Here is a 71672-nt window from a genome sequence, read left to right on the forward strand (position 1 = left end):
CTTTTCAAAGACTTTCCCGGCCGAGTGATGATGTTTGAGAGGAAGTCTGCCACATGTGTTGACAGTAGAGAGAGGCAGCTAGCACCTCTTAATTATGCCCCGTCACACACCCATTCACACTCAACAGATGGGCCTGGCGGAGGTGGAAGGAACACACACACACATACACACACACACACACACACACACACACACACACACACACACGTGACGAGGGAGGTGAAATGGGAGGTGACTGCAGATGGGAGTTTGTGCGTGTGTGTGCGTGTGTGTGTGTGTGTGTGTGTGTGTGTGTGGTGGGGGAGGAGGGGGATTCTATATGCATCCTATGGTTTGTGAAAACATCATCACTGGTGAAATGAAGGTGTAGCCTGAGTGACTGTGCTTTGAAAGGGCCCAGAATGCTGCAGCTATTATCTCCTGCAGTACAATGCCTGTCCTTCATCTCACCCTGACAGTCTCAACAGTAAACAGCAGATACAACACTGTTGACAGTACTGAGACTATTCCGCTCGGGCTGGGAAATGGGTCTCACAGTCACACCTCAAAGTGTTGAATTAGAGCTCGGTTTTTCTTCGAAGAACCGCTGCGTTAAACAATTCTCAGGACTATTTCCAAAAAATGCTATTAGTTAAACAGAACATGTAATCAAAGGAGGTGTGTGTGTGTGTGTCTGTTGTTGCTACGGAGGAGACTGGGGTTGTTGTTGTGTAGTGGAGTGTGTGTGCGTGTGTGTGTGTGTGTGTGTGTGTGTGTGTGTGTGTGTGTTGGGGGTTGTTGTTTATCTCAGAGGGGAGTTTTCACAGAGAACCATCCATGGATGACTCACAGCAAACAGTGAGAGGGGGAAACGGGGGAGGGTGTGTGTATGTGTTTGTTTGTCTGAGTGTGTGTGTGTGTGTGTGTGTGTGTGTGTATTTCCCCCTCCTTCAAGAGAATCCCAAATGTCAACAGAATGTCACTACGGTGCCTGCCTTTAGATATGGTAATGCAGCCATGCTTGAGACCAGACTTAGAGAAGCTGTTAGTTTCCTCCTCTCAGCTGTTGTGAAAGGAATGGAGGATAATGGTCTGACACAAACAGACACACACACACACACGCACATGCACATAAGAGAGAGAGACACACACACACACACACACACACACACACACACACACACACACAGTGAGAAATCTAAGTCAGGCTACACTTCAAATACAGGAAACAGTTTCGACAGTGGAAATGTCAATTTGAAAGGAGAGAGCATTAAATTAGAGACATGAAAGAAATATGGCCAACGGAAAGAGCAATTATCCAAAAAATAGCACCGTATCTACATATAAACTAGAAGAGAAACGGTGCGTGCAAGCGAAGAGACAAATTGCCTAGGGAGCCCAGCAGGGTAGGCTGGTAGAAAAAAATCGGAGGTCATCGTAACGCACAGGATTGGAATGAGGAACGGTATCAAATGAGTATATAAATGAGGCCGTCTCCCAGACAGGAGAGAGGAGGGTGGTGAAACGCTGCTCCTGTATTGACTTCTCCTGGAGAGAGCTGCTGACAGAAACCTGAGCCGCGGCCCTGTGGCCTGTGGCGCTCTAAGATGGCTGCCAGTCTGATGTAAACAAGGCAGGAGGAGGAGGAGGACAGAGAGAGAAAGAGCTCCGTGTCTCTCAGACTGCCTGCCAGGGCCACGGCTGCCTGCACCTTAACCCCTTCCTCACCAGGCTGCACAGAGGGGTTAACTCCTTCCTCACCAGGCTGCACAGAGGGGTTAACCCCTTCCTCACGAGGCTGCACAGAGGGGTTAACCCCTTCCTCACCAGGCTGCATGAGGGATTAACCCCTTCCTCACCAGGCTGCACAGAGGGGTTAACCCCTTCCTCACCAGGCTGCATGAGGGGTTAACCCCTTCCTCACCAGGGCTGCACAGAGGGGTTAACCCCTTCCTCACCAGGCTGCATGAGGGGTTAACCCCTTCCTCACCAGGGCTGCACAGAGGGGTTAACCCCTTCCTCACCACAGGGCTGCACAGAGGGGTTAACCCCTCTCCTCTTACATGTGGACGTAACACGAGTGGAAAACTACCGAAATCTCGCTAAAACACAACGCTTGTCATGTCCAGTCCCTCTTGAAGACAGTGAGGCCCGTCCTATATCGGTGCTAATAAATAATGTTGATATGACAATGAAACGGCAGATTGCTGTGATCAAATCTAAACCGCCGCGCTATTGTGAACGACGGTCACCAAGGCTGACCGCCGGTGATTGTCTCTGACCGGAAGGACTAAGTGTCCGAGGAGCCTCTCAGATCAAAGCCCTCCAGTGCAGGGCCGTGTCAACAGCAGGGGGGAGAAGGCTGCTGCCATATTGTCAGTGTTCAGGTCTCCTATGACAACGTCCCCTTTATGTGTGCCCTCTGACCGCCCTCCCCCTCCCAACCCACCCCTCCCCCTTGTTTTTGGCGGGAAACATCAGAAAGACTGGTTGTCAGGGGGGATGGCCTCGGAATGCAAATTAGAATTGTTGAATCCTAGGCATAACGGAAACCTGGAGGGCAGAAGTAAGTGGAGGTTTATCAGAGCCAGACCTTTGTAGAGGCATGTAGGGCTGAAACACAGCTCACTCTGCCACTGGATTGACTGTACTAGAAGAGACTAGAATACAATACAATAGACTAGAATACAATACAATAGACTAGAATACAATACAATAGTTGTGAACCACTTAGGAACAGTCTGTTTGAAATATATTCCAAGTAGTGAAACTAAATGCTTGTGAGAACAGCATTTGGAACAGTACACAGTATATAACATCTTCAGATGAAGTGTTTTGAGCGAGGCAGAAAATCTTCCACACAATAACAAAACAACAAAAAACAACCCTGCAATAAAAACCCATTTATTGATTCATCACAAAATAAACGACCAGCAAAAAGTGATTGAAAACACGGCGTCGACACCAAATCACAATAAGGGCTCCCTCCATCTTCCCAGCTTTCATTTCCTTTCTTAGAAAAGAAGCGGGAGAGAAAGAGAAAGGAGGGGGGGGGGTGAAAAAGGAAGAAAATCAATTCTTCTCTGCGGCGTTGTTTCTGCAGGAGGGAGGCACACGCCTGCAGCTCTGAGAAGCTTATTCGTCAGAGAGAGAGAGGGGGGGGGTGTGGGAGGGGGGGAGAGAGCGAGGAGGAATGTTTCAGATTGCATACATTATGTGGCAGGAGGGCCCGAGGCAGTGAGAGATAGTGCTGACATCACCGTCTATAAATGGCTGGCTTTTGAGACGCGGTCGGGGAGAGAGAGAACACTAAGGAATAACCCTTTCCTAGCTCACACTCACACACAAACACACTCACACACAAACACACAAACACACTCACACACTCGCACACAAACACAGACACGCCCCCCCCCCCCTGACACACACAACCTGCCCCTTCTGATGAATTATACATAACACCGTTCTGAAACAATTTACCTGTTTTTGGAAGGAAAGCGAATCTGTGCTGCATTGATGTTTTCTGGGCAACGTATGTCGTATTGTATTCCCTTTGATAAGACGTGCTGAATATGTAAATACGTACACATGATGTGGTTAACTCAATGCCACTCAAAGCGCATGAAAATAACAACTCATGAAATGCAAGGTTACAAACCATCATCAAGATCACATTCACTGCAGAGACCAAACAAGTACTGCATCAAAGGACAAGAAGCCCCCCCCCCCCCCCCCCCCCACCCACCCACCCACACACAAAACCCCCCGAAAGGAAAAAGGCAATCTCTGTACGGAGGAAACATTGTCCGTTCCAGCACACGCAGGGTTAACCCCCGAGCTGCTGCTGCCGTGCTGACGCCTCCCCCCTTCTCCTTTTGTGTGTCCGCACATTCCTGAATAAATGATGTTTTGAGCGAGGGCTGGTAACCCATGGCAACAGCGTGGCGCGCGGCGGCACTGCAGAGTAACCTTTGGGAAGGGAAGGCTGTATTTTTATCTGCTGGAAAGTTCTCCTGACAGGGGAGGCAGGGGGGAGAGGGGGAGGGCGGAGGGAGGGAGGAGGAGGGGGGCGGGGGGAGGGTGGAGGGGGGAGGGGGAGATGGCGGGAGGGAGGGGGGGAGGGAGGCTGTGGCTTCCCTGGCCAACAGGAGGAAAACAGACTGCAGTGATTTGAGAATGTGAGCTGAGCTGAATAACAGCCTCTCTAACAGCCTCTCTCCAGACTGCCATGTGAGACGGGGAGAAGGTGAAGGTTTCCTGCCTCTGCTACAGGATCCACCCTGCCCTGCCTGGCCACCTCCACACCTCTCTAACGCACATCAGCACATGGCTGAAACAGTATCTAGGATTTATAAAAATAAAAATAAATCAGTATGAAGGGTCGAAGGGGCTGAAAATGGGACAGGGTGGTGGGGGGTTGAAGGACCAGGCGATGGGGGTGGGCTCCCCCCCCCCCCCCCTCAGACCGTCCTCGCGCTGCGGAGCCCAGACGCCAACGCCGCGGCCCACCCCGCCTGCCTGCGCCCACCACTCCCATGACACGGCACGCACACACTCCCCTCTCTCCTCCGTCTCCCCCTTCCCCTCCTCCCCCTCATCTCTCCTCTCCTTCCATCTCTCCATCTCCTCCCCCTCTCCTCTCGTCTCACACACACACACACACACACACAGCCATCAAGGCTGATGCTGCTCATATTTTCCTATTCTGCATGTCATTCCTCCTGTATGTGTCCATGGTCATCTCAGTGAGAGAGGGATCTCTCTATCAACCCGGGCAACTGTGGCAACTGTGTTGACTGTGGGTTTTACCATTCACATGAAGACAGGATATTTGCTATTCTAAACGTCGCGCCGTACTGCCGCTCCCGTTATTGAGATAGTCTAGATGAAACGGAGAGAATAGGCTGCTGGCTCTGCGCAGAGACAGACGTGTGAGCGGAGGCATTAGGATTCAGCAGCCGCGAGGAGGGTGGGGAGGCTTCTGGTGAATTCTAAACAGGGTGGTGAGAGAGTGAGAGACCTCTCCCCCTGGGAGAGAGGGTGTGTGTGTGTGTCCGTGCCTGTGTGTGTGTCCGTGCCTGTGTGTGTGTGTGTCCGTGCCTGTGTGTGTGTCCGTGCCTGTGTGTGTGTGTGTGTGTGTGTCCGTGCCTGTGTGTGTGTCCGTGCCTGTGTGTGTGTGTCCGTGCCTGTGTGTGTGTCCGTGCCTGTGTGTGTGTGTGGCCGTGCCTGTGTGTGTGTCCGTGCCTGTGTGTGTGTCCGTGCCTGTGTGTGTGTGTGGCCGTGCCTGTGTGTGTGTGTGTGTCTCTCTCTGTGTGTCCGTGCCTGTGTGTGTGTGTCTCTCTCTATGTGTGTGTGTGTGTGTGTCTCTCTGTGTGTGTGTGGGTGGGTGAGTGGGTGTGTGTTTGTGACCGTCTGAGTGCCTCTTTAGCATGCACGCTGCAACCTGAAACCGAAATGAGTGTGTTGAGACAGGCATCCAAGGGCACCTTAACCATGGCGGAGCGTTAGCATCACAAAGGAGACATGCAGGAGCGGCCGGCCAGGTGCTTTGTTGCCTCAGACGACACCTGGGATGGGCCATCAGCCCCCAGTCTCTGCATTGCACCATTAAATGTTTACTTTACTGCCTCGTACGGAGGCCTGGGGATCTATCTGTGGGCCTACTGGTGGGAGACACGGCGTACAGGCTATTAAATCTCCGCGAGAGAAAGCGGCTTTTTTGAACGATAAAGACGCTTTTTACGAGTAACTTCTATTCGTCCTGGAAAAGTAGTTTGAGTAATCCGAGCGCCGCCGCCGCCGTCCGACTGCGAGACAGGGTGTTATTCATTTCGTGCCGCCGCTAGACGGAATATTTTGTGGGGTGTATCATCAAATAGATACAGACTTGTGCCTCGTCGAAAAATAAAGTATGTTTTTAAATGACACGTCAGACAAAAGGTTGGGCGTGGGGGGGGCTGTCGTATACTCTGACAGCAGCTTTCTATTGCAGCTTAAACTGATGAGCCAATTTGTGTGAACTACATTTCTGAAACCCGACACTAACAACCCCATCTTCCTCTGGCGTTCAACCAATTATTTTGGCCACATAGTAGTTATTCCCACGGCGATAAGAACCCTACTTTGAAACAGGGGCAGTAACCAGGATACGGACGCGCTATAAATAACTACGGTGGAGTGGGCCCATTCCTGGAAGACAGGGGTCCCTGAGCGCTGTGTGTGTGTGTGTGTGTGTGTGTGTGTGTGTGTGTAGTCTCTACGGTGCAACACACTCTCACACAGCTATCCACAGTAGCGTCGCCAGATCTGCAAGCAGGGGAACATCTATCCATGTCACGATAGTTATGTAGTTCCATCTCCCACACAAAAAGAGAATAGAGTAGACACACACACACACACACACACAGGTGACGCTATTGGAGGTAGAAATGAGAGGACATGCTCATTTGTAATGCACGGAACTGAATGAGGAACGCTATCAAAACACAGGTACAAAACGAGCGGAGTCCTCCGATTCCTACCTCCACCAGCCTCCCCTGGCCTCCATAGTGACCCATAGTGACAACATGTGTCTCGCCCTCAGAGCTCCTGGAAGGCTGCTTTAGGCTGGCCTGTGTGGTGTTAACAGGCTTATCTGACCTCTGACCCTGCTCCAGGCTGGTTCTGGGCACGTTTCCTAGACACATACTATACATAGAAACTATTGTCACATGGTCATACATGGAGATCAGTAGCGGGAGACGCCAGCTTGGTATTTCCAGGGTTATCTCACCCTCGTAGGCCGTGCCTAAGGCTCTCTATGGCACGGTGCCAGGCGGGAGCTACGCTGCCGCAGACTGGGAGTGTGAGTGAGTGTGTGTGTGTGTGTGTGTGTGTGTGTGTGTGTGTGTGTGTGTGTGTGTGTGTGTGTGTATGTGACCATTTGTCTCAGTAACCCAGATGAAGAGATATGAGAGTATTAGCGTGACACATGGCTACAGGCATGCCATGCACCAACTGTTCTCCATATAGGTACCACCGGCCAATGGGAGGGGGCGAGGAGCTGGTCACGTGACTGACTGTGGCTGCCGTATTCTAAATGAGGAATGCCTCCCTTGGGGCCGTCAAGCATGTGCAAGCATTTTCACACACACGCACACACACACACCCCCACACCCAGACACACACACAGACACACACAAAGACCTAAGCAGACACACATGCGTCGTAAGCACGGGTGGAACCACGCTCACAGCAGTGCTCGTGAGCATGGATGAAAGTAGTCGTACTTGGCCATCGCTGGTATCAACAGATCAACTTAATAATCGTAATCATAATCAACAGAAGGATCGCATCACAGTGAGGGCGCGCGATGTTAACGGATGTTCTGATCACATGAACGTGTGAAGCGACACGGCGACGTGCGACTCCAACATGTGGGGAGACCCTGTTCCCTTTGTCTCGCTGAGCCGCACAGCTGTTGACAATGTGGGTCATATGGAAAAGGTCCCCATATGCACGGAGGAGTGGGTGTTATTGTTGGGCTGACTTCAAGCTAGAAACCGAGAATGAAAAGGAAACATTGGAACAGGGAGGAAGGAATCCATTAAGGAATGCCGCTCCTGGTGCACAATGGTTGGCACGCATTGTTCCGCTTAGATGAACTGTATCTGAGACAACAGTGCTGCCGCAGTGACGGACAGAGGCAACTGACGCATAAGGTGTCTAGATCCCCCCCCCCCCCCCCCCCCCGGTTACTGGCAGATGTATAAACGAGGGTCACACGTTAAAGTGAGTTATGCAGTATATGAACCACTGCACCCCTCGGTATGTCAGAGCTGTGTCTGAACGGATACTGTATGCAGTCCATTACCCATGAGTTGCTGGAATGCATTTTTTTCTTTTTTTTTATAAATATGAGACATCTCAGGAACACTCTGCGGTGGATTATAATATTGGCTTGTTTTTGTTTGTTGTTGTTGTCTCGGCGCCATGGTGTCCATTAGCTCTGAGGTGGACTGGACGGAGCAGGCAAGGGATCCAGGAAATAGACGGGGGAGGTTGCTCACTTAAGTCTGCAGGAGAGACCAGAGTGCACAAATGACATAAAGATAAAAAATTATAATAAACGTCCCTCAAACTGGTATGTGGAAACTGTACAAGTTGGTCCAGCATTGTGGTTTTAAAACGGGGTGAGCAGTGCACAGGCCTTAGCTAGTGGTGGTGCAGGCAGATGCTCACTTAGTTTGGATAAGACTGCACAAATTACGTAAAGTAAACCGTGCCTCCAATTCATATTTTGCTCACTCTACACAATGGTACAGTGTTATGGTTGTATATAGGCCTTATATGATGGCTTTACTGATGGACTGGGGAAGAAAGAAACCGGGTCTGCGGTCTGTCATGGTTACACCCCACTGACCCTGATAGGATGACGTGCTTAATGTGTTGAAGAAACGGATGGATCACCAAAGGGTTAATATCAATGGAATTTATTACAATTTACTCAGCTCCAAGGCACGTTACAAGTCTTCTGTCACTACAGAAATGTATAAACAAACAGTTTACGTTCATGTACAGCGTTTTGCTCTACCTTTAAGCGTCCGTGCATCTTCAAAAGCAAACGGGAAGAGAAATTAATAACAACGTCGTAAAATATTTCAGATCACAAAGAAGAAGAAAAGAGATATCGCTGAAAGCAAAAACCAAAACATATTTCAAAGTAATACATATGAAAACCCAAATAAACGAAAGTCCCCAAAATTATTCGTATACCCAATTGATTAAATCAGCGATTTCGTATAAAAAAAATAAAAAAAAGTTTACTTGTTATGAAATGTTTCTATATGTAGTTTCATTTTACAGACATATATTCACTGGGAGATTAAACTGGCCATTTGATGAGAGAAGTGCATCCGAGGGACACTCCGCAGCTGTGATTACTAAGTGCTTTCTCACTCCAACACTGACTGCCATCCACATACAGGACAACACTACCCGTCAAAACACCCTCCTGAAAATTATGTGACATCACATACTGTACCGTTCCTTTGTTTCAAAACAGGGATATGAGAGAAAAAAACTATTTCTCTGGACTGTACATTGACTATTTTTGTCAGTTGGAATATTCACATGTATATATACTGTATTCGACTAAAATTCACGTTTCTAAGAGGGGGAAGCATGTTTCTAGGGGTCCCTCTCCTTTTTTACCTTCACGTCCCCGGCTAATATCGTGGCTATCTCACCTTGCATGAACGCCCAAGGCACGTTCGAACCTACCAGGGGGCATTTCTCTCCGCTGGGACAATACACCTCCCCAGTCGCTCCCTGCGCTTTGATGCTCTCCCGAGAACACGGGAAGCAGAATTTATGGTTGGGAACGGACGGGCATTGAACGAAATGCGTATCCTCTAAGCGTTCGTGGCAAATGGTGCAACACAGAGGTCCGTTGTTTGCCATGGGCGAGTCTGGAATGTTTTGCGGGTGGCCCTGGTCCATGGCGGAGTGGGCGCTGGATTGGGAGGGCGCCCCGGATAGATTTAGCTCTCCGTTGCGGGAAGCCAGACGCCTCTGCCCGGACACGGAGGCGGGCGACACCGGGCTGCTGCTGTTGTGTCTGGTGGATGTGGTGGAATGGACCGAGTTGTTGTCTTTAGGAGAGTGCGCGTTACCCAGTGTGTCTGCCACGGACATGAGCGCAGCCATTGGAGACTGTCCGTTCTGGGGCGCGGACTCGGGGGGTGTGCCGCGACTGGAGTGAACCGAGTGGCCAGGTCCGAGCGGCGGGGGTCCCCCGTGAGAGGCACCGAATGACCCGGACGCCATTGTTAGTTTTAGCGCCTCGCTCTGGCTGGCCATCCACTGCTGCCTCTGCTGTTCCTCGGACAGCTTCATCGCTGACTCCGCGGAGTCCGGTTCCGGGGAGGCTTTACGCTTCCGCACGCCAGTCCTCTGTCCGCTCGCCGAGGGCAAGGCCCGGGGTATGCTGACCAACGCGGTCGGCAGTAGTGGGCAGCTGGCATCGATGTAGGGCTGTGGCAACATCTCAGCACCCAGCCCCTCTTTGAAGAAACGCACCGACTCGGGTAGCAAATCGCCCAGCAGTCGCCAGTCCCCAGACCCATGCTTCTTCTCATACTCCAAATACTTAAAGCCCGAGGAGAGCCCCCTGCCAAAGTCTTTCATGCAGTCCTGATACATCTGCTTGGCGACCCCGGACGCGCTGGAAAACACATTCCCAGATCCACTTGGATACTCAATAAATATTTTCAGCTCGTAGTCCATGCCAGGCTTGGACACTGCGTCGAAAGCGAAAACCCTGCCGACCAGAGAATGATCCTTTTTAAACCTCACATCATACGGCGAGCTATTACAGAGTGTAACCAGAGTGTCTCTCACTATTTTGGGTTTGTTTGTCCACTCTTCCGCCCTGTTCCGTAAACTTTCACTGAGTTCGGCCAACGACTCTGCGTTCCGCTGCTTCTCCTTCAGGTCTCTCTCTTGGTCGGTGCTGGACACGGACCCGGGTCGTTTGCCCTGCTCGGACATGGACTGCGAGGCCATGGACAAAGCGGGTCCCACAATGGGCGGGGGAGGGGGTCGGCTGGCCAGACTGTGCGGGGCTATGGCCGCCGCCGACGGGGGGCCGTTCAGCATGGTCTGGGGGAGAAGGTTCGGGGGCACATTCATCTGTCCGGGGACCGCAACCAGACCGTGGCTCCGACGGGAGTTCGGACTCTGTCGGTTGAGTTCTGGGGGTCCGTCGTCCGGTTTGGGGAACCCATTTGGACCGCTGAGTCCGTTCGGCAGCCTGCTGCTGTGGGCGCCAATACTTGAATAGTCAAACCGCGGTCTGTCCGCGCTGAGAGAGTAGCGGTCCATCCCCGACTGCTGCTGCTGTTTGGACGGTCCGTCCACATGGTTGAGCTGCACCGTCTCCTTGGCGGATATCGCCGCCTGTGTTTTCACGATGGGCGGCGGCGGTGGACCGGGGGATCTCCCCTCTTGGAATCCGTGTGCACGTTTGAGGTGGCGTGCAGTCTCGATAACGAACTCGATGCGGTCCGCGCCTTCATAATTCACACAACCTCTGCAGACTGCCTCTGTAAAATCCCAAATCATAGCCCACGGCATGCGGGGTAAATCGCAGAGGTAACATGACTGCCTCCGAGACGAAGATACTTGTGCAGAAGACATGTTGAATGTCCCCTTGGTCTTCTTTTCCCAGATAACTTGTTTTTGCAATTCTTATTTTTTTCAGTCCGTGAATGTTTCCCCAACACACAAAAGAAGAATTCCTCTTTACCCTCTCCTCCTCTTGCGATGCCAGAGACGAGCTGTGTTGTGGTGAGGTTGCAGGGCTGAAATTAGCTTTACGCGCGCGCCTTACATCCTGACTTGGGTTCTGATTGGGAATGTTGATTGCGCCTCCACGTCTCGCTCTCTCCGTGTGGAATGCCACCTGGCTGGAGCGGTGACGTCAGCACCACGTTCCGCAGTTCCTTTGAAACAAATGACATGCCACTTGTTGCTCTCCGAACGCGCAGGCTCAGACCACTCCCTCCCTCCTCATCTTCTGAATGGACAGAGCGAGCGGAGAGAGCGAGCTGTACGCGCAGCATTATCATCAAATGACTGAATGCGCGGTTTCCACAATATTGTCATTTGATTTATCATACCACCTAATAATAACAAGGTCTATCAATATCATATACAATAGCAAATATTAATAGCATTCAGTATTGCGTATGAACATTTCTGTAGGTCGTAATACTAATGTTATATTTTTGCTTATGTCAGCAAAATCAAATAAGCCATAACGGAGCAATTTAACGATTCTATTTGAAATGGTTCACACACGCTTGCGCGCTGCAAGAATAGCAACAATACAGTTCATAAATATTCATCAAATGATTCAAACGAGTACATCTAAATATTCATCGAGTAATTCGATACGGATTTCACAATACGAACGTTACGATGTTATTCTGACACGCAATTATCTCAAGAGGCATGTGTGCTGGTAAAACGAGCAGAAAAGAATGATTTCATTTATATCAGGGAAAATATAAAACACTTAGGTGAAAACACAAACACAAAAACAACGCTCTCTCTTTACGGGTCTGCAGTATTCTCAGCAGTTACAGTCGAGGTAGTTGAGCTGGACGGGGTTTTCCCGACCCACATGTTGTTTACCTAATGCGCAGACAAGGACAGTCTGCTCCTGCTCCCCCTCCCCCTGACCCTCGATCCTCCCCCCCATTTCCCCCGTCTCCTTTCCTGATTAACAACACCCAGTAGGCAGGGCAACATTTTACCCTGGGGGGAGGGGAAGGGGGGGGGGGGGGGATGAGAGAGCAAAAGGAAGAGAGAGGGGGGCAGAAGGAGAGCGAGAGAGGAAAAACAGGGTAGAGCGGAGGGAGGGAGGGAGTAAAGTGGTTTACTGCAGCAGTCTCTCTCTCTCTCTCTCCACATAGCGCTGGCACAGACTGCTGGTGTGTTTCCATCCAGGCCCGACCGGGACCAGGGCCAGGAGGGGACCAAGTATGGCCTTGGCCCAGAGGACCTGCTGGGCTGTCGTCTCCTAACAATGTAGCATTCACCTCACCCCCCCCCTCTAACCACCCAGCAGCCCCAGGCCCGTGACGTTAGTGACAAGGCTACTGGGCTGCACTGGGGAATTGCGTAGCAACAAATACTGGGCTTGGAGGAGTAGATACCTCGGGAAAAAAACACCATGTCCTTGGAAGCGATAGATAAGTAATGTGCTGATGTAATGTTGCAACACCTGACCAAACACAGTTCATGCCCTATCAACGACCCCCCCAGGCAAAAGCCTTGGCCCAGAAATAGATGCACTTTAAAATTGCAAACTAGTGGATAAGTTCCTTAAAATCATCTACACACAACAACATAACGAGCAAGCGGTGAAACATTCTACACTCCTGCCAGCTCCATGGGAGAAGAGGCGAGGCTTGGCTTGGATCAACAGAACGGGGCCCAGACGATTCATGTGTTTCTTCAGAGCCGGTGCCAGTCAGAGGCAGCTGAATGACTACCCAGCAGACGAGCTGGTTGTTGTGGACACGTTTGCTCTCTCTGTCCGAGCTCCAAGCCTCTCCGAGCTCCCGAGCCTGGGACTGGGACCGCGCAGGCCAAATGAAAGAGACGGCCATCATCAGTCAACAGAATCAAAACAAAAAAACGACAGAAAAAAAAAGAAAAAGAAAAAAGAGAGAGAGAGAAATGTTGTGTTTGTGCCATGTACTCCCCATTTAGAACCTTGCTCGGTGTGAGTGTGTGTGTGCGGAGCTCAATCTCACACGGCAGTCGAATGTACGGAAATATCCTACGGCTTTTACTGGAAATCAAAGCGCGCTGCGTACAGTGCCTGCTCTGTTACCAGCCTTCTGGACACATGGAGGCAATTAAAAAACATGAAGAGAATAGCGGAAATACCACAGACCAACCCCTAACGTATGTCCACTCGCTTAAGTCACTATTCTAGAAATACCGCACACATGAAAAAAAATTCTAACAATGTCAATCAAAAAATTCTGCAAAACAACCTCTAGCTCTATACATAGCAGGCAGACAGCTCAGGCGCTCTCCTCCCTCCCTCCCTCCCTCCCTCCCTTCCTCCTCGCCTTTCCTGAAAGTATCCAGTGCTATCCCCACATCACCACAGTCCCTCATGCATACAGCGAACAGCTCAGACACCAACTGTATATGTGTGTGTGTGCATGTGTCTGTGTGTGCATGTGTCTGTGTGCATGTGTTTGTGTGTGTGTGCGTGTGTGTGTGTGTGTGTGTGTATGCGTCTCTCCCCCTCCTAGCCTTCTTCTCCATGTGGAACATTTTCAGCCGTGGCTGCATCGTCGCGGCGCTAGTCAAGCGCAGGGGTTAATTTCTAGCTTCCGCTAAAGCGGCTGGCGGGCTGCCAGACAGATGGATTCTGGGAAAAAGGCGAGGCCCTTGCCAAGTACAAACTGCCAACGTTAAGCAGAGCCGACAGCCTCCTCTCTCTCCCTCCTCCTCCGAGCCTGGCAGCGGTTCAAAGTGCTCTCTCATTTGAGACGTTGGCGCCGTGCCACATGCATGCAGATTTACTTTACTCAGATGGGGCTGGTAAATGCCGCCACCGTTGCCATGGGGATGGGAGGCGAACGGGGAGAGGTCCTGTGAAGTACTGCCTCTGTTTCTGTTTCTGTCGCTGCCTCTCTCTCTCTCTCCCTCCCTCCCTCCCTCCCTCCCTCTCTCTCTCTCTCTCTCCCTCCCTCCCGCTCTCTCTCCCTCCCTCCCTGTCTTCTCTCGCTCGCTAGTTCTCTGTACAAATGCTAATGTGGGACCTCCTGCAGACGTGCATGTGCACAGTGCACACTCCTGCACGGACGCATATGCACGTGCAGGCATACACATTGGGGTGCATGCACACACGTGCACGCACACACACACACACACACATTTCTGGGCAAGGTAGTTTAATATACTGTATACTGCAGTATGATGACACTGTAGACTCACACTTAGGTTTGCAATGAACGAGGGATACGCTCCAAATACTGAGTCAATCAATATTCTGTCTCATCCTGAAAAACATGACCATTCCTTTTCTCTCTCTCTCTCTCTCTCTCTTTCTTTTTCCCTCTTACCTGGATTGGTCCGGTCGGCCGTCGTCCCCGTCATTGGCCGGTGTTGCCATGGCAACCCCGGGCGACTGCGTGCTTCTCGCAGTTGCCGAGCCGCGGTTGTTAAGGACGGTTTCCGGGAGCCCTCCATTTCCTGATGGGGAGAGAAAGAGAAGACAGAGAAAGAGAGAGAGAAATGCTAGCGTTCATCCTCTTGACACCTGCCTTCCTCAGCACTTTCTATACCTCTGTTGTTGTATATCTCAGAGTCCCAAAGGGTAAACACAGTCACTCAGGGTCCCGATTGCCTCACAAGTCTGTCTCTGGGTTGATCATTGCATTATCCACAGTATTGCCTCATCGAGATTTATCCGTCTGTGCACATCCATCGAGATATAAACCATGGACACTCAGACAGTCTATCAATGTCTGTTGGCTGGATACAATGAGAGTTTCCCTGCATTGAGTCACGACTTCGATGACTAGTTCATTTCCAAAGGTTTATAACAGGGAAGGCTGGTGGAGGCAGAAATCGGAGGACAGGCTCACTGTAATGCACGGAATTGAACGAGGAGCGGTGTCGACCACGTGTGTTTGATACCATTCCTCATTCCCGGTTTGTGACCGTTCCTCATTCCGTCCCGTGCATTACAACAAGCCCCCCCCGTCCGATGTTCTACCTCCGCCGGCCTCCCCTGGTTCAGACCGTCTGAAACAGAGGGTTGAATGACAGCGTGTTGATGTTGCAGCTCAGCTTGCCCAACACTGAGAGCAGCCACACAGAGGGACACTGCACACAGCCAAGCCACAAGTGTGATTAAGTACAGGGGGAAAGCACAGTCCTTCCAGGAGGAGAGTCTACTGGGCTCTCCTCCACAGCCACCTCCCGCCTCCTGCTGCCTTGGTTTCCACACAAACACCAAACCACTTCTACAGCTGCTGGCTGACGTCAAACAGCTACAGTGTTTACAGCTGGGGAACATCAGCACTGTTGTTGGGCTGTGAACTGTGGAAACACAGTAACACACAGAAACACACACACACACACAGACACACAGACACTCTCTCACGCACACACAGACACACACACACGGACACACACTTATCTTCAGGGCCTTAGAATGATGTGTCGTGACAGACTCTCTGGCTGGATAGGAAATAGCAGATCGATAACAATGCAGTTAGCCAATACGAGCGCAAACCTCTCTCTGGACCAAACCTCTGCCAACTCACTCCCTCCCTGAAAGAGTCAAAAGTCATGTAATGGACAGATCAATGATCTCTTCCATCCTTCCTTGGGTTTATGAACACAGGGAGGGATGGGAAGGGCTCTCTGTCTCTCTCCCCCTCTCTCTCTCTCTCTCCCTCCCTCCCTCTACTTTGAGGGGAAAAACAGCTCTCATCGGAAAAAAAAAAGCTTCTCTCATTCAAAGTGAACAACATGGAGTCGTTTCAGAAGTGTGTTGACATCCTGCCCTCCATTACCGCGGCGCAGGCTCCGCCCTCCTGCTGGTCTGTCACCAGCAGAAGAGTGCGGTGGCAGGTAAGGGTAATAACGTCCGCCTGCCCGCCCTGGTGGAAAGGGCATCACTATGGGGGAGTGACACACACCCCCGCCTCCCCCCTCTCACCCTCCCTGCGGCATATATTAGGTGACACAACGGATAGGAACTGAATCAACGACGGGGGAGTTCAAATCCGACGGCCTCGGGGGGAAAGGCAATTATAGAAACTGGCCTCGGACGGAAATGTGGCTTTGACAAAACCCGATCTTCGTAAATGAGGTGTTGAATGAGGTGGTCTGATCTTCTAGGGAGGAGCTGTCTTGTTTGAAGCGGCCACCGTGGTCGAGGGACTAAATGCATGAGGGTGTTGAATGGTGGAATGTATGATAATGCTATTGTAACATAATACATACCAATAGGCTAAAATAGGCCTGCATTTTTCTTCACCTATTACAAAAGGTGCACGAAGGTGCTTCTCTCTCTCTCCTTCTCTCCTTCTCTCTTTCTCTCTTTCTTTCTCTCTCTCCTCATGTGTATTCTCTCCACCTCTGGTAATGACAGCCCACGGTGAGGAGGACACCAGGGGAGGCTGGTGGAGGTAGAAATCGGAGGACGGGGCTCATTGTAAACGCATAGAAGTGGATCGAGGAACGGTATCAAGACACGTGACATCATTCCTCATTCCTCATTCCGTTTCACGCATTCCAACCTTCGCCAGCCTGCCTGTGTGTCTTGGCTACAGACAGCACTCCAATGAGAAGCGTGAGTGAGGTCACACACAGCAGGCCTTTATGCAGATCGGAAAAGCAATTACCTGATGTGATGGTCCTCAACAGTGTGGAGGAGATCCCCCCCACTATCCAGAGCTGATTACAGCTACAGTCTGTCATTCATGTCAGTTAGGACCCAGCTGACAGACTAATAAATGTGTGTGTGTGTGTGTGTGTGTGTGTGTGTGTGTGTGTGCAGCTGGATGACTGATGGTGAAACATGTTGAGGTGACATCATGTTCCAGGAATGGGAGAGGCCTGGTTCTTAAGACTCTTCAGGCACATAGCTTGTGGTTCCTCCTCCACTAAGGCATGGCAGCTAGCAGGTTTCAAAGCATAAATCTATGATGAAGAGTGGGTGGACCGACGCAGACTGCAGACACTATGTAATTTGAGGTATTTTGTTTGCCTGAAAGTAGCAGCAGCAACATCCAGGCTGATTAACACACAGTGCCTTCTACATACAGGCTACACTCAGGGCTCAGATATCATGGGATTTCACCCACCTAAACACACACACACACCCACCCACACCTACCCACCCACCCACCCACCCACACACCCACACACACACACACACACACACACACACACACACACACACACACACACACACACACACACACACACACACACACACACAGCCCCGGTCATGGTCATTGTTGTTCCTCACAATGGGACTGTTCCTGCTGGTGATTGTTGATTGGTAGTGTGAGATATACTGACATTGAAGAGACCAAGTCGAAGAAGAAAAACAAGTCATCGATTCTCAGACGACCGTCGTTCACAGACCCAGTGCCGAGCTCTGCTCTCCTCCACCTCTAATCTGACCTGGATCGTGAGGAAGCCCTGTTAGATGGCGTCACGTACAAAACAACCGGGCTCTATACATCGACCAAATGTGATTGGTGGGTCGTGTAATGGCCTTAACGTCATTCCAAGGCGATAGGTTCCACATGAGGGCGTCTGATGTGGAGGAGAGACAAAGGCCTGACGGCTAAATATAGCCAATTCCCAAAGAGAGAGAGAAGTCTGACAGCTGGAGGGAGGGAGGGAGGGGGAGAGAGAGAGAGATGGAGAGAGAGAGATAGAGAAAGACTGATGGGTAGAAATAGCATGGTTGCCATGACAACCAGCTTCCGAGCTAATACCAGCAGTAACAAAATGGTGCCACTTCAGACATATTATATATATAGCGTAGCACACACACTACCACTACCACACTCACTACCACTACCACACTCACTACCACTACCACACTCACTACCAAACACATTTCTAATTTCTCTCTCTTATAAACAATCACACACACCCACGCCACCACAGGCCCATACCCATACTGAAGACACACACACGCACACACACACGCACACGCACACGCACACACACACACACACACACACGCACACGCACACGCACACAGAAAAACAAGAGCTGAGCCATAATTAACTCTGTTCGCTCCCACACACACATCCATCACCATGGGGACAACCAGTGGCGCTCCTTTTCTGAGAAAGCAATTCCACGTTGTTGTTAGGAGATTGGATAGAGAGGGGGAGAAAGAGAGGGAGAGAGAGAGAGGGAGAGAGAGAGAGAGAGAGAGGGAGAGAGAGGGAGGGAGGGAGAAAGAGAGGGAGAGAGAGGGAGAGAGAGAGAGGGAGAGAGAGAGAGAGAGAGAGAGAGAGAGAGAGAGAGAGAGAGAGAGGGAGAGAGAGAGAGAGAGAGGGAGAGAGAGAGAGGGAGAGAGAGAGAGAGATATTGGCGAGCAGAGGGTATGGTTCCAGGGAGACAGATTAGATTTATACGGGAAGATTGTTGAAGCTCTCAGACAGCATCTAGGAGAGACGGCCATTGACCTCTCCACCCCAACATGTAGCACAGCCCTGCATCACCCACATTACTGCCTTCTAGACAGAGAGGGAAGAGGAGGAGGAGGAGGAGGAGGTGGTGGAAGTGGAGGAAGAGGCTAGCCAGTAATGTTTTTACAGTTGAATGACAGAATAAAAGACAAGTTCTCTGCCCTTCTCTCACCTTTGTGAATGTATTAGCGGTAACATTGTCAGTGGTATTCATGAGAACTGCTGAGTTGGTAGAAGTCCATGGTCCACCACTGGTGCTATTCATATACACTAGGTTTATTTGACTTGCTGATCACAGAGCGAGCGGTGCAATATCTGTATGAGGGATATATCCATCCAAACCAATTATTCTCCATCTACAACGGGTTATCTCCTCATTAAACATTCACTCAAAAAGAGCTGTTATCAATAACACTTTCATATTATTCCCTGATCACTGAGTAAGCCATGCAATGTAAAATATACCTCCAAGCCAATCATTTTCCATATACAAGATGGTATCTGACAACTAGATGTTTTCAATAGCCTAACCACAATAGCAGGGGAGGCTGGTGGAGGTAGACATCGGAGGACGGGCTCATTGCAATGCATGGAATGGAATGGATGGTATCAAACACATATTTGATGCCGTTCCTCATTCCATTCCACGCATTACAACGAGCCCTGGCCCTCCGACTTCTACCTCCACCAGCCTCCCCCGACTTCATAGTGGTTCTATTCACCCGTGACTCGAGGTGCTTGGTGTCTCTGTTTGCACAGCCGTGCACCAGGGACATTGTTGCCACCTGAATGGGTTTCCCTCTTAATGGAGTTTTACACCACAAAGACAGAGAGCGGACCTAATCTCGCCAAGCCACTGAGTTTCAAACCAAGACAGAGAGGGACCATTACTAACGTTCCCATGCGAGTTAATAGGCCTACACATAGGCAGTCAACGCTGCCGCGCTGCTATGAATTATGGCCCCGCAGTTTATATATTCATCCAGTGCGACTCATCTCCCTCAGGAATACAAGCGCTTCCCCCTCTGTACTGTAAATAGAGGCTCTCTCCGAAAATACCCGGCGCTCTGTTTGGGTCTAATTAACATCTCCAGTGTTGGGTATACGGGAGGAAGTGTACATTCCGCAGCCCGTGTCTAGGGAGACGGAGTCAGCTGCCATTGTTGTCAGGAAGAGCTGTCTTGGGGTGTTCAGCCAATAGGAAAGCAACGCTGGGAGATTATGTATGATTATTACCAACCATGACGGAGAGAGAAGAAGAAGCGGGCGCCGATACGTTATGATCCTTTTTCCCCCCACAATGCATCACAGCTCGTCTGGAACAACAAAAAGGTGCTAAAGCCGCATTTTGTCCCGTGAATGCGACCGTACATTGAAATCAATGGAATAAGAAATGTTTTATTGAAAATGGCCCCCGGGAAAAATGTGTTTGAAGGCTTCCTATTGTTTCTGTCTCAGTAACGGAAGGTGGTCGGGGTGCGTCGTGCTGTAGGCTGTTGGTTATTAGTTCTAACAACTTGGAGGGAATAAAGATCACATGTCATGTTTTGTTTCTCATCAAACAGGGGCGAAGGGACATGTCGATCATGTGTTGTTCTCAAGGACAGTTAAAGTGCAGTTTGACATTGTATCAAACCAGGTTCTCTTGTCAGAAATCTCATCCTTGACTGCTCACCCCTCTCCCTTACCTGCCAAAAGATCTGAGTGACGCTACTGCCCCCTAATGGTACAAAAGAAGAACTTGCACAATAAAAAAGGCTAAAGTGAGCAGTAAATAGTTAAACAGCTTCACTGTAGCTAAATATGCTCTTGGCTCCAGTTCATTGGTAAACAAGGGAAGAATAATGAGGGGGGAAATTCTATAAATATGCTAATTAATTTAAATAAATTATTGCTGAAAAGACATGATTACTGTTGTGACTAACCTTGGATAATGCGTGGCGTTTTCTGTGTCTTGGTGCTGGAGCTGGAGCCCGGTCGCTTGGTGTTCTGGGTATTGTAGTTACAGCGGGTGGGTTTGGGGATGACCTTCCGTGGTGCAGGGGTCTCCAGGGGGCTCCTCCCTCCACCCTCCCTCCGCTGCCTGGCTGGGTCTGGGGAGGCTGGGCCTAGAAGAGGAGGGGCTCAGCTGTTTAGCAGACTTTACCACGGTAGGGGAGGCTGGTGGAGGGAGAACGAGCCCATTTCCCTCTGATGTCTGCCTCCACCAGCCTCCCCTCTGATGTCTGCCTCCACCAGCCTCCCCTGGACTTTACATACTGTAGATTCGCAACTACACAATTTCCGTGTGAAGAAAAACAACATTAGCCCATCTATCTCCCTCTCTCTGTATCAATAGTATGCATCCATTTAATCTGTCAACGTTCATACAGACTGGGGGAAAACAATGCAGAGGGCACGCAGTCACACTCCATATCCCAACGCTGATGGGTCACACGTCCTGTATTTAACAAGAGACAGAGATAACATAGACCCCTCTACCTGCTGCTGAAACAGCTGAGGAGAAATCCACCACCTCCAGGTGAGTGTGACCAGGCCGGAGGTGACGGGGGTCTGACAGAGGCAGTGCTGGGGCAGGTGCCGGGCCGGTGGTCAGGGAGGTCCCAGGGGCCTGGGCCGTCACCACACAGAGGGCGGAGCCCAGCAGACGGTTCTAGGTGGAGGAGGAAGAGAGGACACGTAACGGAGTTGGTCGAACACTGAGCTGGAGTGACGAGACTGAAAGGAGTGAAGTTGTCAGACACATACAGATAACAGATACAGAATCATGAAGTATATTGTCGGACTAAAGACAGACAGACACTCAAACTGAGGGATGGAACAGTACCACATAGTCTACCTGTTATTACAGTGGTCTTACACCGGGGGAGGCTGGTGGAGGAAGGGATCGGACGACGACGGGCTCATGGTAATGTATGGAATGGAATAAGGAACGGTATCAAACACACATGCTTTCACGCATCACAATGAGCCCCGTCCTCTGCCTGCTCCCATCTACCTCCACCAGCCTCCCCCCCTGTCTTACACTCTTAGAACCATGTCCACAGCGAGGGTTCCACGTCGCACAACAAAAAAAAGAGGGTTTCGCCTAAAGCGACGACGAGGCAGAAAAAAACGTCGGTTCTCGCTATGAGCCTTGTTTCTGTTCTGAGAGCGTACCTGCAGCTCCATCTGCTGGCTCTGGATCCACTCCAGGTGCTGCAGCCTCTGCTGGGTCAGAGTACTGAGCTGGTCCTCCAGCTGGGCCACGCGCTCCGAGGCCCTCCCCTCCCTGCTCCCCTGGGCCTCCGGGGCCCGGCACCACGGGGGTCTGTCTGCCTCCAGCAGCCTCTGGAGACCCTCAGACATTTGGGACACACGCGCCTCCATGTCACTCTGAGCCTGGAGGACACAAACAAAGAAACACACGCAAGCACACGTGCAAGCGCAAGCGCACGCGCACACACACAGACACAGACACACACAGACACACAGACACAGACACAGACACACAGACACACAGACACACAAACACACAAACACACACACACACACACACAAAACCATGAGTGATCCTAAGATAAAGGTGCAGAAGTATTCTGTGTTTTCCAGAACAGCAGTGTTGATGCTGGGAGGGGTTTAGCCCAGCGAAAGGTCTCCCCCTCTCTCACATCCTTATCTCCAATGGACCCAGCAGGAGGAGACCAGTGGACTAGTTCCCACACTACCTTGATGAGGGGTACTGTGGCAGCGATGGCTGCAGCCGTGACCACCGCCGCAGTGGAGGCCACCCCCTGGTCCCCCGGGTGGGGGCCAGAGGGGAGAGAGGCAGGCTGGGGCTCCAGGGTCTGGCTCTGGTCCAGCAGCTGCACCTTCACCTCCCGCCTCAGTGGGGCGCTCTGACACCTGAGAAGCACAGGAAGGGAAGGTCATCATGTATTTGCGTAGTAACATTGTAAAAAAAAAAAATATGAAGACATTTTTATTTTTTATTTTTTTAACATCTGTGATCCAGACGGTAAGAATATGTCAGTGTTCTGCCTGGTGTAACGTGTAGGTTACTGTACGTATGTATGTATGTATGTATGTATGTATGTATGTACAGTATACTGTACTGTATGTATATGAGCAGGGTACCTCTGATTCAGTGCTGCTAGGAGGACACTCTTCCCGCCAGCAGCATATCTGGATATCAACAGGTCAGGACCTGAGGGGCATCACACCGTACTTAGTAATGCTACACAATAGGACACAGTCATAGAATAGAATAAGAACTGAGGGTTCTTACCCTGGTCTCTGGTGTCTTTAGTCTGACCGGAAGATGAGGGCGTCTCCTTTCCATCTTTATTAAGACCCTGAGTTAGAAAAAGACACTATGGTGTGTGAGTTTTCATTGTTTCATACACATGCAGATCAGTGTATCACATGTATAAGGCCAACAACCTACCTGGCGCTCTGTTCTCTGACCTGTACGTGCTGCTGCCGTCTTGCCTCTGTGCACGTAAATCCCTTCTGGATCACACACAGGAGAAGAGACAGAGGTTAGAATTCCAATGACTTATGACCATAGAGATAGATTCAGTTCCACAGCTATGATGACCCTTGTCAAAGGGTTTTGGGGCTCACCTGAGTGTGAGACTGACGGGAGGTTTGCTCGCAGGACAGGAGGGACGTCTGGGAGGTGATGCTTCTGTTTCTTTGTCTGTGTTGGCTTGTCAATCACTGTTGGGTTGTCAATCACTGGCGGCTCGTCACTGGCGAGAGCGGGATCAGTAACGTCGCGACGCAACTTCGTGACCGTTCTTTTGACCTGCTCTGTTCTGTTAGACGTGGTTGACACCGAACCTGAATCTCTCTGTCGGTCGCAGCCCTGCTCATGAAAGTGAATTCTGGTTGAACGAATCAAGACGTCACCGGCATTCGAGCTCGACGTGGATTCATCAAGGTTTCTGGCGAAGTTCACTTGTTCATTTGACCCTATGAGAGTGTGAGCCATGTCTATTCTGGACAGCAACGTTGACAATATGATGTCTCGTTGTTATCAAATTGACTCACCCACCCGCCAGGTGATTGTTGCTCTGTCAATTAATCTGTTTCGCTTCTTCAGGACTTTGAATTTCCCGCTGCGGGCATGTTGACGTCAGCCCGCCAGTGTCAGGGAGTAAAAAAAAAAGAGTTTAAGAAAACAGCATCAGAAAAAGTTCCTGGATAAGTGTCCTTAGGAACAACCGTAAATGAACCGCTAAATGAAAGCAACATACAAGATCAAACCGATGAACACAAAGCACAGCAACTGTTGCTGACAACAATAACTGGACAGGGCTTCCTTGTTTTCTTGTTCGAGGATGTCGTCAACGCCGAGCCGCGTAGTGAAGCTAAATGTCGCCACCTGCTGTCGATAATTGGGGATGCACGAGCGAGAAAACGAATCCATAGATTTAAATATATGTATATTTAAATATATGTAATGTTATTACATGTAATAACAATGCAGAAAGAGCACACCATAACATATATGGATTTGTGTGTGTAATATCCACCAGAACAGGGTTAAACGACTAACAGCGAGGGACTATATCATTATCATAACCTTGTATTACATCGGAGGCTTTATGCAGTGACACTAAATTCACTCTTCTTTGGATTCAACGTCGTTATTTTCGACAAATTGCTTTCAGACTTTGATTCGATAAATATGAATGCTTAATAATTATAAAGTAACAATTTATGACAGCTAACATACTTCGTTTTAAGTGCAGCGATGCTATATTCATACAATATTCTACAAGATGTCAATGTTTGTCGAAACTCAGTTTGTGCTGCAGCGCCCCTTTCACAACATGTCACGTGTCCTTCGGCTCCTGGCTGGGTGAATGACTTCTGCTGTGCTGAGAAAGGTGACAGGTTTCAATGATTTCCTCCCTCGCAACGTGTTTGTCTAAAGCTATGCTGTTTATTCAAGCCTCGATTTGATTTAGCTCCTGCCTGTAGCCTGTACATATTTAACACGCGCAATGTCATCTAATCGTAAAGGTTTTCACCAGCTATTTACAGCTAGTTAGTTAGCGCCGGTAGCTAGCTACTGCAAAGCATCGCTTGTGCAGCATGTTAAACTGTTGAATGATCTGTGACAGGCAGAGCGGTAAGGGTTGTATGAATGTAGGACTCGTGTGTAACATGTATCTCCACTCCAACAGAAACACTGAAACATGGCTGCCCAGATCTCAGAGTCGGACCAGATTAAACAGGTGAGGTTCTCTCTCTCGTCACACTAGTGTAGTATGGTATACTATAGGGCCTACTGTCACCCCCACCCCTGTCTGTCACCCCTACTGATCGGTCCGGTTTGTTTTGACAGTTCAAAGAGTTCCTGGGCACCTACAACAAACTGACCGAGAACTGCTTCATGGACTGCGTGAAGGACTTCACCACCAGAGAAGTCAAAACAGAAGAGGTAAGCCACGTCCTTGATTCCTGCCAGACACTTTAGCCTAGATGTGAATAAGATGATGATGAGTCCGATGATATGGACAGGTGGACCTGATCCTCCATCAGCACTCCTACTCTGGGACTTAGACATCCCAGCCCTGGTGTCTGTGGGGAGACACAGTGACAGCATTATATCACAATATTTCCCTTATGTTGTGAAGGTCATCATTGTGTATGAAGGTTAACATTAGCTCCTTCAGATGCAGCAAAAAAAGCCTTTGCTGTTGCCATGGATATGTACTCTATGTATGATGGTAACTCGTGAGCTTAGAATTATAAGGTTCTATCTCCATTTAGGGTAGTTCAGAGATATTGAGCTTCAAAGCTTTTACATTCCATTATGTTCTGTGAGATGGAACCTTTGTATTTGATTAATTACTAACTAAAAAATGTCAACATTTTAAAAATAACACCACACAGGCATTAATAAACACCTAATGGATCAGATTATGTAAAAAACTCAATTTTGACAAAAATGGAGATAGAACCTTATAATTCTAACGTCACAAACTGTCATCTCTCCCTTCTCCAGAGCACCTGTTCAGAAAGCTGCCTTCAGAAGTACCTGAAGATGACCCAGCGCATCTCCATGCGCTTCCAGGAGTACCACATCCAGCAGAACGAAGCCCTAGCAGCCAAAGCTGGTCTACTGGCCCAGCCGCGGTAGGGATCTGTTACCCCTCCTCCTCCTCCATATGGACAGACAGCCTCACAGTGGCACGTCCTGCCTGGCCACCACACAGCCCCCTGACCATCACGGAGGAGCCAGTGGTGAACCAGGGGATAGATTCTAATGGCAGCCTTCCTAAATCTCTGCTCTGGCCTACCTCCACGTCTCTGGCTGGGGATGATGATGGTGACTGCGTGGACTCTATCCATGTATCTATCCATGTATCCACAGGGCCATGTCAGCCCTCAGACAGAATAGCCCGGGTCATGACCTATCATGTTGTGTTCTGATCCTGGCAAAATGTGACAAACAAAAAAATGATTTACATTTATTTACACAATACATTTTTGTTTTGTTTTTATAGTGTGTAATTTGTGACGTAAGATATTGACGAACTAGAGTATCACTAGTTTGGTGTCTTTTTGCTCTGAATTCCCATTTGTTTCTGTATTGTATTATTAAATGTCTTCTACCGCCCTCTTGTCATATAGCTGTGCACTTCGTTAAACCAGGTTGTTTTCACATCAGCACATACTATACCCCCACTGTCCTCCTGCTTGACCTCTAACAAATATGAAACATTTGCCACCTGTTGGGGATGAACTGTCACTGCATGTGCTAAGACAATACTGACTGGCTGATGTGTGGTGTCGACAGAAGTCCAAATTAGCCCGTAGCCAGATCAGAGACGTGGGAGAGACCCCTGTAATGTGCAGGCAGCTAGCAGTCAACTGTTAATGTTTTGTTTTTCTTTTTTTAAATGGGCACAAGATTGGATTGCTGCAAAGCTTTCAGGATACTCGCATACCTCCTGAAAACCTGTGTGCATATGTGACTAGATCCCTCATCTATACAGACAACATAATCATGAGCCAAAGACCAACGCTACACAAGGAAAATATTTAAAAACTTTATTAGAAATGAAGAGAGCTCTGCTTATTTTACATAATGATACAATGGCTTTGCTCAGGGAAATCCTAATACCTTCTCTTTCCTTCATCCAGGAATCTATGGACAAACTCACCTTTTTAGCAAGGAAGTACATATTCACAATGAAATCAAGTCAACAAAGCATAAAATGTTCTGAATGGTTCCATGTCACTATAGGGTTTGTTCCAGACACACTCTGAAACCCAATGATTCTTTTTATACAGTCTAAGGATGTATGCTAACTTTTCTACCAACTTGACATAGAATAAAGAAAAGGAAAAGGTTTTAATAATATACCGGTACAAAGATGTTTTAAAAAAAATAATATAAATCATTCTTTACAGTTTGTGTAAAATGTATTTTTCAAATACATGGTTTTGGAAGATCTATGTACAAAAGAAACAATCATAGCAAAAACCCCTGGGCTCCACTTAGTACATGTTCCTTAAGCAACAGTTTTATTTAATTGGTCAGAACTTAATGCTGAAAAAATAAAGAATAGAAGTTTAAATTACAACAAATACCAAGTACCAAGGGGAAATCTGAACCCAAGCAAAAAAAAGAAAAGAAAAACTAAATGTAAAGGCCACCAAATTATGGTGTTCCCCAATACAGTCTAGTAAGGGGGTACAACTCATGAGGGGGGAAAAGTGTTGGGCCCAATTGAAAAAGGGGAGAGACATATGTACTGCACAGTAGCTACCCAATTGAAACATCACAGTCAAAATTGGCCTTTAGATGAGCACATGACATTCGTTCAACATGATACTTTCCCACTCTGTGCCAACTGTGGAAGGTTAATGTTTCTATAATTGTAAAAAATACAAAAATGTATCCACTGACAGAATAAATATATTTAACAAGTTGCAAGATACCTTTATTTTACACAAAGTTTCAGGTCTAGAAATCTTTCATTAAATAACTTCACCGCTGTGATATATACTTTTTGAAATTTTCCGTACTAAAATAAAAACTCTGCAATTACATATAAAAAGACAAAATACACTCGCAAAGGAAATTAGTCAACTGAAAACAGTTTTTCCTGTGTTCCACTGTTCAAAACTTTTTTTTCCCCATTTCATTTTTCATTTTTTTCATTTTTTACTTCTTTTCTTAAAAAGAGAGACAACAAAAATAGTTTTTGCATAATTACTGTGCTGACACGCACCTCAATAGTGGAAGACAACAGCTGCAGTTTTCAGTCAACTACATTCCCTTTTGCAATTGGATTTGTCCCACTTTTCCAAAATAGGGCACTCTGCTGCAACGTTTGTACTTTGGCAGTTCTGATGATGGAACACGTGAACAACAGAATTGACCTTTTGTTTTTGCAAAACCATGTCCAGCTGGTTAAGGAGTGACCATGATATCAACGCACGGGGGACCCTTTACAGTTTTACATTGTGTTTGCCGGGTTCTGCTGACAGGGAACAACTTTATTGATTACTACTGCATGTAGATTGGTCCTGGTGGAGGGAGCCAGACGAGGTTTATTTCAGGGTTCTGACAGGAGGAGAGGGAGGGAAGAGAAGTGCCTTGGACTGTTCAAGGATGGAGTCAGAGAGGTTGGCTTGGCTGGGGGAGGGTGGTCTCGTTCCTTACATTCAGCTCACATGGGAAAATCCATTTCCTGACACTGCGACATGTGACTACTACAACAACCAGGAAAAGTGCAGGAAGTGGGAGTGGCCACATGGTGGATGGGATGATGCTGGGGGGGGCTAGAGGACAGTCGAGTGCTTTTGGCCGCTTTCTCTGCCATGTCAGTACGAGTGTCCAGGGGTTCATTCGACAAGCTGAAATATTCAGAACTTCAGATAGAAATGCAGTGTCTAGAACTGACTCATCTGCATGGGATATACAGCAACAGCTGTTCTATACAGACACATTTCCATCTGCACCATTCTGGACGTTTCACCTCGCTGGAAATACCCCAGGAGGGCAGCGGGATGCTGGGAAGGCAGAGGCGGGGGACGTGGCTGGGGCGGAGGCGTGTCATCACCTGCACTCCACAGCCACTGTGTTCTGAGTGGGCGAGGCCGATGATGGACTCATCCCTGTGTCTGAGGAGCCGGATGACGTTGACGCTGTGGTGTGGGACACTGAGGGGGGGAGAGACAGGGTTAGCTAGTTCTATAACACACACACACATGCTACTCAAGTGCAGTGGATATACTAACGAATCATTCAAAGCAAAGTATTATAATAATAATCGATGTACAACCCATGACGTCCTCTAGAACTGTCTTTGACTACCACCATAAAAACCAACAGACCCTAACCCGACAAGGCTGGGTCTAACCCTACAAGGCTGGGTCTAACCCTACAAGGCTGGGTCTAACCCTACAAGGCTGGGTCTAACCCTACAAGGCTGGGTCTAACCCTACAAGGCTGGGTCTAACCCTACAAGGCTGGGTCTAACCCTACAAGGCTGGGTCTAACCCTACAAGTCTGGGTCTAACCCTACAAGGCTGGGTCTAACCCGACAAGGCTGGGTCTAACCCTACAAGGCTGGGTCTAACCCTACAAGGCTGGGTCTAACCCTACAAGGCTGGGTCTAACCCTACAAGGCTGGGTCTAACCCTACAAGGCTGGGTCTAACCCTACAAGGCTGGGTCTAACCCGACAAGGCTGGGTCTAACCCTACAAGGCTGGGTCTAACCCTACAAGGCTGGGTCTAACCCTACAAGGCTGGGTCTAACCCTACAAGGCTGGGTCTAACCCTACAAGGCTGGGTCTAACCCTACAAGGCTGGGTCTAACCCTACAAGGCTGGGTCTAACCCGACAAGGCTGGGTCTAACCCGACAAGGCTGGGTCTAACCCTACAAGGCTGGGTCTAACCCTACAAGGCTGGGTCTAACCCTACAAGGCTGGGTCTAACCCTACAAGGCTGGGTCTAACCCTACAAGGCTGGGTCTAACCCTACAAGGCTGGGTCTAACCCTACAAGGCTGGGTCTTTAGTCAGAGAGTCCCGTCCTGAGGAGGCCGTCTTACCTTCTCTCTCCTTCTTCTTGATCCTCTTCCTCCTGCGGTCGATGGACGCCACCTCAGACTTGAGGGACATGTAGTACTTCCTGATCTCCTGCAGCTTGTCCTGCAGGAAGGAGATCCTCTCCCCACTCGACATGGTGTCTAGCTCATCTGTTCAGAGAGGGAGAGAGCGAAGGAGGGAGAGAGGAGAGAGGTTACTGGAATGATCTCAAGTCAATAATAGGGCATTCAAGTGCTCCTCAAAAACATTTTAGCACAGGAGTTCCCTATTGGCTAAATCTGATCTCTGGAAATCTCTGAGATTACATTAAATATTCAGCTAATAGGTCTCAGTGAAGCATACTTTCAAAGTATTTAAAGATAAACAGTATATTACAATATAATACAAGCATCTTCATCTGTATAACAGCTGGTGGAGGTAGAAATGGGAGGATGGGCTCATTGTAATACATGGAATGGAATCCTGAAACAAGCCTCTGGTCAAGCCTTCAGTACCTGACAATAGTCAGTGTGCTAGTCATCACCAACCTGTTTTATTCTCTACCGCCATGTCATGTAAAAACACTATTGACACAATCATCAAATGAAGTGTAAAAAAGGACCCGTGACGAGGAGACGTACTGAGCGGGAAGGTCCACTTGTAGTTGCGCGGGGAGGGGAAGCCCTGCTTGTCTTTGTGCTTGTCCTTCTCCAGGTCTTTACTGTGTGGAGATAGCTTGTCCTTCTCCAGGTCTTTACTGTGTGGAGACAGCTTGTGGCCTTTAGACAGGGAGTGTTTGACGGGCGTCAGCTTACTGGGCGTGTCCATGACAGCCAGGTCCTCACTGTCACTGCTGTGGCCTGGGGAGGGGAGACCACACACACACACACACACACACACACACACACACACACACACACACACACACACACACACACACACACACACACACACACACACACACACACACACACACACACACACACACACACACACACACACACACACACACACACACACACACACACACACACACTTTATTTAGGTGCAGCCCAAACAAGACAACCGTAACCAGGGGTTCCGTTAACCGACAATTGTCCACCATTTATCGATTTTTAGTGTTGAAGGAAAAATTCCAAATGCCATCCGTCATTTTGACAGAGAAATATTTGGCCGCAAAATCACTAACTACACTTCAAGCCTGCCCTTTCAGTACTGCCTTGCTGTGACCTAACTGGTGCCGCCATGACATTTGACACTAAATCCATATCATCCTTACCAGTCCTCTCCGGTCCACATTATCAGGCCGGTATGCCGCCTTCATTCTGTTGCATTCCTGCTGATTTTGCAGTGAAGCTAATTTTTGCTTGAAGTGCTACTTCTCTCACCATCCCCCTCTTAAAAAACTCACGATAGGGTGACACTTTCGTTTCGGTTTTGTGAACAAGACAACAACCGTGAGTTGTAATCATGTAAGGTCGTTGATCTGTCACGGTAACTTCTCAGCCATTTAACCTGGGAGGATGTTGCAGCAAACTATGTAGAACACGACTCCTCTAATGGTTCTAATAATTAGTTGGGCAATCATTCAGGAGAGTTTGGTTGAAAAGATCTCCCATCAGGGGATGTTTGGAGGCACCGAGCCCTGATATCAGTAGACATGGAACTAATAGAACAACGGATACAAATGAACCAGATTTTCACATCTGACATGTGGAGAGATCAAGATTTATTTTACAGGAACCCTAGACTATAAAAGCCAAATCCCTTAATCCTAAATAAAGCTCAGGGATACCCAAAGCATTACACACACACACACACACACACACACACACACACACACACACACACACACACACACACACGCACACACAACACTGCAGTGCTTACCGGCTCCATTCTTCTCCATCTTGGACGTTGTGCTTGGCCGTTTCTGGTTGCGTTTCTGCTTCTTGGCAGAGGAGCTGCTGTTACAGTCCATTAACCTCTTCTGACCTGCGGGACCAGAGAGAAGGTTAGTGAATACCAACACTCAGGTCAACAACAGGGTTAAGCTTCTAGAGAAACATCTATCAACTGTGAAACCCACCACACACAGCAAGCAAAACATGTAGGAAACCTTTCTAAAACCATGACTGTGCACATTGTGCTGTGACGAAGGAGCTCGCTCTGAAACGCAGCCCAAAAAAACAACAACACATCTTTGACAGGACCAAGTTGCTGCCCAGAACCTCTTCCCTTGACTTATAATGATACTCTACTGCACGACAAGACATGTTTACATGACCACCGCAGCAACGCTGGGTAACACCTGTGTCATGTGAGCCCCCACCTCTGTCCTTGGTGTCCCTCTCCTGCAGAGACAGGCTGGAGTTGCTGGAGCTGGTGCTGGCGTCGAAACAGTTCGCCGACGACTCGTTCTCACAGAGCCCCTCCTGGGACTCCCCCGCCACGCTGTCCACCTCGATGGTCACGTCACTCTCGCTCTTGGTGCTGTGGGACTCGTCTGGGCTGGGGTCCGAGGTGGGGGAGGGGAACACTCTGGAAGAGGGGGCGCCGGCGGAGGACGGAGGGTTGTGGGGGGCGTGGGAGGCCATGGAGGCGGGGGGCTGCGGCTGCAGCAGGACCGTGGGTTCCCTCAAGCTCATGAGCAGCTCTTCTGCCGAGGGACTCTTCTCCTTCTCGTCCAGGTCGTCTAGGTCCACCTCGTGGCACACCAGCGCCTCGGGGCCTATCTGAGGCATCAACTCGTCCACGGGGTCCGAGCCCGTGTGATGCTGCTCCGCCGTAGGGCCCATACCTCTGCGAGGGGGCTCGTCCCGACACTGCACCTCCAGGGTGAGAGAAGGCATCTCCACCTTGACCTCCTGCTCTTTAGCAGCCGACAGGCGCTCCTCTCCCCGGTCTTTCTGCCCCGCGGGGTCCGACCTCCTCAGCCGCTCCTCTCCTTTCTGGCCCGACTCGGCCCTCCTCTCCATGTCCGACCTTTTCAGGGGCGAGGGCGTCTTGGGCTCGGGCCGTTTCACAGGCGAGGGCGTCTTGGGCGTCTCCTCCCTCCGGTCCAGACGGACCTTCTTGTCCGGCGTCCTCTGCTCCGTGGCCTTGCGCTTGGTCACGACGCTGCGCTCCTCCCTGCAGAACTCCTCCTCTGTGGCCGAGTCCGTGTCGGAGCCCGAGGGCTCGGGGAGGTGCTGGGCGGGCAGGCAGTGGAGCACCACCATGGGCTCCTGGTCCTGCCTCTTCAGGCTGCGGGAGCAGGGCGACGAGGACTGGGACTGGCTCTGCTCCATCTCAGTGTGGTTGGGGGTGGTGTTGGGGGTGGGGGTGGGAGTTGTAGTTTTAGTGGGGGTTTCAGAGCCGGGCTCCCTGGTGGTGTTGTTGTTGCTCCGTCGTCCTTTAGGCCGAGGGGACCTGTCTGGGGGGGGCTGGGCAGGCAGCACAGGCCTGCAGGGGGACTTGGGGGTGTCCTCTTCCTTGGGTCTGTCAGGCTCAGGGGACATGGGCACGGCCGCTGCCGCTGGCGGCTCCTCAGCCTTCTCTGGCTCTCTCCTCTCTGGAGGAGGTTTCTCCCTCTCCCTCTCCTCCTCCTTCTCCTCTTCCTGTATCTGAGGGTTGCGAGGCAGCTCTGCCTCTACTGCCGATGCTGCTTCTGCTTCAACTGCTGCTGCAGCGGCTAATGCTGCCACCGCGGCTGCAGCCGCCTCTGCTCTTGCGACCGCCTCAGCTCTGGCGGCCGAGGCCCTCCTGTCCTCCTCTTCCTCCAGCTTGCGAGCCGTAGCTGGGTCCGTCCTCTCTGCCCACGCGGGCTTCTTCTCAGGCGAGTCCTCTGATTCGCTGTCCTCAGACGAGTTGCCTGATTCTTCTAAGAGAGGGGGGCCAATAAAAAACAGGATTTGAATGCCATTCAAATCTTTCCATAATTATCTATTAACTTCCAAATACAAAGTAGCTAATCCTCGGATCAGAAATGGGACATCATAACCATAGTTACCAAGAAGTTACAAAGGAATCTGAACAGAAGGACGGGCCAGTGAAATAATCATAATCCAGAATTATTGCCGAATTTCATTTCAGTCTGAGAACTTATCTGACCGAACCGCACCTCTGGGACCGTATCACACAGGTTCTCCTGGTACTTCTGTTTAGACTCCTTGTACAGTGACAGACAACAGTATGTGTATGAAAAGGTCCTCTCAAACTTACCATTGGATTCCTCCTTATCAGAGTCATACATCCCTGAGGTTCTCCTGGTCCGCCGACGAGGGGTCCCTGTAGAGGAAGGAAGGAAGGAAGTAGGAAGAAGAGACAGAGGAAAAGAGCAGAAGGAGGGGGAGAGAGACCCAGTCAACAACTGAATAATGAGATTAATGTATCTGGGTTTGCGGAGAACACACAGCATGCTGCCCGCTGGTCTATATACTGTACAGCAGTGGAGGTGGAAATCAGAGGACGAGCTCATTGTAGTCATCACACATGTTTGATACCATTCCATGAATTACAATGAGCCCGTCCTGCGATTTCTCCCTCCACCAGCCTCCCCTGGTCTCTCACCCTCTCCCTCCACCAGCCTCCCCGGGTCTCTCACCCTCTCCCTCCACCAGCCTCCCCTAGTCTCTCACCCTCTCGCTCCACCAGCCTTCCCTAGTCTCTCACCCTCTCCCTCCACCAGCCTTCCCTAGTCTCTCACCCTCTCCCTCCACCAGCCTCCCCTGGTCCCCGGGTCTCTCACCCTCTCCGTTGGGCAGGGTGGACGTGTCCGAGGGCCGGCTGCTCTTGCTGCTGGACCGCCCCTCGCTGCTGGGGGTCTTGGACACGCTCCGGTTGGCACTGGGGGGGGTGGTTCTCATCGGAGGACGGCCGCGCTTCATGTTCATCTTGGACTGCTTGTCCTCCTCCTTGTCATCTTCGTCTTTGTTCTGGGGAGGGAATGACGGCAGAACATACGGGTGTGACTGGACTATTCCTAAACAAGTCTGGATCAAATGGAGCTACTGAAAGGTGTTTCTCACCTTGACTTTCTTTTTCTGTTTCCTTTTTGTTCCGCCCTTGTCCACGGGCCAGATGATCCTGTCTGCTTTCACCCACTCGTCATACCTGGGGGGGAGGAGGGGTCCAGGGGCACGTTTATGACTAATATTATACAGATCTAATAACGGACTGCTTTGTCTAGAAAGCCAGTCTAAGACAGCACTTGTCTACAACGCTAAGCTTTAAGTCTGAAGGGACGTCAAATGTGGAACAGCCGACAAGCAGGCAAATTAGGAATACTGTCCTTTACAACACAGCAAATCATAAACAAACATGGCAAACACCTTCCCTGCCCCGGAGTGAGGGAGGAGCCCTGTGGTGCACCTGATCTCACCTGACGTTCCATCCATAGTAGTGGACCAGATAGACAGCCTCGCCGTCGTCAGACTCCGTCTTCTTGATGTTGGCCTCGTAGATCTTCTGGGTCTTTCCTCGGCCGTACTTCACCTTGACCTTTGTCCCCGTCAAACAGTCGTCGTCTCCCTCCTCATCCTCACCTCTGTGGACACACACACAGACACGTCAAACAGAGCCTCGCAAACCCTAAGGAGAAGAATAGCGGCGCTAGAATGGTGGCTACAGCTGCATGGGAGACAGACCTCGTTCCCTTAGCTAAAGCCTCCCGTACGCATCAAACCGGAAAGGTCAATGGTTATTAAAGGTTGACTGTGGACAATTATATCGTAACAGAGGTGATAAGAGTTTGCGTGTTACTGCCAAGAAGTTCACATCAAGCAAGGTGCTTTTCACCCCGTCACCGTTCAATCCAACACTCTGTGGTGGTGCTTTCACTAGTTTATGCAAAAGCCAAGTTTCTTACACTACCAACATCACACGAAAGAAAGCCATGAAAGCCAAAGTTTGCCCAACAACATATATTGAGCAGCTAGCTTCAGAAGAAAACTGTTTGAAGAGGTCAAAGCCCGAAGGCTCTTTGAAACAAACACACAGCTTTGTGATCCAGCATCTCCTGAGTCCTGAGCTCCTCTCTACAGATCTGTGAGAAACAAATGATGTATGTAGCAGCACAGAGAGAGGCTCACTACAGCCCTTCAAACCATGGCCCTCAGATCAGTCAAGAAACACACTACTCAATAGCTAGCTATCCCTAGCTATCAATGATGCCCACACACATGCAGCATGCAAACACCAACGAGGTAGCCCTAAAAGAAACAAGACTTGATTCACGTACACAAAACCATCCTTTCACAATATCCATTCATTTAAAGGAGCATGGCGGAAATCTGACACCTCTGGCAAAAGCGGCAACATTTTGTTCCAAACAACATAGTCCTTTAGAATAATATAACACCCCCAAAATGGACTTTAGTTGTTGCTTTTCTGCTTGCGGGCACGATGAGCAGCCATCAATCAAAGAGGCAGCCACCAGTGACAGAAAGGCAAAAATCGGTGAGTCCGCTCCTAGAACCCCCCTGGCCAGTAACAGCATGCTGTTAGGCAGGACACGCCATGTTAGAAAGTAAATGAAATACTTCTTTCCAGGGATCTCATCCCATCAAACAGTCATCACAGCCATTAGGAAGCTGTTAGAAAGCTTGAATGTTTCATCCTGGACCTTTAAAATTGCCCTACATAAATATACAAGAGGAGCTTCTACAAATAAACTCAAATAAATGTACCGTATTTTCCGCACTATAAGGCGCACTTAAAAGCCTTTAATTTTCAAAAAAAACGACAGTGCGCCTTATAACCCGGAGCGCCTTATATATGGATCAATTGGTTAATTTGTTGATCCATACTGGTTGTACACGGCGCTCAAGGCGCTCTGTCAAAATGTTTCAGTACGACTGGTAAACTACAAAGCCGCACCGCTTGCAGCATTACGGTAATCAGTAAACACCGGTATACTGTGCTTACTCACAGTCCCACACCACAAGACCCCAAGTAAAGAAGACTAAACAGAGTTTCCGAGGGAACAAAGTGAGATTCTTGGTGCTTTCAACTTGAAGTTTTAAAGTACCCACTCGATATAATAAACAACAGTTTAACGATCACTAAACACTTATCATTTGTGTATTGGATTCATTATTCTCGTTTGCCGGAGGCTACCGGTAAGGGAGGGTTGACTTGTAAACATAGTTTCGTTTTAGCGCGTGTTCAAAAGCAAGAACTGTGTGTTCATCTAGTTATGTGTAGTTATGTGTTTTTAGCATGTCGATGTTCTCCCAGTATGTTGTCATGTTATTAAAATACAGTTTAGACCTTCGTAGCGATGTGTTTTGTTAGCTGTTAGCCGCTAGCAGCGTTTGTTGTGGTTTGGTCAGAGTCACTTTTCTCCCATTCAGTGTTTGAGGTGAACCAACATTCAAATACGCCTGTCGTGTTCAATCTTTCTCTGATTTGAATGTATGACACATCATTTGAAAGCTTACAATCTGTAGTTTAAGCATGTGTAAAAACTGAAAAAGTACGTTGCACATTTCACCAGGAGCTGTCACATATTGGTTGTTGGTTATAATTGTATAGCCTATTGGTTGTTTTCTGGTGTTGTTTTGCTCTGTTTGTAGTCTACTTGATGTATTTTTATCAGCTGTTAAATCACCACAGCGGTTAATCCACTAATAGAGATAATAGCAGATTGAAAATGCTTGTAGCTAACTACTCTATATCTCGTGGTTGCAGCTATTGCGAATTGCTATTCACGCGAGTCAGCTGTGAATCACCGCAGGTCCTTGACGCTTGTTGCAAAAATGGATGACGAACGGCTGATACTTGAGGTGGAAAAATATATATTTTTGACAGTGGAGCAGGTAGAACGTTGACGGTGACAACGCTCAGGTGGAGCTTGGACAACGGGAAGTTGACACAACACCGATGGAGAGGTGACGCAACGCAGTAGGTGGAGCTTGGGCGTAACGCAACCCCAGTCAAACGTTTGACTGCAGTATCTATTCTATGCGCCTTATAATCCGGTGCGCCTTATAATCCGGTGCGCCCTGTATATGGAAACAGTTCTAAAATAGGCCATTCATTGAAGGTGCGCCTTATAATCCGGTGCGCCTTATAGTGCGGAAAATACGGTAATAAATATAGCTGCAGATAATCAGAGGTGGTGGTTAATGTCACCTCACAACATATCCATCCAGCCAACAACTCTATCACCATATTGATCCAATCCAACCGTACCTTTCTCTGGTTCGACTTCTCTCTCCATCGTCATCCTCCTCCTCCCCATCCTCCTCGTCTTCATCGTCTTCATCGTCACCCTCCTGCTCCTCGTCATCGTCCTCTGACTCTTTGTCAGACTCTTCCAGGCGACGACTGCGTCTCTTCCCAGGGTGGTCTCCTCCGTCAGAGCCCTCTCTCTGCTCCTCCCCGCTGGTCTCTTCTCCTCCTCCTCCTCCTCCTCCTCCTCCTGGGCCTCCTGCTCCTCCTCCTACACGACTCTCCTCCTTCAGCTTCTCCTCTCTGATCTTCTCCAGCTTGACAGGCTCCTTCCCCTCCACTTTGACAGGAGTGACCGTGCAGCGCCTCCTCCCCTGGAGAGAGAATAGGACACAGGTTGAGTATGTGGTGGTGGAGGGAGAAACACTAGCTGCAAGACTACTTTTAGACTTGTTAAAAAGCAGGAGTCTACAGCTTCTGTCCTGGGGAGCTGCTTGGTGCAACCTTTCATTCATCTGATTCAACCCATATGGAATAAAGAGCGCTGCAGTTAGTTCACACTGACTATGGTATACCACTGAAACCTAGACCGTCTAATTCCCAATCTATAAGAAAATGTCACCTGAATGGATTTCAATGACATCCAAACTCAGATAAGACAAAGATGACATCCAAACTCAGATAAGACAAAGATGACATCCAAACTCAGATAAGACAAAGGGGAAACTACATAAGACAACACTCACCCTGGGCGAGGAGAGATCCCGGTGTTCCTCCTTGTCACTCTCGCTCTCTGACTCCGCCTCTTCTTGGACGGGCTTGTCCCCTGGGCCCGTGGGCTCAGTCTTGACAGGCGGGGTCTGACCCTCCTTTAGCTCCACCCCTCCGGCAGTCTTCTGGTCCGTTTCGGCAGGTCTGGGGGGTCCAGGGGGCGGGGGGTCGTTGTGGTGGATGGTCCTGAACTGGATACCGGCGGATCTGCAGTACTCCTCAAACCCATACAGGTACCTACACACACACACACACGGACAGGAGCCAGTGAGTATAAGAGCCACCAGCAACACACATGTTTACTACACACATGCAGAAAATGTCCTAACAAGCCACCTTCAAGGCAATAATCTTGCATAACACAGGGATACAGTCTGAAATCTCGAATTCAAAGCACCCCGGTAGCAAGACGTATTGTCAAAGTACCACTCCCTAGTTCCATATCTCTGACCAGAGGGCGCAACACCTACTTTCTGTAGGCAGTCTTCACGTTGTAGGAGGCAGCTGAGTTTAGCACAGGGATGCCCAGGTCCATGTAGATCTGCTTCCACACAGAGCCACTCTCAATCTGGAAAATAGCCAGAAACATAAGCAGAGGAATAAATCAGTCATGCCAGGTCAGTATAGAATAAAAACACAGTCGTAAACCCGCCAACACCGATATCACAAGAATCTTTAAAAAAAAAAGATTTTAAAAAGAGCATTAATAGTCTACAGTAAAGTCATAATTCAGATCTGCCCTTTGGTTCACCCCATAGCTGCTGAGACACCAACACCACCATGCAGCTCCCTCCTGACCTTCACTTCTCTATGAGAAAGCTACAGAGGCTACGTTTCTGCTTACGGAGCAGACAGGCAGCAGGCAGGCAGGGCTGGGCTGGTGAGAATAGGTTGGTGACAACAGACCAGGAGACCTGACTGTCTACTGCAGCAGTGAGGAAGAGAAGGTGGGAGGGAAAAAATGATGGGGGGAGGGGGGGGGAGCAAGAGAGGAAGAAGCAGAGGTGGAGAGAGGGAATGAGCGAGAGAGGGGAGCGCTTTGGAGTGAGCAGGGAGAGAGCAGAGGGAAAGGGAGAGAGCCGAGCAAGAGACGGATGGAGAGCAGAGGGAAAGGCGAGAGACAGGCCGGAGCAAGAGGGAGGAGGGATGGGGAGCGAGAGAAAGCAGAGTGAGAATGCAAGAGAAAAGGAAGGCAGAGAGAAAAGCAGAGACAGAGACAGACACAGAGAGAGAGAAAGGCAGATGAGAGATGTACTCACTTTATCGCAGCCCCCTGCATGGTAGACTAGCCGGAAGAGCTTGAAGAGGTTCAGATCCTTGTAGCCCAGAACAGGGGGTTTGTTAATTGGTGTCCCTGTGGAGAAGAGAGAGGCCAATTAACATCAGAGAGACAGAGGAGTGGAAAGAAAAAGGAAGAAAGAACGAGAAAGGACATTAAGACATTCACAGAGTGTTCACATAGACGTGTGATATAAACCTGCAGTACAATCAAGTGAAGGATGAGTAATCCTTCAAGGGAGATGATGCCTTTTGAATCATATCTGGAGGACGTTCTTATCTGTGACATGGATATGACCTCTCCTACATGTCATTGAGCCCATAAATGAAGCTGTGCCGGAATGAATTGAACGCCGTGGAAGTAGAAATCAGAGGAATGGCTCCTTGTAATGCATGCGTTTCATGCATTACAATGAGGCCGTCCCCCGACTTCTACCTCCGCCAGCTTCCCCTGATTGAATGCAGCAGTGCGCGTGTGTGCAGTGGGCTGAGGCAGCTCAGAGACTCACCTCTGTCCTCCATGAACTTGTACAGCTGTTGTAGAAAGTGATCTCTCTCCTCAGGGTCCGCCTCATCCTCAGGCTGTGGAGGAGAGGAAACACACGCTGGTTACGACCGAAACCCACACTAGTTATGAACTAAACCCACACTAGTTATGAACTAAACACACGCTAGTTATGAACTAAACACACACTAGTTATCAGTGTTTCCCATACATAGACAAGACTTTGGCGGCCTGCCATAGTCGTATTTGTCCTACCATAGTGTCATAAAGAACCGCAAGTATTTTTAGCTAAAAAAAAATTAAAGCACATTTTTCAGTGCTTAACACAGGCTATTGTAGAAAGTGTTCGCGGAAAGCCGCCACTGTCAAATAGAGCTGGGTATTGGCATGGACCTCACATGGCAGGGTTCTCCCCATGGAAGAGTTGCCCTGCGCCATGCTGTGAACTGCACCGTGCTGTGTAAACATTTCAAAGCAAATTAAACTATATATTTATTAAACTATATATAAACTCCTCAAAAAAAATTTGGAAACGTTATTTCAGTTGATTCTTCCTCCCCTTAATAACACCAATTGGTATTGTATTTTATATCGTTGGAAAGCCTGATTAGTCACCTTTACAATGAGTAAAGCACAACAACTTGTAAGGATCATACATTCATGGAATGAGTAACACAGCTAAACGTGTGGGTGGCGGCCCAAACATTTTTGACAAAATCCCCTGCAATATTCTTCTGTTGGTATTCACTCTCGCTTTGAGCTTCAAGTGCTGGCAGGTGTATGTCAGTCACAGGTGTGTGACTGGCACCTGAATGGCGCCTAATTGACAAGAATGATATTCTGGGGCCAGTGGCGATCCCATATCTCCAGAATTGACCAGCATGAGGGAGGAGGTGCCAAGCTGTTGTGACTGCGTATGGATCTTCCACACACTACTGAGGTCCCTGACAATGTAAAATTAAGTGTAAAAATGGCCAATACGTGTTGTTTTTTCCTTATTACTGTGGGAGAGTGCAATCATCCAATCCACCAAGCAACTCAAAACGAGAGTGAATACCAACAGAAGAATATTGGGGATTTTGGCAAATATTTTTGGGCTGCTACCCACACGTTTAGCTGTGTTGCTCATGATCCTCACAAGTTGTACCTCGTTGTAAAGGTGACTAATCAGGCTTTCCAACAATATAAAATACAATACCAATTGGTATTATTAAAGGGGAGGAATAATCAACAAAAAAAGTGTTTCCGAACTTTTTTTGAGGGGTTTATATCTATATATATTTATATATTTATGAATGATAGAGTAGCTATCTTTAATCTCCAACGGAAAAACGAACGAGTTATAATGTTCCTCAATGAATTCAGCTTTTTATCTGTATTTTTTGCATGAATATGTATGAATATTTCGGGTGACAATGGAATTCAGGGCCATGACGTTCAAAACTACTGAGGAGAACCCTGCATGAGTTACGGATACAATGCATATAGCAACACTACATATATTTACTGAAAAGTTACAAATGTAATTTGTAACATTATCGCACAGCCCTACTGTCAAAAGCTTGATGAAAGAGTAATACAAGACACAAAGAGGGGTAGTGGTGGTCTAGTGGATAGTGAGTTGGACTTGTGATCGGAAGGTTGTGAGTTCAAATCCCGCCTGAAGCCACACCACTACTAGTGTGCCCTTGGGTAAGGCACTTAGCCCTCAGTTACTCCAGGGGGAATGTCCCTGTAATTCGTAATTGTAAGTCGCTTTGGATACAAGCGTCTGCTAAATGGCAAAATTAAATTAATTAATTAATTACAAATAGGCCATGTATAAGCCATGTTAGTGCGTAGCCTTCATGAGTTCATGCTTGCCTACATATAATTTTTGTTATGCCACAACTATTACTATGTTAACTACTACTACTATGTTAACTATTAGTTAATAGGAACAAAGAAAAGAGTAAAATACAAAGAATAGACGTGTGGATAATATAGCCTAGTTATCATTCACAATGATAACATCTCAGAGACTGTTGTGACAGATGTACCCAGATCATATGGACCAATAGAATGTCACAGTGTTTCCCATACATAGACGAGACTGTGGTGGGCCACCAGTCTAATTTGTCCCGCCATAGTCTCATAATGAACTGAAAGCATTTTTAGCACAGTTTTTTTAGCATTTTTTAGCGCTGCTCACGCTGTTGCGGAAAGTGTTGGAGTAGGTAGTGCCCCCTGACAATTCTTTTCCAGGATTAGTTTTTTTGAAGACATAGTCCACCTACCACAGTCTCACAAAATCCTGTGGGAAACACTGAACGATGACTGACAGAGGATCTAAATAGCTTCACGCATTTAAATTTAAGGAAGTATAAAACGCTCGTCACACAACGCTCATCATCATCATCATCATCATCATCATCATCATCATCGGTGACAAGGCAATCACCCCAAAGCCCTCTGGAAACCCAGGTTATAGAACATGTCAAATCAACTCTACTGGTGGAGGCTGAAATCCGAGGTCGGGTTCACTGCGATGCATGGAATGGCAAAGTTCTATTAATTACAATGAGTAATGTCTTCCAATTTCTACCTCCACTAGCCTTCCCTGCTCTACTTCTATCAACACTAGTACAGAGAGGTACCAACCAAGCCTAACATCCAGCCTGCCCCATGCTCAAACTATATAAGAAGAAGAAGAAGAAGAAGAAGAAGGACTCTAAAGGAGGGGAGTGGCTCTGGCCAATAGGAACAGGCTGGCACGCCTCCTTCCTGGCCACCAGCCAATCCCCACACAGCTCCTCTTATGAACGCTAGGAAGTACTAGCAGCGGGGTTGCTATGGGGACGGAGTCGGAAGCCACACGAATGGCCATTTGTCCAAACTGTGGGAGCAGGAAGAATGATCCATTGTTGTGTTTGGGTGAGCGGGGCGGGGGGTGTGGTTTCCCACACGCTGGTTGGCTCTATTCACACTGTGGCTCAGTCAAGGTGGCTCAACCACAAGATGTCACAGAGGGGGAATGCCTGGCACATGGCCAACTTTATTGACGCGATCAGCGTACAGCGGCTTAGGTGTTCTGCCTCCACATCACTGGGCTGCTCTGCCCTCAGGCAGTGTTATGTTTCAAAGAGGGCAACGATATCAAGCAATAACAAGTACATATCAGAAGCCTCAATAAACGTAACAAGCATTCAGACTGAGAGAAACATCAGTAATAGTGTCCAACAACAGCTCACTCACACACACGCGCACACACACACACACGAAAGTGATCTGAGAGTAAAGGCAGCAGCGCCTCACCTCCTCCTTGGTCTTCCTGCTCTCCTTCTCCTCCCCTCCGCTCTCCTTCCCCTCCGTGTCGTCCTCGTCGCTGCTGGACGACTCCAGGATCTCACTCATGTCCATCTTCCAGCCCTCGGGGACCAGCTTGGTCTGCAGGAAGCACAGCGCCCCTTCCAACCCTGGGGACAGGTAGCGGACAGGAAGGAAGAAGCAGGGAGTTAGAGCTCAGAACCGCCACGACACTTCCTGTCCAGTCACACTGACCGTTCTACAGGGTAGGAGTTGAACCCTGCATGGGTCCAGGACTGGTGAAGGAACAGAGAGTGACAGTGCAGAGTCGGGCCGAGTCTTCCTCACCTTTCCTAGAGGAGAGTTCTGACTTGGAGACGTTGTCCATGTCCACCTCCTGGATCTCCTTCCTCACCACAGCGACACTGAGGAGAAACCAACACGCATGTAAATACCATGGCTTCGTCTCCAACGGCTACAAGCTCTGAGAGGACTGCAATCCCAACAATAGACCATGCATGTTCACACAGACCCTGCACAGGACATGCTGGACAGAGAGGAAAATAAAGCACAGAATATTAGCGAAATTACATTTGTTTTCCGTACATGACATGAAATACTTACAATTTAGAGTCTGCAAATGACCGGACTAAACATTGGTCCTTTTTGACATTCAGCTCATCATTGCAGCTGGGCGACACCACCTAGAGACAGTGAAGAGGAGGAGAGTAAGGAGCAGGCAAATGGCTCGACACGCTGACTACACATTTCAATTTGGGGGAAAGAGAAGTGCAGTAAAATCTAGTAATGTAACACTTGACTCATCTGCACATCTCAAATGGACTGTGGCTCACAATCGACACACTATTCCGCTTGTAGTGCACTTTGGGGTCATTAGACTCTTATTCTGATACTTAAGAAATCTAATACGATTGGATAGGTCTAAGCAAGCTTTTTATTTCATTGCTTTCACCGATCAAGTTATGTTAGATCTGTGATTTCTGCCAGGGAGGGAGGGAGGAAGGATGTATTCTAGGAGTTCTAGAATAGGTCCTGCGTCCCAGACAGAGTGTGTAACAAGGAAGTGACTCACCAGTGCTAAGTACCAGGACGTGCGGTCCGTGCCAGTCTGGACACTCACCACCTTGCCCAGGAGGTTATCATTTAGCCTCCTCCTGTCATCCTCGTCACTCTCACTGGAGGAAGACCCCTTCTCATCCTCCGCACTGAGGGACAACAAGGGGGGGGGGGGGGGGGGTTTAGAGAGGGCATCTATAGAGTAGGGGAGGCTGGTGGAGGTAGAAATCAAAGGACAGGCTCATTGTAATGCATGAATGGAATTAGGAATGGTATGAGGAGTAGTATCATTAGATTCCATACATTACAGCAAGCTGAGAGGCCCAGAACACCAAGTGCAGTTCAATGTTATGTTAAGAGTAATGAAACTGTCTAGCTAACATGACGACCCATAGGCAAGCAGAGAGAACCATTTCGAAAGCAAACAGATTACCATTAAACCTCTTGGGGAGCAATCATCTACAATGGAGAACATTTCTGTTCATCCTGACCTTAATAATAGTGGGTCATCTCTAGCCCACCATATTAAGACATAACGACCATGTTCCAATGCTTTCCGTTTCCCCTAACAACTAAAGCGTCTCCGGAGTCCTCACTGAAGGAAAGATAATACTGGCTAAGGAAAGACATGTTTGTTATAACAGAAGATGACTACCAATGCGTGGACAGCACTTGGGGAGCCCCCACAGCAAACAGCAGGTCAGCATTGAAGGGTTAACTTGTCAGCCAATGTTTTGATTCCATTCTTTATTCCATGTATTATAAGGACTCCTACCATCTGCCCTGGCCTGGAAGACACATACAGCTAGGTCCATATATATATTTGGACACTGACAGAATCTTTGTTATTTTAGCTGTTTACCAAAACATATTCAAGTTACAGTAATATAATGAATATGGGATTAAAGTGCAGACTCTCAGCTTTAGGATAAGGGTATTCACATCCAAATTGGAGGAAGGGTTAAGGAATGATAGCTCTTTAATATGTAGTTCCCTCTTTTTCAAGGGACCAAATTGACTCAAAAGCTTCATGGAACTATGTGGGCTATTCCTTCATTATTTCTTTAATCAATTAAGCAGGTAAAAGGTCCAAGTTGACTCCAAGTGTGGCATTTGCATTTGGAAGCTCTTGCTGTATACGCACAACATGCAGTCAACGAAGCTCTGAATGCAAGTGAAACAGGCCATCCTTAGGCTGCAAAAACAAAACAAAAATGCAGAGAGATGGCAGGAACATTAGGAGTGGCCAAATCAGTTTGGTACATTCTGACAAAAAAGAACGCATTGGTGAGCTCGGCACCACAAAAAGGCCTGGACGTCCATGGAAGATAACAGTGGTGGATGATCACAGGATCCTTTACATGGTAAAGAAAAAAAACCTTCACAACATTCAGCCATGTGAAGAACAGTCTCCAGGAGGTAGGCATATCATTATCCAAGTCTACGACAAAGTGGAATAGAAGTGGAATATTCTGCAATGGCCGAGTCAATCACCTGATCTCAACCTGATCGAGCATGCATTTCACTTGTTGAAGACAAAACTACAGGCAGAAACAACGCCACAAAGCATCACAAAGAAGGAAAGCCAGAATGTTGTGAGATCCATGGGTTCCACACTTCAGGCAGTCATTGCCTGCAAAGGATTCGACAAACTATTAAAAATGAACATTTAATTTATGAATATGTTCATTTGTCCAATTACATTTGGAGGCCCTGAAAATAGGGGACTGTGTATGAAAATGGTTGCAATTCCTAAAGGTTTCATACAATATTTTTTGTTCAACCCCTTGAATTAAAGCTGAAAGTCTGCACTTCAGTTGCTTCATTTCAAATCCATTGTGGTGGCGTAGAGCCAAAATTATGGAAATTGTGTCACCGTCGAAATACTTCCGGGCCTAACTGTACATATTGTCCGGTAAACTCCACTCCTGATAAGCACGCACCTAACCAGAGCATGCCCTTGAGTGTGATTGAATTGGGACTGGTAAACAGCATAGCCCTTCAACTGGGTTTTGCACTTCTCTGAAGGGCATTTCCCAGGAGTACATAAGTGAGTATGGTATGGTTGCCTATGGTCAACTCACACGTGCTGCGATGACCTCCTCCCACCGCGGTTCGATTTCTTCCCGATGACGGGGGTGCCGAAGTGTTCAGGGTTGGTCAGGGGCAGCTGGTCCAACGTCTAGATAACAGAGAAGACGACTTAAAATCAATGGATCAGAAACATTTACGGCTGGTTTCACAGACACGGGTTAAGCCTAGTCCTGGACTAAATCACACTTTCAATGACAAATCTTCATTGCTTTCTAGTGTAGGATTAGGTTCAAGCCTCGTCTGTGAAACCGCCCTATTACGTATCATTTAGTTATACAGATAGCATTGACATTAAAACATACATGGCTTCATTGGTGAGTTTTATCAAATTTGTCAATGTAGTGTGTTTGTTGGTGGTCTGACAGCGACGTCGATTGCGCCTGCTGTTGTGATTGTATCTTGAGATGTGTCTCGAAGCGCAAGAATCATAGCTTTGAGAAGATGTAACACATGACTACCGATGTAAACATAGGAATATAGGAAGCATGTACACGACTACCTACGTAAACATAGGAACATAGGAAACATGTACACAACTACCTACGTAAACATAGGAACATAGGAAACATGTACACAACTACCTACGTAAACAATCTAAATCTCTTTTAGAAGACACAGACCCGTTCCAAATGTGGCAGCAGAATATGGTATTGGCTGTATAAGGTATGAACTGTTGGGTTTTAATGTGTTTGCAGTGTTTCCCCTAGGTTTGCTGCCTTGGGGGGTGGCATGGACCCCCCCCCCCCCAGGGGGTAAGACCCTGCCTCATACCAGCGCCATGTCCAGGGGTGTACTTGTACATTAAGCCGCCTCACGCTACGGAAACAGGAGATAGGCTCCTGCCCTATGGGCCATTAGGCTCCAGAACCATCGGTTCTCAAGGCTACTTACTTATGTGGTCTTGACTACCTGTCCACTTTCTCACCTGGTTCTTGCTCTCTCTCTCTCTGGTGTGCCGACACCATCCTGCTCTCTCTCCTTCTCTCCCTCCCTACCCTCCTCTCTCCCTTTTGCTGTCAACCAAAAGGTAAACAAAACAGCCAGAGTATTTATAATCTAATAAGAGGCATAAATTGATCCATATCAATTTATAACACAATTATAATTGAATATTGGATTGCTGTGGGCAATCCAGTCAGATAATCATGTCATTTTGACTTTACTCTCTCACCTGAAAAAACATTGTATGTCCAACTATAAAAAACAGACATTTCCAATGCTTCAATCAACTGTCCATGTACTGTAAATATGCCATTATGGTATTACCATGAAGCCCAACTCTAGCAGAATAAGAAAGATAGTATATCTACTTTAAGTAAAATAATAAAGTGCCTCCAGTTAGCTCTTTAGCTGGCAAGTGTGCAAGGAGACTAGTTCATCTCATCACCTCTGAGCTAGCTAGCTTGCTAGTTCTTTGACACTATTTACACTATGGAACTATAGTCAGACACTTTCTAGTCACGATAATAACGACCAATTTTAACCAACTTTCTCTGTCAGAACACTCAGCAATTATATTTGCTAACGTTTGAACTTGCTTACTTTCAATCTGCAGACATCACAGCCGGCAAAAACTCTCGCGTCTCGCGCGCACACTTGCGCAAAATCTTGTATTATTCTCCAGCGCTGGCACAGCGCGAAGTGTGGAGATAGGTCTGGCTATGCGAGACTACGGTGGACCAACGTTACCAACGAGCCTATGGGCTTGCCACTCGCCAGATTCGGGTTGGGTGCGTTTAAAAAACACGGATATTTTAGCCTGCTTGTCAGATGTTTGGTGTCTACGTCCGTAATAATTCCTCTTTCTTGGGGGGGCGGGGGGTTCCGTTGGGAGGGCGGCCCGCCCCCCCAAGGCAATGGTAGGGGAAACACTGGTTTGTATGTGTTCATTATCGTTGCCTGTATGTGTCTGATATCACAAAGTTCACAAAGGGAAACAAATTAAGTGATTCTAATCTTCTCTCTGGCCGTGGTCCGATTTTCTGGCCTTCATCTTAATGTCTGCCTGCTCATTCACCTCCAACCATGGGTTTGGAGGCTGGATTAGTGTAAACACGGGTTAGAGGGAGTTTACACCACATTTCTTACACCAATCCAGTCGTTTTAAACCCATAGGGGGGATCGAAGGAAGCAGTGTTTCCCATACATAGACGAGACTGTGGTGGGCCGCCATAGTTTAATTTGTCCCGCCATAGTCTCATAACAAACCCAAAGTATTTTAGCGCTATTCTATTTTAAAGCACATTTTTCAGTGCTGCCCACACTGTTGCGGAAAGTGTTTGCGCAGGTTCACGAAAAGGCCGGAGCTAGGGCGTTTACCTGCACCCCATCCCCCCCCCCCCGCGGGAAACTCTGAAGGGAGGCACACTTCAGGAGGGGTACGGAATTCGGGGAAAGGAAGTCGAACAGCTGAGAGATTAAAGAAAGGGCCGCCTTACCTCGCTCTCGGCGAAATGTCTCTCCCCCTTCAGACACAGTGATGTCCTTCTGAGGGTCTTCTCATCACCGTCATCAAACACTGCAACACACAACACGTTTAGCTACACACAACAACACACAACAACACGTTTAGCTACACACAACAACAACAACAACAACAACACGTTTAGCTACAGACAGAGACACGCGGCTGCTCTGCTTCTGTAATAACCATTTAAACACAGCAGTTTTAGATCATCTCAAATCAATCATTATTCATATTGCTACCTATGGGTGAAACACAATGTGCATTACAGAAAGGATTAATACAAACAGAGACCGGGATAATGCACAGCTATTATTATTAATAAACAGCTGCCCTGTTTGTACAATAACCATGTCAGATATGAACAGAGAGATATGAGGCTCATCGGGATCTTGTTTTTAGTATTTTTTTCCTAGCACCAGGGGAGCCCCCCCTCCCAAATTTCGTTGTATGGTACCTGTACTATATCAATGACAATAAAGACCATTCATTCATTCATTCATTCATATAGGCAAACAGTGATGTTAACCACCAGGCAATTCAGAGAGATGGGGGGGGAGCCGACTATGTGGTTAACGATTGCCAGACCAATGCCCACAGCGCCGTAACAGAGCCCTGGGTGTCTGGGTATGAAGGAGCTTCAGCAGACTCCTGTAACAGAGCCCTGGGTTTGTGGGTATGAAGGAGCTTCAGCAGACTCCTGTCCATCACTGTCCATCACATACAGTAGATGAACAGCTAGATAACAAGTCTGGGGGGGGGTCAGTTTCTCAAAAGCTTAAAATAGTGCTACATCTCTACAACCCGGCCGCAAAGCCACGAGAGAGTAATAACTGTGTAATTTTGCAGGTCTTAGTGGAGGAGTGGGCCTGGATGTCCACAAGAGATAAGTAGTACTGCTTTAAATATGAAGCCTTCTGGAAACTAACCCCTGAAGGGTTGGGTAAAGCACATCCAGATCTGGGACCAGGCTAGTGATGTCCTGTGTGTTCCAGATACACAGATTCTGCACAGATCAGCAGCTATTTACACGCCCGGAGGCTCCAGTGGCTCCAGCACAACCCTAATGTGAGCAGAACCTGAATCTGCGCCTCCAACACACTCGTACACATTTTCCGTTTCAAAACGAAATGTTCAGACTGTTTGTTGATTTGTGTTTCGGCACATTGTGACGTTAGAATTATACGGTTCTATCTCCATTTTTGGTCAAAATTGAGGTTTTTTTACATAATCTGATCCATTAGGTGTTTATTAATGCCTGTGTGGTGTTATTTTTTAAATGTTGACATTTTTTAGTTAGTAATTCATAAAATACAAAGGTTCCATCTCACAAAACATAATGGAATGTAAAAACTTTGACACTCAGTATCTCTGAACTACTCTAAACGGAGATAGAACCGTATAATTCTAAGCTCACGACATGTCAAATGTACGTGTGTAGCATGACCTCTGCCAAATGTAACACAGCAACGTACTGTATTAATCTGTATAAATGATATGGCTCTGAAAAAAACATTGTATATATAATAATAACAATAATACGGGAATCACAGATTTATTTCCAGACTTTAAAGCAGACTGCTTTTTTGCCTTCTCCATACTTTTATTCCAAACATGCGTAAGAACCCTGAGGAACAGACTGTAGCTGTACTTACCCACTGTGTACCAGCTGGCGTCTGTGAGTTTGTTGATGACGGCTTCACCATTAACTCCCTCTGTAGTCTTCACCTCCACTGTGGAGCCCACCTGCAGAAACACACACACACAAACACACACGGTGATCCGCTACATCGTATGAAGGACAAGACATATATCACACAGTCATTTTGTCTTTTAAGGACTCTTGGAGAATCATCCTACAATGTGCTAAAATAAATCTTAATAAATAAACAAAACACACATCATATTTTAGTCTTGGGGTGATCATATTTGAGTACGGTACTTGTAAGATAAGCAGTGAGAGGGCAGATTCAGGGATCTGCAATTCCAGATGGAAAGAGTGCAGGTATTAGCTCCGCCCATCCCTACACACATCCCTGACATCTGATTCAGGAGGAGGGCTGGAACAATCCCCAGCAGCCCCAGAAGGACCCAAGCACCCCCATAAGTACCCAGGACCCTAGCACTACCAGAAGGACCCAGGACCCCAGCACTAGCAGAAGGACCCAGGACCCTAGCACTACCAGAAGGACCCAGGACCCCAGCACTAGCAGAAGGACCCAGGACCCTAGCACTACCAGAAGGACCCAGGACCCCAGCACTAGCAGAAGGACCCAAGACCCTAGCACTACCAGAAGGACCCAGGACTCTAGCACTAGCAGAAGGACCCAGGACCCTAGCACTAGCAGAAGGACCCATGACCCTAGCACTACCAGAAGGACCCAGGACCCCAGCACTAGCAGAAGGACCCAGGACCCTAGCACTACCAGAAGGACCCAGGACCCCAGCACTAGCAGAAGGACCCAAGACCCTAGCACTACCAGAAGGACCCAGGACTCTAGCACTAGCAGAAGGACCCAGGACCCTAGCACTAGCAGAAGGACCCATGACCCTAGCACTACCAGAAGGATCCAGGACCCTAGCACTACCAGAAGGACCCATGACCCTAGCACTAGCAGAAGGACCCATGACCCTAGCACTACCAGAAGGATCCAGGACCCTAGCACTACCAGAAGGACCCATGACCCTAGCACTAGCAGAAGGACCCAGGACCCTAGGACTACCAGAAGGACCCAGGACCCTAGCACTACCAGAAGGACCCAGGGCGGCCAGAATAAGCCGGGACGCTAGCACCACCAGTAGAACCCAGAACCGTAGTCAGAGACAGTAGCCTTCTCAACTGTTAGGAACACGACTACTCACGCCCTCTCCTCCGTCCGCCACTCACACCCTAGTGAAAACACATGGGGGGTTCCTCCCCTTACATATCCTCCTCCAACGCTTTCCTCTTAGGACGAAGCCAGTGGAGGACGGAGGAGAGGACATTTAAAAGGCTATTGACTAGGTCTGTGACTTCTTTTCTCCATCTCTCCTCACTTCCTTCTTAAAAACACATTGGAAGAGAACGTCCAATGTTCCAGCTCTTTGATATTATCCTCCAATGCATGTTGAGAAGGAAGCGAGGAATAGAGGAAAGACCATCGGGAAGGAGTGCTAGAGCAGCAGGAACCCAGGAAAAGGGAGGGTTTACATTGTAACTCATATCAATACGTCTCTAAACACAATGTATTGGTGTCTAAGCAGAGAGAACTCGTCACGCGTGGGATTCTGGACAGTGAACAGGGAAGTGGATGAAACCTCTCAAGGGTAATGGAAAAACAAGGACAAGGAAAACACTGAGGATGACTCAAAACTTAACGGAACTATAGGTGTTTCATGTTTACTTGAAAATTAGCAACAAACGTGCGCAAATCTGCTTAGAAGCAGTACATCTTGTGGCTATTCGGCACTACACACAGGAAGTTCACGGCAACAGTGTTTTATCTGGACCAAGTGTTCTTGTCCTCTATGTTCCTATTAGAAGAGCAGCCAGCAACGTAGACATATCCAACATCATACAATATGGAAGGAGCTAAAGTAAAAAATGTTTTCTTCTCTATGATGATAGGATGTGTGTGTGTGTGTGTGTGTGTGTGTGTGTGTGTGTGTGTGTGTGTGTGTGTGTGTGTGTGTGTGTGTGTGTGTGTGTGTGTGTTTGTGTTTGTGTGTGAGTGTGAGTGTGCACGCGGTAGTTCCCTCTTACCCTCAGTGGTCCTTTGACCTGGTCATCTTGGACGACTTGTGAGGTGGTCTCTCCTTTGAGCATCACCTGGGAAGGGAAAAGAGAAAGGAACATAGATGGAGATGGAGAGAGAGAGAGAGAGAGAGAGAGAGAGAGAGAGGAGAACGAGATACAGGAGAAAGAGACAGTGAGAGAAAGGAGAGAGAAAGTTATGGGGTTTAGTCGAGCGGAGGTAATCCAGTTATGTAACAGTCAGACACACACGGCCAATCCTGACCAGGTGCCACAATGCTTACAGGTGAGCTCTCATGTGCAGGGTAGGGCTGCACGATTTGGGGAAAAAATCGAATTGCGATTATTTGGACAGATATCGCGATTGCGATTAATTTGCGATTATTATTTTTTTAAATAGCAAAAAAAAAAAAAAAAAAGAAAAAAAAAGGGGACTTTTTGTAAAGTCTTGCCATATCTCCGGCTAGGAAGGTCGTATCAACGTGCAGTTTGTTTGTACGTCTTCAGGGGACTTAGAGGCTCCCTCCTCTAGCACCCCCACAGCCCGAGCTACGAGTGAAAGAACTAAACTTACATTGGGTTGCTTTAAAGTTGGGTTGCTTTAAAATCAAGCTTCAGATTAAAACATGTGATGGAGCATTACTAACCTGACTCAGGTGGTTTGTTTCACACAACCATCTAGGAAAGCTTAATTGGAAGCTGTTTGGAAAAGGGCAGGTACTTTCAAAAAATACTTGGCAGGTGATTGGATGAATCTGTCTATCACCTTCTATCATGGGCTAATTTCAGAGAGCATTACCACATGATACCATCAAACTGTTAACTGCTCTTATGCCATCAAACTGTTCTAATGCAAGGATGAGAACTTAAAAGATATGAATTGGAACAACATATTTATGTATGTTTTTTTTAAACAGCTGACATTTTGTTTCTCTCAAGTGTCAATTTTTTTTAACAATTCCAATATGAAAATAAAATAGGACCTTTCTACAAACAAGGTTATTTAATTATGGCTCAGGAGCAGCATCTAAATATTGCACATACTGCAATCAAGTTAAATAAAGTGATAATAAAAATGTCCAGTAAAAAAGAATAGGTCCTTTCTGTAAACATTGAAATAGATAAAGCTCTTCAACTCGTCGTAATGTAGGCCTATGTAAGTGCACGGCTCGACCGCAGATCGGTTGTTGTTGCATAGTACTCCACATGTTTCAGCTCCGTACGTGCGGGATGGAATCACATTATCTTTCATCCAGCGTTTGGATTAGTTTTTTAAACTCTTCGTTGCTCACAGTGTTAATAGACACCATGTCTTTAGCGAGGTAATGCGTGATGGAATTGGTTATTTCACGGTGCCTTCGTGAGCCCTTTTCATACGGGGTAACAGCCGCAAACGACTCTAAAACTCTAGTTTGCTTAACGTTAGACTGGGCTACGGGACTTTCACTTAACTCTCCGTCATAGAGCTGTCCGTGGTACTTTTTCAAGTGCTGATACAGGTTTGTGGCGTTGCGTCTGGATGTAGCGACTGTTCCACGACAGGTCGTGCCCAACACCTGCTTTTGTTGCACATCTGTCGTCCTAAACCCGAAATACTTACAACAGAAGTGCTGTTTTTCTTCGGGACTAAATCGTTGCTTCTGGCTCTGCTGAAGTCATTTATCCACCATGAATGTTGCTAGCTACCGAAACGTGGGCGTTTCACGTGCGATGTTGTTGTTGTGCGTGTGCGTTCATTGACATTGACGTTCATTGACATTGACGTTCATTGACATTGACGTTCATTGACGTTGAATCCGACGCGCTGTATGACGTATCCCATACGGGTAGTGGTGGTCTAGTGGATAGTGAGTTGGACTTGTGATCGGAAGGTTGTGAGTTCAAATCCCGCCTGAAACCACACCACTACTAGTGTGCCCTTGAGTAAGGCACTTAGCCCTCAATTACTCCAGGGGGAATGTCCCTGTAATTCGTAATTGTAAATCGCTTTGGATTAAAAGCGTCTGTTAAATGGCCCAAAAAAAAAAAAAAAAAAAAAAATTTGTCAAAAAAAAAAAAAAAAATCGCGGGCAAATCGCAGGCTTTGCGATTAGCTAATCGCATCATTTCAAATCGCGATTTCGATTTAAAATCGATTAATCGTGCAGCCCTAGTGCAGGGTAACACGTGGCATGCTGCCAGGACACACACACACAGCACCGAGCAAGCAGAGAGATTAGTACATACACACAGATCATGGGTGAGTTGCCCTTAAGCTTGGTAGCACTAGGATCATCTTAAGTCCATTGTGGGCAATGGAGGAGATGAATCAACACTCTGCCCTGCTCAATGATGGGCTAACAAGAAGAGGCTTCTCAAGACTCTTTGTCCTGTGACACAATTGACCCAACTGGAAGCCTCACAGTTCTCCATGTAAGTTCAATGTGACAAACACATCCTCAATGGGACAATCACAACAAACAACTGGAATACCATGCAATATGATAAGTAGTAACAGAATGGCCAGGTTTGTCATAGCCATGATCTGTAAACTCACTGTTTCTATATTGTCCTGCTCATCTCTCTCTGTGGAGAAGGTTCAATGGGCGCTACCTCATCTCAACCAGGTCAATGAAACAATAAGTCCAGGGAACTCACTAACATGGGCCTGGCCCAGTGACAATCATAATGGCCTAGGCTAGGCAAAGGAGAAGAATGGAGAATACAAGTCACAATGCTGCAACCGAACCTAGTGGGGTGTTGTCTGATCTTAAAAACAATGGACACCAATCAGTCCTGATCTACCTGTGGTTTCACTGGGTCAGTATCTCTGGGCCAACATTTCCACTACAGTTTTTTTTAGGAATACAGGTAACAACGCACATAAATCAAATGCTTTCCCCACTGATGGATAATATGCAAAGAGGTTCCAAACAATCCTGTGTTGACACACTGAATATCCACGATCCAATGTACACTTCTACCCAACGTTTATAACAATGTACACTTCTACCCAACGTTTATAACAATGTACACTTCTACCCAACGTTTATAACAAGGCCAGCAGACTGCACACAAAGCCTAATATAGCTAATACAGACTGACCAAGACAAAACACAGGCTGATTGTATACAGATATCAAGCCTGAAGATCTAAATTCATACAGAGATCTAGCCAGAGGAGAATCACTAGTGTTTAGGGTTCTTATGAGGATGACTTAACTGTTTGTAAAGTGCCTGATACAAGCTGTCATGTTATAGTGTGTCTGTCTGATACAAGCTGTCACGTTATAGTGTGTCTGTCTGATACAAGTATTTGTTATAGTGTGTCTGTCTGACACAAGCTGTCACGTTATAGTGTGTCTGTCTGATACAAGCTGTCATGTTATAGCGTGTCTGCCTGATACAAGCTGTCATGTTATAGTGTCTACCTGATACAGTTATGTGATAGAATGGCTGATTCTTCCTGAATTAAACAGTTCATGGAACAAGTCCACACTTGAAAGAAGTCACTGGCAAACAGAATATCTAGAGATAGTGATGGAGAGGGTGGGCGGGGCTTTCTGTAGCAATACATGTAAACATATTCTAATACAGTCTTCAACCACTCAATGCCTATTGTTGATATAAACAACATCTCCATGTAGGTTTAGACTATTCTTGATGATTCAGGCAAGAACATGTAACTACAGAAGGAAACTACTGTGAGATACAAATTGGAAGAAAATCACATTAGACTACCTCTCTTATTCCTTACTTCTGTAAATGGGGGCAATAAGGTTGTGTGGTGCTCACTCTTACCTTAACCTTCACCATCCTTTTAACAGTCTTGATTTTGGCCTCACAGAAGGCACCTCTGTACTTGGCGCTGACATCTGTCCCTACGGTCAGGTAGGCAGGCTCGTCCGCTGCCTGGCAGGGAGGGAGATAAACAAACACATCACAATTAATACTGTAATCAGGAGAGAAACAACAACGTTGGCTCTGAAGGTCACTGATGAAAGTAATTGTCCCAACAATAGCATTAATGTACACTCCATTTTGAAAAGAGGTCGAGTACTGAGCAAAGTGGTGCGGTTGATCAATAGTGAAATGCAAAACTTATCTAAACTGAAGTGATATGGAACATCGTGTTCATGTTTGACATTTGTAAATACTGTACTGACAGACCCAAACTAGCACATAATATTGTCAACCACGAAGCCTGCCAGCCAATTTTCTTTACCCCCAATATGAATATCTTGCAAGCTCAGTGAAAGAGGCGTCGGCTTCACTCACTGCTGTTTTCAACTGAGCTTAGCCAACTGACTTACCTTCATCGTCGAGGCTATTTGAGGGAGTCCAGCTCGATCGGTTTTGATTGCTGGAAGACAGAATAGGAAGTACATCATGTTATGGATACATAGCTCTATGGGGGTACGATGGTAAACTGTCGAAAATGAATAAACATGCTAACACAGGCTAACGAACTAGCCAGCCTACTTCTAACGCATTCTTCTCCAGCTCGATGCAGCCCCCTCCCCTCCAGATTCACCCAAAAAAAAAATGTGTGGCTGGTTGAACTAACACAGCTACGGTGTTTACTAGCTCAAACAAGATGAAAATCGGAGAAAGACTTTTTAAAGGGCATGTTCAAGTTGTGTAATGGCCAACGTTTGCGAGTTACAAGGACGTGGTCCAGCCGTGGGAACACAAACAGACTAGTGCGTGTTCTCCGTATTCCCGCTCCGCTCCGGGCTGACTGTGTCACGTCGCCATCACAGCTCCGTGCTGCTGCACCATGTCAGAGAGGCTCACTACAAACTGCTGCTGGTGAAATACACACAACAGCTGACTTCAACATGTGTGCTACAGTATTCACATAGAAGTAGGTTACAAAACAACGAGAGAGTGTAAATATTGTTTTGTTTTTTTGGTGTGGGCAAAAGAACGACATGAGATTTACTCTCAACTCGGGAGCTAAATTTAGCTAGCCAGTCAGCTAACTGCCCATGCTAACCGAACAGTTTCTCGATATGGCGATTTAAACCTTAGCCTGGCTGGTTGTAGAGTTAGCGAGCAGGTCCAGGGAGAACACATCACGCTGAGCTTTGCTTTAGGATCAACGAGAATCGGTGAAAGACGATAAAACCAAAAAAGTATCTGGGCAAAGAATTATTTATTTATTATCCAGTTCCACAAAAGGCGCATACATTTCTTCACTGCAAAAACAAGCCGACTGGCCACTGCCATTCAATTCTAAACCACCTTAATATTACACTGGAAAACAACGAGAAATTGAGCCACGATCTGTCCATTACTTAACGGAATATGTGTACAGCTTTTACAGTAAACTTGAATAATCAAAAGTTTGCATTTCATTTTAAAAAACATGACATTTTTAGGTACTTACATGCAACGACGCGACTGCTCACCACTTGGTCGGGTTGCAAAGCAATACACGAATAACAAGCTGTTGAGCCGAAGCTGTGTTTCTCGGTATCCGATTGGCTACCGTGACAGCGGTGGTCGAATGTACGAAATATGGTTGGCTGAGCGAGTCTTCGAATTCTATAGGCCATACCTTTTTTCTGTTTTTGATTGGTGAAAATGAAAGCGGCGCTTTGAGGGAAATGCTGTCATTGGCTGTCACTCATTTAGCTTCATTTCCACTAGAACACCCCAACTTGGAAATATGATTGGTTTAACGTATCTGGATCCAAGCTATCCGTTATTGTAATAGGTTAGGATCGTTCCACAAAGATCCGCCCATTTTCTTTCGACGGTGGCTTCCTTGTCAGTGCTTTGGAATGGGCTGTGTGTGAGAAACACCGTTTATTTCTACTTAGCCTGGTTTCAAGGCGCTAACAACAAACCCAATAGAGCTGACTAATGACCAGCTATGTACTCATATGCTGTGGATAAGGATGCAAATAACGAATCGTATGGAAAACGGTCGAATGAGGGCCGAAGGCAATGGCGTCTTGTACAAGTTTGTAGGACGTCAGAGCGAGCGAGTTGATTACGTAACCGGAAGCATGTGCAGGTAACAGTGTAGTGAAGCTGTCAAATCTCATGTTTACTGAGGCCAGAGAATGAATAAATGAACTGTAACAATAAAGTGTAGCTATGTTGGTTAGTCAAGCTGGCAGGATCGTTTTACGAACGATCAGTATGTGGTGTGATTTCAAGCCTAAATGAACTTGAATGCCCTCAAGCCCTTGAGTAATTGTAACAGCTGTGGTAGCAGCACTGACTGGGTGGAAAACAAGCATGGGCCCAGATTTAGGAGATCACTCCATGGTCTTTATCAAGATGTAAAGGCTTGTCGTAGGCAAGTGTACAGACAGACGATGTCACTCTTCAGTCACATGAAAGCAACGTTTTTATGTGGTCAGGAAGACTCGAATCTGAGTGCACGTGTCTTCTCCCCTGATATACATATTATTCAAACTGTGGCAGGGGTAGTGGCGTGACAGGGCACCAGGTGAGGCAGGTGGAGTGGCAGGGGGCACTGTGGCCAGACAAGCCATGGAGGTTCCATTGGAGGTCAATATGCAGACTGCTGTCTTTCTCCTTTCTACACATGGGTCATGTCATACTGTAGCCAGTCGACCCGATAGGTTGATATGTCAGATATACATAAACCTGTAGGGTTGACTCAAGTATTGTGTGTGTGTGTGTGTGTGCACTGATATTCAGTTGTCTTTCAGTTCCAACACAAGTGGTTGGCACTACTGCTCTGCAGTACAGGGTTCAAGTCCTTGGTGTGTATACTACTGAAGACTACTACCGCTGCACCGGGGGAGGCAGAAACTAGAGTTTGATACCATTCCTCAATCCATTCATTACAATGAGCCTGTCCTCCGGTTTCTACCTCCACCAGCCTCCACCCTGTTACTGAAGACTACTCTTACAGCTGCACAGCACACATTGGACAACTATACATCCAGTTGCAAAGGCTAGTATTGATAAGTTTATGGAGCATCCCAGCATTACAAAAAAAGCCAACAATACTTTTACTATAAACAGTACTTTTCTTCAACTTTTATTTTTTTCAAGTGCGAAATCCATCAGTCCAACAGAAGAGAAAATAAATGACATGAATGGTCCATGAACTACAAAAACATACAAAAGAATATCCATCTGTCTCTTGGGAGAATAGGGTGTGTGTGTGTGACGAGTGGAGGAACTGCAGTGTAGTTTACATGTTATCTTCATCAGAGTCATCCTCCTCCTCCAGAGAATCCTGTGTGTGTGCAGGGTGGAAAGAAGGCAGCGTTAGGATTCAGGCATCAACAGGACAGAAACTATGCTCGTCAATAGAGCCCTTCACCTCAGAAATGCAGATTACCTCAAAGAATGAAATCACTGATCTAACATGATTGGATTGGCCAAAATAAGCTTCAGACAGCATTGCTTTCACTAATCAGGTCATGTCAGATTAGTGATTTCTACAAGGAAGGGAGGATTTAAAGGCCCACACCAGCCATTTTTGATCCCTTGCTTTTTTGTTGTCGTTGAAAATAACGCTCAAAGAACGGAAACACAGTGGTGACGTCAGTCATTCACAGGACTATTTTGGGAAGGTAACAGCAGATATAGCTAGGAGCCATTCTCAATCAAATGTGTTGAAAGGTTGTTTGACTCAGTGGCAAAAAAGCCAGTGAAGGGGTTCAGAGCGTTATATTTGACTCTGGCCATTAACAGGCTAGCACTTCAGAGCTGTGAGCTATATGAAATATAGCCATACATCATAGCACTTCGAAAATCGTTTAGGAGCTAAGAAAACATAATTATCGCTCAAAAAATACACATGCTTTGACCTAAATGGCCATTTTCGGACTTGAATCTTGTACAATAATATATATAATAGCACCATGACGTAATATTTCAGCAAAAACAAGTAAAAATGACTAATGACTAAGAGTGTTTAAATAGGTCCACGCTGAAAGTGCACGAAAAATCGAATGAACCCCTGCCCCCACTCTTCTCGCGGTGAACTTTCATTGCCACCGTTTTGGCTAGACGTCGGAAGCAATAGTTTCCAGTAAAGAGAGAAGAGACAGTCTTTTATTCTATTTTCTGAGTACCATATTTCCAAGTTGTTGTATTCTTCATCTAGCTTACAGGTAAGGTACAGGCTGGTGGCGTTTACCTTAGCGTACTTCTCGGCCTCCTCCTTGACATCTTTGGGGACCAGCTCGTGCCGTCCGTTGGTAACTGTTGAGAGACGTGGAGAGAGACACGCCTGTCATTTCATGCCACTTTGTGACATTACATTGGTCAGGTTAAATGAGTCTACAAACAGCTGTGTTGTCCTGTATGAAGGGACAGTGGTGTGTTTTACCTTCTCCCACCCAGCTGAGCTCCAACTCAAAGGCTTTGTCCTTCACTTCATCGTGTACTATGTAGATACTAGGGGACGAAACAGAATGGAAAACATTTATAATGCCCCTAAAATAGATTTAGTGTGTAGTTTACACAAGACCATTTGTGTGTTTCCAGGTAAAGTGAGTTATGTGGAAGCTGAAGAATAATTCACCCTGAATGGACAATAAAGCTTTTTGAACTTGTGAGATATTTTCGAAGTGTGTGTGTGTGTGTCTTCAATGAAACTTACATTTTAGCCACCTCTTTCACCAACTCTCTGCAGGTCATGTCTTTCATCTGTTGAAGGCATTGACAGATAAAACCACAATGAAACAATGTAGCAATATGGGTTCTTTTATATTGGAAAACAGACCAAATGAAAATCCTTACCTGGAGCTTTTCAATTTCTGTCTTGGCGGCTTGCTTGGCTTTTCCGATGGCACATCCCCAATAACCCTGGCCAGAATTAAATATTTATATAAGATGAAGATAAGAAGCATAGATCAAAAGCAGCTTAGTAAAACTGCTGTTAAGAGGGTAGAATTTATTTGTGTGTGCGTTTGTGTGTGTTTCAGTGTGAGTGTGTGCGTGCATACAGAGCTTGAAGGGAAACGTAGAAGGAAATACTCACATATGAGATGCCTGAGGGGTCGACCATGTACAACTGAGGCCCGTCATCCTGATCGTAGGATCCCAGGATGAAGCTGTGGAGGGAAGGGTCAAACCAGATTACATTATACTTTATTTACCCCTGCAACAAAATTGGTTGGTTAATGCAGCACTACCATAGCCACTATAGAAACAACAGAAAGAACAAAACACAACAGCATATAAGCCCTTGAGATTCAGTACAAGAGTCATGTAAGAACAATACATCTACTATGATAACGATGACAACTTGAGGAATAGTGTGTACAACTGCAAGAAAGTGGTTAACAAGCACTGTGATCACACATACAGGCACCGTAGGTCACATGGCGCCGGTCCTATAACGGGGAGGAAACTAAACTTGATTGATTGATTGAAAACCTTTATTGTCCCCAATGGGGAAATTTTGTTGTCAAACAGCTCAGTTAGGGCAGAAAACATTCAGTACAGAAAACAGAAAAACATTCAATAAAAAAACATAAAACAGTAGAAAACATAAAACCATAGACTCCTCTGTGCATCAGCATGTTTTAAACTGGCTGTGTGTGGGCTTATCGTTTAGAGATACGGGGTTAGAAGTGAGAAAGTGGTTGGCAAGATCTTTGTGCGCAAGCACGTTTATACATGTATTCTATTTCGTAAAGTAATGTGAAGCAAGGCTCTGCAAGTATAAGGTTCAAACTGGAAGCAGTGTATATCAATCAACGTGCAACTCTTACCTGCATCCAAATGGCCTGACCGCACTGTATAACGTGTAGGCATGGACGTACATGGCCACTCTGTCAGATAGATGCTGTAACGAGAGGTGGAAGGGAGATATTCAGGTTCTCACCAAAGAACACAAAAGTGGCGCTGCGGCTCGCTGTGAACTTTTCTGCACCACCATGTAAACAACAAGGCAAATTAAACGATATATTTATTTAGTAATGATTGAAGATCACCAATGACATTGTAAAAAACAAAAGCGTTATGATACTCCTCAGTGAGTTCTGTGTTTTAGCTGTATTTCTGTGGACATTTTGACATCAAGTGAGTCGGGTTTTGATAATGCAATCCAGCGCAGCGCTGTCCAAAAAGTCCTGGGATTCCCCCAAGTCCCCTGAGATTACACCTCCCAAATGACACGGGAGTAGCTCAAGCAAAACAGGTCTGCTTAAGCTGGGCAAATGGACTGTCATCTGTTATCCGTCACTGGTAAAGGCTAGAGCACTGGGGGTCAGTTTCCAGAAAGCTTCTTAGCTTCTGTAGTAATTCATTTCTCCAAAACAACTTAGCCGCAAAGCTGTGAGACTATTGTAAAATGTTTGAAGGTCAATCTGTGAGACAGTAACAATCTGTAAAATGTTTTCAGGTCAAAATTGGCTTTGCTCGTCTAGAGGAGAAATGGGATTCGATTTCCAGTTTAAGTACTACTTTAGCAACAAAGCTTTCAGTAAACTGACCTCTAACCAATTCGGTGAGAGGCTGTGAGAGAAAACCTCTGTAACAGTAAGTTAAGTCCACAATAATACAGTTACTGAATGTCACAGCAAAGAATACATGGATGGAAAACTAAACATCAAGGAGCAGCAATGACCCACAATGATGACAGTCATATCAGTGTAGTCAACGCTCCATACTCTATTCACCCGTTTATTTCCACTGCTACCTGGGTCAAATTGTATTTAAAATACAATACTCTGCGTTTGCCGGAGCCTGCCTGCAGTGACAGATAGGCAGGGTTGGCACTTTTCCAAGACTATTCCATTGGTTCAATTGCACCAGGCAAACACAATCAAGCACAGCTACGCACCTGAAAGGATTTCAAATGCTATTTAAACCCAGGTCTGCTCCACTGATGCCTATTTCACTAGATTCAGGTAAGGCTTCAGGTAAGGCTAACCATTATAACAGAGCGTGGCTGCACCCTGACGTGCTGCAGCGTGTGTAGCTCAGCACTCCTCCTCCATCTGGAGAACCATGACACTCTGGTGGAGCTTTTCCACTAGGGTCCAGGACTAGGGATGGGACAGAATAACCAATTATTCTAATAATCGTTTCCGAGGGTCAAAGTCGATTCAGCTAAAGTTGCAGAAAGGTGAAATAGCGATGGATCTAACACTGTGTCGGGCAGTGTTCCTCAAGTTCTGATGAGTAAAAAACATTGAATTGGTCCCTGTTTTCCGAGAGTCTGACTATTACTTCTGGACAGCTATACAAAATGCGCGCATCGCTCTAATGCGTGCGCAGTTTTTTTTTTGTTCTGCATTATTGTTATGTTAGCCTAATTTAAGTATTCAGAAGGAAAAAAATCATGAGGATTAATACTAGAATAAATTAGATTTTTCACTGTTAAAGGTGGGGTTTTTGGCGTTTAAGATATTAAGTGTTTTCTTGCCTATGATCCATGGCTGTTTTTGTGAATGTCGGCACACATCGAAAAATCGATTATTCGCTCAAACCACCCACTGATTACTCGACCATGAGAAAAGTTAGTTTTATGGTGCTTTTCCATCTGGGTCCCGCTTTAGCGCAGTACGCATCAGGTCGACGTCAGGTCGGGTCACTTTTGATCTGTTCTGGTTTTCCATTATACACAAACCGACCCGGACTAGTAGGAGGAGTAGACGATAGTAGGCGGAGTTACTCGTCACACGCAGCCTGGCAAAAAGCTTCCGGGTGTACACAGCAACAGCAGTGATTTTTTTGGAGAGAAAGAGAAAGAGAGAGAGGAAGCTATGTACACATAATAAAGTTATGTTTTTTGAACCCTTAAAACCACTGCCTTCACTTGTCTGCTTTATGAACTGTAGTATCATCATCGGGAAACGCCGACAAGACGCGAATCTACCGGAATTTGACTCATGACACAGCCGGTGTTATTCACAGACAAACACGGTGCCGTTTGCGGGTTAATAACTTCGGTTTACCGGGGGTTAGGATAACAATTCAAACGTGTCCGGAAAGAGGAGAAGCCAGGGAATTCAAAAGTTTTTGAATGGAGTCGATCCTCCACTCCCATCACCGTGGACACAGCGCGGAGCGAATTCCCTGTTAAAACCGGCATTTGACTCATGAGTGAATGGTGAAAATGGCTGGACGGCTGTGGGCGAACTCCCGGTTCATCGAGTTTACGGTTAAAAGCATAACTTCTCGGGGTGTCAGCGCGGTGGTTAAGGGCTCAAAATGACCGTAGACAGATGGTGAAGTTAGCAAAGGAGTATTGTGTTTTTTTACCACCTCCACAGCCGGTGTTATTCACGGACAAACACGGTGCATAATAGCGATTTTTGTGTTGTGCTTGTTGTAAATAAAAGTTATATGATTCATTGAAATGACATTAAACTAAGATAATACGATGGTCAGCATAATTTTCCGAATCTTTATTACCGTAATAAGCTATTACAGAAAATGTAGTGACATTTTCCTAGTGAATGTGGTATTTTCAAGATGGCGGTTGTGAAGAAATAATATGGGATGGGACATGGGATGACGATTGTCCATTGACCAATCAACGGTGTGCAGCGTCACACGTCACACGCAGCCTGGCAAAGACACCCGGATAGGAAATTAAAAGACCCTGCTCCGATGTGGGACCTGGGACCTGGGACCGAAGCGACCTGGACCGACGAATGGAAAAGGGGACCGAAGCGGGCTGACCTGGGTCAGCACCAGGTCAGCACCAGGTCTGCAACGTAGTGGAAAAGTGCCATTATGCACATCCCTAACCAGGACCCGAGCAGGTTTTGATGTACATTGTGTTTCCACCACCCAGGGTGATTCTGAGGACTCAGGGAGAGCAGGGAGAAGTAAACATCGTCAGAAACGTGTTTCCTAGCGAGTTTTACACTCAAACCAGCATGACTGATGGTAACTGAAACAATAAATCTGTCAATAATTTTCACGTTTTTTTTAACCCCAGGATTTTTTTCAGGGAACATGACCTGGGACTTGGTGATCGAATGTGAGCCATTTGTTTCGTTTATAGAACGCTAGCATAGATTCTTCAGTTAGCTAGACAAAGCCAGTCAAATTTCCCATGAAATAAAAAGTGTGCTACCCGCAGCTGACCCCAAACCAAAGTAAGTAACGAGTTGTATCACGTTTTCTTGTTTTTGTAACATAACAAGTAGCAGTCAAGTAGACTCGCCTAGCCAAACAACGGGAGGGTGCAGTACACATCGCACGCCTACCCCCAAACACCCAAAGTCCCAAAAACACTCCCCACTGTCTCAGGTCAGAGTCGAATTTTGGGGCCGTTCTCAGAGATGGAAGTGCAAAGGTCTGAGGCTTTGTATTCTAGGTCTATGGACTACCGGTATTAGCGTGACTACCAGTATTATGTTGCGCCAGGATTAGGGATGGGACGATTATCGTTTTTATCGTTAATCGCGATAAAAACACCCGCGATAACTTAATCGTGGAGAATTTTAATTATTTGAATAATCGTCATAATCGTATGTTATGAATAAACTGTGTTTAACAAATGTCTGGCGCTATTTTTCAGCCAAGTCTACATTACTTTTGCAGTCAAGTTAGCGACTGTTACTGTAATATAATTGCAATTCCTCACATGAGCCGCGCGCGAATATCCTCACAGAACTTGTCTCGCGCTATTGTTCAGCCTGCATGGGTAACGTTACTGTCAAGTCAGCCTTGTCAGTCAGTGACTAGGTAACGTATGCTAGCCTACTCACCATGGCTGGTGAAAAACTTTAGACGGGATACTGTCATTGGCCTTCCTTGTTATTACCAGGCAGTGACAGTCTATGGCTGCATAAGGCACGGTCGCCCCTAAGCTTTAGCAAATATATTGTGGTTTACTTAATACTGTTCAGCACTTGAGGTTACATGCAATGCATGACTTGTGCTATATAGGCTAAATACAATGATTAAAGCGGCAAGTAGCAAGTGTGCGCATCAAAGGCATTAGGCACGTAACATCCATGCTGTATAAACACATGACAACCGTCCGTTATTTCCCGAACTTTGCCCGAACCCCCTGCGAGGACCCGGGGAACACCGGTACGCTCCCCGCGGCTGCTATCAGACTGGCCGCGGGAGTGAGTGTTGAGGGAGAGAGGAGACAACCCTCGCTCGCCATAGACTGTATCCTACTCGTCTCTCTTGAGCTCGGTTGTAACGTGAACCGTGGAATACAGGATATGTTGCTTTACAGTAATTCCCCAAATGACCAGAAAAGGAAGTTAGATTTGTCGCTGGTCGCTTTTGACTAATTAAGTCGCCAAGGGGCTCTGGAAGTTGGCAACACTGGGAGTGTGTTCTTTAAACTTCCTTGGGTACGTTAATGAAAGGTGCTGATTGGCCAAAAAGGAATTGCTCTTTCTTAAGGACCCGGATTATGGCCAGAGATATGTGCCACTAGAATCTGAATTACTGACTTAAAATGTCCTAAAAATACAACAAAATCTAAGTTAAAGTGATTACAGTGTGATTTTTTTTTTTTTTTTCGCGATAATATCGTGGATCGCGATTATTTTGCCCACGATAATCGTGACATGACATTTTCTAATCGTCCCACCCCTAGCCAGGATACAGACTTCGCTACACCATGGATATATTGATAAATCCTTATTTGGCATTCATATGGTTTTGTTCAAATTTCAATTGAGTGATAAAATAAAATAAAATGATTTTAGCTTCTAATAAAAACATACCGTCTCTCTCGGTTCTCATTTTTAAAAAGCAGCATGTTAATATGTTGACCTATTTTTTTCTGTGGATGTTGTCTGCATCTGTTGCATATATATATATATATATATATATATATATATATATATATATATATATATATATATATATATATATATATAATGATATTATAAGTGAACAATCGAAAATGAGCGAACACACAGAAAGTGATGTTGATGTCGTTGGGAACTGGTTTGGGTTGAAAATCTCCGACCTCAACCAACAAACTATATTATGTAAGCTGTGTCGCCGCGTTGTTCTGCCAAAGTTGGAAATATAAGGAATCTGTTAAACCACCTGAAAACATGCATGTCAGCCAGTAGGAGGATGCATGTCAGCCAGTAGGATGCATGTCAGCCAGTAGGATGCATGTCAGCCAGTAAGATGCATGTCAGCCAGTAGGAGGATGCATGTCAGCCAGTAGGATGCATGTCAGCCAGTAGGATGCATGTCAGCCAGTAGGAGGATGCATGTCAGCCAGGAGGAGGATGCATGTCAGCCAGTAGGAGGATGCATGTCAGCCAGGAGGAGGATGCATGTCAGCCAGTAGGAGGATGCATGTCAGCCAGTAGGATGCATGTCAGCCAGTAGGATGCATGTCAGCCAGGAGGAGGATGCATGTCAGCCAATAGGATGCATGTCAGCCAGTAGGATGCATGTCAGCCAGGAGGAGGATGCATGTCAGCCAGGAGGAGGATGCATGTCAGCCAGTAGGAGGATGCATGTCAGGCAGTAGGAGGATGCATGTCAGCCAGTAGGAGGATGCATGTCAGCCAGTAGGAGGATGCATGTCAGCCAGTAGGAGGAATGCCGAATGCGTGCAACAGTTAGTCCCGGAGCGCGTCTGAAGACAAGCGCGACTCCCACTCAGCAAAGTCATCATTCGCTGCCGGTACTCGCTATTTTTTCTCATATATCGTGATGTTATATATCAAATATCATCCAGACAGTGGAAAATATTAAGATATGAATTTTAGTTCATATCGCCCACCCCTACCCCGAGCATAGATTACTTCTTGTGATGCCTGATGGTTAGATAACTTAATGTATTTGTTGTACTTTACAGTGCATCATACTACACAGCCAGATAAAGTGAGTTCTCTTCATAGGCCTACTGTACCTTCAGGGGGATGTCGTGTCATAGGCCTACTGTACCTTCAGGGGGATGTCGTGTCCGTAGTTGGATCTGAAGTTGGAGGCCTCCTCCCTGGCCACCTCAGAGAGCGATCTGGCATCAGCGAGCAGACCTGCCACCGCCTGAGGGAGAGAAAGACAGATCCATGGTTAAACATGAACCTGACATGCCCTCTCTCCCTTCTTCTCCTTACCATCCTGTCTGTCTTCACTATCTCTGTCCAATAAAATGAAAATGAACGAGACATGACCCTGTCTGAATCATAATTCACACTGCAGAGGTGAACAGAGCTGTACTGGGCTGGCCTGGTTACACATTCACCAAAGAGGCTGAAACAGTGCTAGAAAGGATAATGTCAAAGGAAAGTACCACAGCCAGATGAGGTGATAACTGAATCATTGTGCAATTGTAATTTAGGCTTCCTCTACTGTGTGTGTATTTCTATGCTATATAAATGTGTACCTTGCTTATTTGTATGTGATGTGTTTTATGTATTTCAGTGCTACTTTTCACTGGGCCACACAAATTCCCTCTCAAGGGAAATTAAGGCCCAATCCCATTTCACCTCTTGCCCCAACCATTTAGCCCTGCCCCTCCGTTTTGCACGTTCACATGTAGGGGTAGGGTGTCCTGATTGTTGTTGGGATGGAGGGGTAGGGCAAAGTGGTATGGCTACATGACCCCTCCAAAGGGTTATGCGAAATCTTCCAGAATTCCTTACGAATTATCGCACAAGCAACAAAAGAAAACCACAAATGTAATTATTTTCTTTGTTAATAAAGATTTTAAAATGATGATAACCATTGTATTATCTTAGTTTAATGACATTTCAATGTATTACAGACCTTTTCTGTTTCGCTAGTATGCTGATGTCTCTCTAACATTACAACATTGTTTTAAAGCTGATTTGTGCATGACAGACACACGCATTTTGACATATTTCCTTGTAGCATTGCCACCCATTTGATGGCATATGACGCCCAAAATGTAACTTAAGTCCAGCAGTCAAGTTGTTGTACTTGTTACCACTCCTCAAATATCAGTGCAGACTGTTAATTAAAAATTAAATCCCTGGTTCTATTCCGGCCATTGACCTATTCCTGCATGTCATCCCTCCTCTCTCTCACCCATCCCTCCTGTCAATCTCTACTGTCTCTATCCCAATAAATCAGAAATGCACTAAAAACATATTTTAAAAATGTGGGTTGGGCCAAAGCATTCAATCCAACACCTGGCGATTATTATTACAAAATGTTCAGATTAAAACTGATAAATCCATACCATTCCAACGTGTCGGTCGATGTTGAAAATACGCTTGTTTGAGCCCTGTTCATAGAGTTTGGAGAGAACCAACTTCTCCACTCCAAACACAACACCGTCCTTGCATCGGATCCCAATTGCTGTGCTGTGGAGTCAAACAAAAGGCATCAGATCAGCATATCAAGCTACATTGAACAGCAGTAAAATACAGGGGGGGCGATATTATCTTGCTCACCTGCTGTTTTCTACTGCTTTCATGGCATATTCAACCTGAAACACTCTTCCATCTGGGGAAAAGGTGGAGGCTGACAAGTCATACTAGAGAGAGAGAGAGAGAGCAATTACACAGTACACTGACGGCGACTACAGCTGAGATGCAAACAGTAGGCCTACTACTACATAAGGACATGCACGATCATACAACGACTGTGTGATGGGATTGTGTCAGTGAGGTAGCTAGCTTGCAAGTATATATATTTATACCAAATGATGCCATGTCCAGGTGGAAACTGCTGCCAATGTCACTCAATGTTTGCTGCTGTCCTGTTGTTTACTTTGCCTGCTGTATGTTGTATGTATCGTCTCTGTTGCACTTGAAGCATGAAAGTATCATGCCCAAGACAAGTTTTCCCTCGGGGACAATAAAGTATAATCAATCAATCAATCAAAGTCATGAGCGAAACCTGCTGAATTCTCAAACCTTTAATAGTCAAAACATTGCAGGTAACTATTTTATAGAGATTTCAACAACTTATCTGTTAAATGGTGACAGTCAGTAAATATATAAATACGGCATCTAAAAAACGGTACGTAGCTATCAGGTCACCTGTTTCTGTTTCAGTTAGCTTAGCTGCCAGTTAGCAGACATGGCTTCAGAGCAAGTGACTCAGCAGGCAACACAGCTAGCATCGCCTGGCTATAACGGCCTTTCGCTAACCACCCTCAAGTATATGTACATATTTGCAATAAATGACAGGATCAAACTTGTAACTGTAACATAAACTTCCAGTACATTATTTGCTAAATGGCCTAGCTGATCATTTAAGCCACTTTGCTCAGTTCAGCGCGGTGGTTAGTGTTGCGATGTTGCTAGCTTGCGGGTTGGCCAAGACGTGCCGCTGCACACAAACTGTCAACAACATAGTGTATACTGTTTTCTTACTATGTCATTTAGAGTAATATAGTAAATAATCGATGATGTTATTAAACATACCCCAGTTCCAATTGAGCTCATTGTTGCTGATAACAGTCAAAAAAAATCCTTTGTAGAAACTCTGTCCGCTGTTTCAGCGTTGCATCCCAGTCATTCACCAACCAACAAGGAACAAACTGCTTTATGAGAATCACCTCTGACGACGGCCCATTACTGCCCCCTACAGTAGCGGCGTGTAATAGTCATGATACATTTGTCAAGAATTACAAGAGCATTTTTATACCTTTATTTTCATGTTTTACTCATATTTTACCACATTCCTTTCTAAATG

The 71672-nt window shown here is 46.9% G+C and overlaps 4 protein-coding genes across 6 annotated transcripts; 1 reads left to right on the forward strand and 3 right to left on the reverse strand.

Moving 5' to 3' along the window:
- Positions 1–9147: 9147 nt before the first annotated feature.
- Positions 9148–11157, reverse strand: irf2bpl (interferon regulatory factor 2 binding protein-like; the record flags this gene model as incomplete). The annotated part of the gene is made up of 1 exon (XM_080532944.1): positions 9148–11157. The coding sequence occupies one exon, from the start codon at positions 11155–11157 to the stop codon at positions 9148–9150; it is 2010 nt and encodes a 669-aa protein (XP_080389070.1).
- A 13390-nt stretch (positions 11158–24547) lies between these two features.
- Positions 24548–26337, forward strand: timm9 (translocase of inner mitochondrial membrane 9 homolog). 2 transcript variants are annotated; one of them, XM_080550358.1, is made up of 4 exons: positions 24548–24598; positions 24899–24949; positions 25060–25155; positions 25723–26337. In XM_080550358.1, exons 2-4 carry the CDS (start codon positions 24911–24913, stop codon positions 25855–25857), a joined length of 270 nt encoding a protein of 89 aa, XP_080406484.1. In that variant the 5' UTR covers positions 24548–24598; positions 24899–24910; the 3' UTR covers positions 25858–26337. The 2 variants fall into 2 exon arrangements, with proteins under 2 accessions (XP_080406484.1, XP_080406483.1); XM_080550357.1 differs by lacking the exon at positions 24548–24598 and having other exon boundaries at positions 24606–24949.
- A 2399-nt stretch (positions 26338–28736) lies between these two features.
- arid4a (AT-rich interactive domain 4A) lies at positions 28737–58334 on the reverse strand (the record flags this gene model as incomplete). The annotated part of the gene is made up of 25 exons (XM_080550219.1): positions 28737–28892; positions 29787–29933; positions 30405–30623; positions 31654–31758; positions 32096–33625; positions 33967–34032; positions 34493–34679; positions 34773–34857; positions 35126–35290; positions 37939–38291; positions 38664–38925; positions 39159–39256; positions 39948–40042; positions 40476–40548; positions 43766–43926; positions 44105–44181; positions 44381–44460; positions 44850–44982; positions 46918–47015; positions 49366–49445; positions 51047–51137; positions 53134–53199; positions 56904–57014; positions 57416–57465; positions 58295–58334. 25 exons carry the CDS (start codon positions 58332–58334, stop codon positions 28789–28791), a joined length of 4476 nt encoding a protein of 1491 aa, XP_080406345.1. The 3' UTR covers positions 28737–28788.
- A 1770-nt stretch (positions 58335–60104) lies between these two features.
- psma3 (proteasome 20S subunit alpha 3) lies at positions 60105–71501 on the reverse strand. Of its 2 annotated transcripts, XM_080550587.1 has the most exons (11): positions 71402–71501; positions 70424–70506; positions 70210–70333; positions 68949–69050; positions 62822–62895; positions 62086–62158; positions 61845–61910; positions 61705–61751; positions 61432–61499; positions 61240–61304; positions 60105–60330 (listed from the first exon to the last, which is right to left on the reverse strand). In XM_080550587.1, the coding sequence occupies exons 1-11, from the start codon at positions 71420–71422 to the stop codon at positions 60286–60288; spliced, it is 768 nt and encodes a 255-aa protein (XP_080406713.1). In that variant the 5' UTR covers positions 71423–71501; the 3' UTR covers positions 60105–60285. The 2 variants fall into 2 exon arrangements, with proteins under 2 accessions (XP_080406713.1, XP_080406712.1); XM_080550586.1 differs by having other exon boundaries at positions 61705–61910.
- Between the last annotated feature and the right edge of the window lie 171 nt (positions 71502–71672).

This window comes from Nansenia antarctica (genome assembly GCF_963989245.1).
Source record: "Nansenia antarctica genome assembly, chromosome: 1".
NCBI lineage: Eukaryota > Metazoa > Chordata > Actinopteri > Argentiniformes > Microstomatidae > Nansenia > Nansenia antarctica.

Bases quoted from the DNA above. Each gene is read 5' to 3' on its own strand.
- psma3 (XM_080550586.1), bottom strand. From the start codon at position 71,422: ATGAGCTCAATTGGAACTGGG. The intron at 70,507-71,401 runs GTATGTTTAATA...CTCTCTCTCTAG, and splicing joins TGAGCTCAATTGGAACTGGG to TATGACTTGTCAGCCTCCAC. The intron at 60,331-61,239 runs GTAAACGCCACC...GCACACACACAG, and splicing joins AGGCCGAGAAGTACGCTAAG to GATTCTCTGGAGGAGGAGGA.
- timm9 (XM_080550358.1), top strand. From the start codon at position 24,911: ATGGCTGCCCAGATCTCAGAGTCGGACCAGATTAAACAG. The intron at 24,950-25,059 runs GTGAGGTTCTCT...TTGTTTTGACAG, and splicing joins AGTCGGACCAGATTAAACAG to TTCAAAGAGTTCCTGGGCAC. The intron at 25,156-25,722 runs GTAAGCCACGTC...TCCCTTCTCCAG, and splicing joins GAGAAGTCAAAACAGAAGAG to AGCACCTGTTCAGAAAGCTG.